Raw genomic sequence first — 52,078 nt, 5'->3', positions numbered from 1 at the left:
CCAGGGTGCTAAAATGGCATGCTCCATGCATTGATTCCAAGATGTCGTGTATCAGAGGCATGGGGTAGGCATCCAGATTAGTTTTGGAGTTGAGTCCTTTATAGTTCACACAGAACCGGTTACTCCCGTCCGGCTTCTTGACCAACACCACCGGTGCGGCCCAGGAAGAGTCAGAGGGTTCCAAGATCCCCTTGGTGAGCATCCCCTGTACCTCATCCACGATGATTTGGCGTTTGTACGGTGAGACTCGGTAGGCTCTACATCGCACCGGCATTTCATCCGTGGTGTGCACCTTATGGGTGGCAACATTGGTCTTACCTAGTTGTCCCGAGCACACAGACGGCCATCTCTCGAAGAGACATTCCACCTCGGGTGGAACATTTCGGACACGGTGTAATGGCGGGACACCAACACTGCCCATCAATGGCGACACCGGCACAGCGAGATAGAGTTTTGCCGAGGACAGGGCGGGTGAGGCCTGTGAGGCAAAGGGATAGTGTGTGTAGCCCTCAGGACCCCACACTCCGTAAGTCTTTTCGCCAAAGTTGAGGACAGTTTTGGTCTTCAGGCAGAAGTCGAGGCCCAGCATCAAAGGGAAGGTGAGATTGTGGTCGTCTAGGACGAATGTTTCCACAGACCACATATGACCATGCCAGTCGTAGATCAAACCCACCTTCCCCACCGCTTGGTGCTCCTTTCCATCTGCCAGGATGAACTTCCGGTCATCACACTTCCTCAGATGTTCCCCTACTCGGGATAATCGCTGCCAGTTGCTCCTCCTCATCAGGGTGTATGAACAACCTGTGTCCATCACCGCTTCAAACTCCACGCCTCTGGTGGCAATGGGCACGAATAATAGGTTCATCCACTCCTCTTTGTCAGGTTGCCCCAGTTTGACATCCATGCGTGCCATCTGAGCTCCTTTCCCTGTCGGCGTTTTGACTCCTCTGTCACCGCCTTGTTTGACTCCCTTGTCTCCGCCCTGTTTGCCTCCCTTGTCTCCGCCTTGTTGATTTACCTTCTTCCAGTAGGCGCTGGAGGAAGAACAATCCTTTTCCACTTGGGACCCAACCTTCACCAGTTGATCCACCGTCTGAACGTGTCCGCGCAGACACCCAGCAATCCTCGGATTACAGTTGTTGAGAATCTTCCTCACCAATTCACTTTCAGTGATTTCCGGCTTCCACTTCAGACAGAGCGCACGGTAGTCATAGGCAAAGTCTCGTAGACTTTGGGTGGGAAGTTGCAGCATGTCACGCAGCTTCTCCTCCACTTCCGATTGATAATCGGTAGGCAAGAACGCGATAAGAAACGCTTCCTTAAACCCTGCCCAAGACTTACACTTCTGCCTCTCGGATGTCCACCAACTCCTGGCGGACCCCTCAAGGACACTCGAAAGCGTCCCCATGAGCTCCACATCTGACATGGGCCTCACAGAGAAGAAGTTCTCACATCGCTCCACAAAGTACATGATATCCGAAATCTCCTTCGATCCGTCATATTTAGGGAATTCCATCCTGATGGCGGGTTTAGAGTATCGGTAGGCACTGGCGGGCTGAACAGGTGGTGCACTAATGGACTGGTCAGTAGCTGCAACGGGGTGCTGCCCCCCAGATGGCGTGATGGATTGACTGGAAGAAACGAGGGTGGGCAGGTCATGAGAGGCCATAGTGGGAGCTACCTGAAGTGCACTGATGGGCTGACTGGCTGGTACAGGGACGGATGGACCCTGCGAGGCAGCCGTGGGCGGTACCTGAGGTGTACTGGTGGACTGTCGGTAAGGAGTACTTGTGGGGTGATGGCGAGGTGTATGTGTTCCATAGAAACTAAATTCTGGGCGAGGTGAAACATGGGCCCTTCTGAGGTGAGCGGTACTTGCTCTTTTTATTTTCGAGACCTCATTATTCCATTTCTCATCCCTCCTCTGTAAACACTCAACAACCCCTTGCTCTAACTGTTTGACTGTGTTCCTCACAAGCACCTCCATCTCGCCCATCCTACGATCCATGTACTCCCTCAGAACCTCTTCCCGGTTAATAGTACTCTCGCTCGCTTTCTCGAACTCACCCAGCACATGCTCCACATGACCTTCCAAGGTCCGCATCTTGTCCTTAATCATGGCCAAGTCCTGCTGTATTGGGCCCGGGCCCTCAATTTCCTCCTCTTCGTCCTCCTCATCCTCGTCTTCCTCATCAGAGATGTACAAAGAGCTAATGAGTGACGTGATTTCACCTACAGGACTACGGTGACGTTCAAATGATTGGCGATCTGGAATATTAACTTCCTCCTCGCCCTGAACAGCCTCCTCTACTATCTGTGCTAGCTGTTCTGGGTTTTCCCCACTTTGTGCCATCGTTTTTTTCAGAAGTTTTTTTTTACAGTGTATTATAAAATGTTACCTTTTTTTTTGTTTCAAAATCAATTCTCAAATACTGGCTTTCAGTGTCTACTTTTAAACCCACGATCCCCGTACGGGCCACCACATGTAACAATCTGCCTTTTTATCTGAAAGGATAATTACTACTAAAAAGGAAAAACAACGAGATCGGTGGGTGTTTTAACTGATAAGATTTTTTATATAATAGCCAGGAATTAATTGACAGGTCAAACGGTATTTAAGTTAAATAATAACAATTCAAAATGACTTCTGTCCCTGTTGCTCTCCCTGATAAATAAAATAAACAAGCAAACAAACAAATAAATCAAAAACAAACAATAATCACTTTAACTGCCCCTCCCACCCAAACAAATCCCACTGTCCCTTGTAACCCGGCGGGTCACAATGTAAATACAAACAAGACACAAGTGCACACAGCGTTCAAGAGTCTGTCATGCACGCTCGCAGCTTAAATAAATAAATAAATAGTCCCGCGACCGCTCTCTTCGGATCGCGCTCCCGCGACGCAACAGTTCCTTTTAATCCTTTTACTCCAAATGAAAAGAAAAGTCTTCTCCGCCCGATGCGGCCCAAATAATAACTAGATAACGGGGTACCCCTCTAATTTGTATTCCAACACGAGCAGAACGCTCGGGTTGATCTCACCGGTTTCGGCTGTCGGCTCCAATCCCGACCGGCGTCTCGACCACGGCGCTCGGATCCCACGGCCCGACAGAAACGGCAGGTTCCTCTCCGCTGGGTTCGAAAGTCCGTTAACCTTGGCTGCAGCTTAATGTCACGTTTAAACTATCAAAACGGTATAAACTGGCGCTTCAAAGTCTCTGCTTTCCTCCTCCGTTCAACCTGGCACAAACGGTTTGGTTCGTTCAACCCCTCTGTTGTGTACCACACCCTGTATTAATAACCTCGGGTGGCACTAATGATTCAATTATCCCCCAATGAGCCCCCCCAATCAGACCCATTACAGCTCACGTGAATAGGACAAGTTCATATTTTCTCATGGCTTCAAACATGTTACATACAGTATATTTTACAAATATAATAACATGCACAGGTCGAGTGGAATACTAATAATAATAATGTGCAATTGTCACAGTCTGTCATCACCAAACACACGGTATCTGTTATGTTTTTGTGTTGTTTCCTAACTCGGTGCCAGTGGTTCCCAAACTGGGGGTCGGGACCCAAAGTATTTTGTGGGGTCCCCAGTAAACAAGCCAACATACAGTATAAGTGTATTACAGGGTATCTGCACATTTCTAAAGTTACAATTTAATGACTTTTAAGACCTTTTTAATACCAACTTGGCCAAAGTGTCAAATATTACGTAAGAAAGGCAAACATTGTGAAAATAGCCGATCTACAAGCTCACGACGCCTCGTGCGAGGCGTTGTGAACGACTATTTTCACTTTATTTATCTGTGGAACCGAGTCGAACCAAATGTAATGCCTCAACTCCTACAATTCCAAGTGCTTGTCAGGGTGGGAGGTCCCCAGTCCAAATATGATTATTTTGGGGGGTCGTGGCCTGAAAGCGATCACAATGATAATAACCCACGCCTCTCCCTCTCAGGACTCTACGTGACGACCGTGAGCTTCTCATCCACCCCAACTCTGTGCTGTTTGGGGAGACGCCTCCAAAATGGTACGTTAAGTCTGTCCATATATGTCATTGATAAATTCATTCATACAATACACATACTGTATATTCTAGCAATTTATGACAAAATAGTGGGTTTTTTTATTTTTACTGTACTTTTAACATTTTATGGGTCAATTTAAAGTGAAAACTGATGTAATGTTTTCGAACATGAATTATGAGATGCTATCGGAGCATGTTCTAGTAGTGTGCAGACTATCACTATTCCTTTTCATCAAGGTTAGGAGGTTTAGTAAGGAGCGCTTTTTAATACTTTTTATTCGTTCAATATTTGTAAAACCCACAGACAGACGTAAAGGGGGTTCGATAGCAGAGATTTATTAAAGAAAATAAAAAAGTTGCAGTACAGAAATAGAAGGTTTGCGCCTGACAGCGACGACATGATTATTAATCAAATTAAATCTATCACATTCTGTCCTTCTCCAGGGTTATCTTCAATGAAGTGGTTCAGACTTCAAAGTACTACATGCGTGACGTGACTGCGGTTGAATCATCCTGGTTGGTTGAACTGGCTCCCCACTTCTACAAGCAGGCTAAGGTAGGCCGTAGAAACTAACACACTCATCCTCTGTTTGTTTTGCACCTCGGTCTGAAAAATGTGGATGTTTCCAGGGCTGCATAACTGTCCATTCAACTGTGTGTGTGTGTGTGTGTGTGTGTGTGTGTGTGTGTGTGTGTGCCGCTGCACGTTAGCAGCAGCTGTTTATAAACAGAGCGCTGCGCATCACAGGAAACATGAGATATAGAAATAAATAATATAAAACATTTCGTCTCGTCTTTTTTCGTGAACTAAAATGAAGACAGATTTTTAGCCCATTCCTTTTGTTAACTAACGTGCGCTACATTATTTAGATTTGTTCTGCGGCGCTGCAAACGCACATTCCTGAGCCGTGCGTGTGCATTGCAACATTGCATCATTTTCACCAGAAACTTTTGGCTCGACGCTACAAATTTCTGCCTCAGTGGGGCGCCGAGGCAGAAATGGTCTGCCGGAAACCCTGCTGTGACCCCACTTTGAGAACCAATGGTGCTGTCTGTCTGTCTGTCTGTCTGTCTGTCTGTCTGTCTGTCTTTTCTCTCTTATCCCACTATCTCTCTCTTCTCTCTAAACCAGGGGTCTTCAACGTTTTCAGGCCAAGGACCCCCTAGCTGAGAGAGAGATGAAGCAGGGACCCCCTACTCTATATTGTATAAAATTGTGTTTCAGATTAAAGTATTTTTTTTACTTAGTCTGCTATTTTTTCCCTCTACACCTATAGCCTCTTTGCCAAAAATAGCCGACGTTGAGAGCTTGTAGATCTGCTATTTTCAGCTAATGATCCCCTCAGAAAAGGAATTCTAGGGTTCAAGTGGTTAATGTAAAAAAACGAAATCCTATCACACAAAGATTTGGCGGACCCCCTATAGTAGCTCTGAGGACCCCCTAGGGGTCCCGGACCCCCTGTTGAAGACCACTGCTCTAAACTCTCAAATGACACAGATGCTTTCCCGGATTGAATGTGTCTCTTCTTTCTTTCAGCATGGGTCGCTGGCCAGCAAGAGATCTCGGATCCTCTGAGAAGTGGAGCCGGCCCAACACTCACTGCTGTGACAGAAAGAAAATGGAGAGCACCTCATTAGTGTGGTTGCCCTAACAGGGCAACCAGACTATAGTAATCCTCACACTTTATTAGTGTGGTTGCCCTAACAGGGCAACCAGACTATAGTACTTGATGAACTTTATAGATAAACAATACTTTGCCGCGCTTCTCCTCCCACAGTTTTTATCCCCCAATGTCGTGCCATATGTCAAAATGACCGTCTTGACCGGGAATCGTGCGCTTGTATTTTGCTAAGAGATTGGTTAAATAGTTTAATTGATATTGATTTATTAGTGCATTAAATTTCCCCATCCGCTTTAATGTAAAAGTGAAAAAACTAAAATTCAAGTATTTTTTTCTCAGAAATCGTAAGAGCTAGAGTTACCAGATTTGGAGGGGAGGTTCATAATTTAGTCCAAAATTATTGAAAAAATAATTACACCAATCGGCCACATGGTGGCGCTATAACAGCCCCCTTTACGTTTTGGCCTATAACTCTTGAACCGTAGGTCGTAAAATCAAAATTTCTTTTCACCTGGATTCCTTGGGTCACGACGCATCTCCCCATATAGGCCACGCCCATTTGCGTCTGGATAGATTTTTTGATATTGATTTATTAGTGCATTAAATTTCCCCATCCACTTTAATGGGAATTGCAAAAACTCCCATTCAAGTATTTTTTTCTCGGTAACCATAAGGGCTACAGTTACATGACTTGGAGGGGAGGTTAATAGGTTATTGCAAAATTATTACAAAAATAATTACACCAATCGGCCACATGGTGGCGCTATAACAGCCCCCTTTACGTTTTGGCCTATAACTCTTGAACCGTAGGTCGTAAAATCAAAATTTATTTTCACCTGGATTCCTTGGGTCACGACGCATCTCCCCATATAGGCCACGCCCATTTGCGTCTGGATAGATTTTTTGATATTGATTTATTAGTGCATTAAATTTCTTCATCCACTTTAATGGGAATTGCAAAAACTCCCATTCAAGTATTTTTTTCTCGGTAACCATAAGGGCTACAGTTACATGACTTGGAGGGGAGGTTAATAGATTATTGCAAAATTATTACAAAAAAAATCACACCAGTCGGCCACATGGTGGCGCTATAACAGCCCACTTTACCTTTTGGCCTATAACTCTTGAACCGTAGGTCGTAAAATCAAAATTTATTTTTCCCTAGATTCCTTGGGTCATGACGCAACTCCCCATGTACGCCACGCCCATTTCCGTCTGGATAGATTTTCCGCCATTTTGAATTTTCTTCAAAACACACTTTTAGCTCCTCCTCCCACATATTTTGTCCAAATTTCACACAAATCGGTACAGGTCATCTATGGACCCATGCGATAAACCTGTCCAAACGGCATTTTGATAGTCCTTACCGTTCGTCCGTAATTGGCTTCCAAAGTTAGCGGGAGGAGCCCGTTTTACCAAAAATGCCAAAAATCACGAACGAAACGTCCAAACGATCTCAAATTTGAATCACATGTCGAGGGTGGTTTACTCAACGAATCCCCAAAAGCATTTCCACTTTGACCCATAGGGGGCGCCACAACTCTGCAAAACGTAACCGTTTGATGCAAAAACATGATTTTTGGGGGGATCACTCCTCTCATATTGAAAAGCAGGTGATCTCAGGAGTGACATGACGATGTCATTGGCCCACTACATTTGTGGGAGGGGCTTATTTATTTTAGTGGGAGGGGCCTATTTCTTCAAATCAAAACGCCATGTATCACGAACACAGGATCCAATCAGCACAAAATTCGAATGGCACGTCACGCGACCTCTGACGGTATTCCTCCAAGCATATTCCTCAAGTCGGGGCGGCGGCAACCTGCGACCGGCGACGGCGCAACCACACTTTGCAATTTCCCATAATTGCGACGCGTCTAGTTATTATTCTTTTTATTATTAATGGAGATAAACAATAGTTTAGATCGTCTCTCCTCCCACAGTTTATTTTTCCCAATTTAGTGCCATATGTCAAAATGACCGGCCTCACCGGGAATCGTGTGCTTGTATAAGGCTAAGAGATTGGTTGCATAGTTTTATTGATATTGATTTATTAGTGCATTAAATTTCCCCATCCACTTTAATGGAAAAGTGCAAAAACTCAAATTCAAGTATTTTTTTCTCAGAAACCGTAAGAGCTAGAGTTACCAGATTTGGAGGGGAGGTTCCTAATTTAGTCCGAAATTATTGATATAATAATTACACTAATCGGCCACATGGTGGCGCTATAACAGCCCCCTTTACGTTTTGGCCTATAACTCTTGAACCGTAGGTCGTAAAATCAAAATTTCTTTTTCCCTAGATTCCTTGGGTCATGACGCATCTCCCCATATAGGCCACGCCCATTTGCGTCAGGATAGATTTTCCGCCATTTTGAATTTTCTTCAAAACACACTTTTAGCTCCTCCTCCCATATATTTTGTCCAAATTTAACAAAAATCGGTACACATGATCTCTGGGCCCATGCGATAAACATATCCAAACGGCATTTTGATAGTCCTTACCGTTCGTCCGTAATTGGCTTCCGAAGTTAGTGGGAGGGGCCCGTTTTATCAAAAATGCCAAAAATCACAAACAAAACGTCCAATCGATCCCAAATTTTAATCACATGTCGAGGGTGGTTTACTCAACAAATCCCCAAAATAATTTCCACTTTGATCCATAGGGGGCGCCACAAATGCTCAGAATGTAACCGTTTGATGCAAAAACCTTATTTTGGGGGGTTCAATCCTCTCAAAATGAAACGCAAGTGATCTAAGGAGTTACGTGACAATGTAATTGGCACAGCCTCCGATGGTATTCCTCCCAGCGTATTCCTCGAGTCCCGGCGACAGCGACCCGCGACCGGCGTCGGCGCAACCACACTTTGCAATTTCCCAGAATTGCGACCCGTCTAGTTTAACACACACTGTGCCCTATCCATCACACTGTATATAAAAAAAGATTGTACAATGAATTTACTTTCCATCTCCATCCAAGGGGCCCAAATCTTGTTAGAATGGACACCGGTGAGTGGCACATCGTTGAGCCTCCACTCTCCTCTGCCTTTTGGCTAAAGATCAAGTGTAGAATCTGTTCTTATCAGTTTAATATCTGACTGTTGTTGATGACCCTCTGCGGAGGAAGATGAAGTGATAGTATAGTATATCGACTGATTTAGTTGGCACGCTGGTGTCTCGCACCGAAAAGAGCCCATCTACAAGTTCACAATGCGTTGTGAGCTTGTATATCATCTATTTTCCTCAAAGTAAGAGTTAAAGGGATAGTTCACCCCCAAAAAACTTTTTTTTCCTATCGATCACTCACCCCATGGAGACTTGAATTCATGGATATTTTTTTTGGTTTTTGTCGCATTCCTAAGCCAATAATTTGACGACGAGCAGTGGGTTCCGGTAGGAGACACAAAGACTCAATGAGAGACGGGTGATTTATTTGGGACGTGTGGAGAAGTTGAGGGGCCATTCAGTGTCGGTCAATCACAGGGCCCTGAGCGCAGACGTTGATTGGCTCCTCCACTTTTTGGTTTCTGCAAAACGCCCACCCCTCTGCAGAAGACGATGATAATGTGAATTCACGTGACCGGGATGGTTTGCCATGCCAGGCTATGGTTTACCAGGCTAAGACCTGGAATAAATGGTCAGATAGTAACGATTGTTTGCACATTACACTTGAATGAACAGAATACTCATGTAGATCGCTATCTTTTGGTGCGAGACGCGATGCGCTGCCAAGTCTAATTCCGTCTTAAATGGAGATCGGTTCAGAATGTTCCCCACCGGTGTCCATTCCTAGCATTGGCCGTACAGTAGTGACCCTCCACCTGTGTACATATCAGAGCAAGGCTGAGATCCAGGGAATGCCTGTCCTGTCACAGCCCTCCTCTGGTTCTCAGCTTCCATTTTTATTTTTTTAACGCTGTAGTATTTTTGTTGTTATTCCAGTTGGCAGCAGCAGAACTCGGAAAATAAACTAAAGACAAAGTGGAAAGTGAAGATGTTATATTTTGAGGGACTTAAACGTGGTTTATCTTTCGGTTTTAAAGTTTGCTTTACCCCAAACGCCTGGGTGCCTTTTATGTTTATTAATTGGTTTGCGATATCAACCTGTTGGATTCAGAAACGAAGCTTCGAATCAGATCTCATCCTTTTCATTTCTGGCCCCCCGAGATTTAAGACATTTTCAGGACTTTTGCTGCAGTGGAAACTGTGTAATGCGGTTTTCTTTGTTTGACCTTGAAGATTGTACAGCTGATGTGAAACTGTGAAAAAAGGACTTGGGACAGTTTGTCCGATAACTCTTTCTTGCCACTTAACTTCTGACTAGTTCGAAACGCAGTGGCCTTTCTACCTCTTGGTGCCAATTTTTTTCTATTAGCCATGATATTTCACATTTCATGTTCATATGGAATGTGCAAATAAACCGCGCAGATACAAAGCAGTGCAATCGAAAAAAATCAAAAAAATCAAGTGCCATTTTGTTCCTATGATGATGTGAAGCAACAATGAAACAGTAGTGCTCATGTTTTTAAGCCATGTCTGTTTGGCCAATCATGACAGTGGTTCTTACATCACATTGGCATGCACATTTCATTAATTAATACTGCCATAATCGCTTGATATTTGGTATTATGAGGGGTTTACACTAAGGTCTCGGAGGCACTTGCCCGTCGGGCAAGTACAGGTCATGTTCTACTTGCCCCAAAGGTCATGCCCACTTGTTCGAAAAGTACATTGTCCATTATGAAATGATAGCTTGTAGAACTAATAAATGTTAAATCCAATCGATAACTGCCGACTGGTGACAGTCACTTTGAAATACCAGCATGAGCGCAACTGCTAGTTGTAAAAAGTTAGCATTGTTCTTCATGAATAGCGAGTAATATTTAATGAAGACGGAATGCACTTGCCCGTCGGGGAATCTGAACGCAAACCCGAACGTTTTATTTACTTGCCACAGGGCAGTCGGGCAACCGTTTAGTGTCAACCCCCTTCCATTCCATGACGACAACATGCATTTTACATTCCTGCTTTTGCCTTTATTTGTATACTTAGTAAATTGTGTTAATCTGGACAAGTATTTGGCTCCGAAAACTTCAGAAGGTCTCAGTGGAGCAATTGAACCAAGGTTGTCATTTTGATCCATATGTAGGACCTGCTTTCATATCGGTAAAGGTTACTTGTCCTGAACTTTATTGACTTATGTCTGCATGGTTTTCCATAACAGTAGGTTAACTTCAGATCAGTGAAACACGGTAATCAAACTCTGGAGAAATTAACGCCATCAAAAATAAGTGCAATCCAATTAGTCGAGTCTATAAGTGAAGTACTCTTGCATGTTAAAATGGTACTCTTAAGGTACACTTTAAGATCACCTTGTAGCTTTAAAAAAACTAAACAATGACGTAGCCAAACATGTAGCCGCAAAAGAAATGAAATTGTTTACTCCCATTTGTGCTGATTACTCCTGACTCTGTATGCAGACGACACTCTGCTGCAATCTGTAGAACTGTAGTTAACTCAACCACCGAGGAAAGAGATCTGTAATCCTTGACATCTCTAAAACACACATCTTCAAATAAAGCCTTATGGTCGTGCACTGAAATAACTGACCCTATAGTCTTTATTTACAGTGGTTCTCAAAGTGGGTTGGGGGATTCGGGAACCCCCAGGGTTCCTTGAAGGTGTTCCAGGGGTTCCCCCGGCTAAATAAGTTAATATAGCATCAACATTTCAAAGTTTTAGCTCGTATAGATCGGCTATTTATGAAAGAAATTGGAATATAGAATTCTGTTTTTAAATCTTCTCTTCTGGGGGTCCCTGGCATACAATCTTTTCAAAATGGGGTGCGCCGCAGCCAAAACACATGTTAATTTGGGGGTCTTGACATGAAAACGTTTGAGAACCACTGGCTTTATTACATTGAATACATCCATGTTTATTATTGTCTGCCAGTGAAGCATACTACTCACTCCTCAAGTCCGGTAGTGTGTTATTTTTACCAGAAGGTGGCAGTGTTTAATCATAAATGGGAATTTACTCCTCTGTATTATGATGACTATTTGGAGGAGTTTTATATTTTCACTGCTAAAGCCCTATCATTAGAAATGTCTGTACTTCTGTCTATGCCAGGGGTCTTCAACAGGGGGTCTACGACCCCTAGGGGGGTCCTCAGAGTTACTACATGGGGCCCGCCAAATCTTTGTGTGATATAATATATTTTATTTTACATTAACCACTTGAACCCTATAGCATCCCTATTCTGAGGAGAACTTTTGCCAAAAATAGCCGATCTACAGATCGGCTATTTTTGGAGGGTTTGGTGTAGAGGGAAAAAAGAGCAAACCAAGTACAGAGCCAAAGGTCAAGTTTACTAAGCATTGAATGTTTAAGTGGTTAAATGTCTAAAATAAACATAACAAAACATGCATTTACACGACACTGATGATAGTCTATGAAGCTGAGTATGAAATCTATGAAAAGGTTTAATCCGCAAGTTCCCGCAACACAATTGTATACAATATGTAGTGGGGGTCCCTGCTTCATCTCTCTCAGCTAAGTGGTCCTTGGCCTGAAAAATGTTGAGGACCCCTGGTCTATGATGTTGGTTCCAACATCCATGTACACACACACACACACACACACATACACACACACACACACACACACACACACACACACACACACACACACACACACACACACACACACACACACACCACGTGTTCTTACGGCATATGATAATATATGCTCAGAGTAATAGTAGCTATCAGATTATGTAATGATTATTATTTATGGTAGGAGTAGGGTTGTTGTGTCGTTGACAAAAGTAGGTTTATGTCCCATGTTATTAAAATTAATGTGAAATGTTAATGAAGGTGGTGTAGTGATTTAGACACCTGCCATCGAACCTGCTTGTAGCTAGCTCAAGCTGGCTGAGGATCCACTTACCAATTCAATTCAAACTTTATTCCAGACACACAGGGGGTCCATATTTCATACAGATAAAAACAAACAGATACCAGATACCAGTGCAGCTGTCCACTTCAATGATACGTAACAGTATGTATACTGTGTGTGTGTGTGTGTGTGTGTGTGTGTGTGTGTGTGTGTGTGTGTGTGTGTGTCTACATTTATTTTAGGACTTATTTAATGCAATGGCCTATGTGTACATGTACATATAAATCTAGCTTGTAATGATAGGCTAAATTATACCTAACCCTTTAACTCAAATTGGAACTTGGAACGTTTTAAGAGTTCCCACACATCATCCTTTTGAGTTTGAGAGAAATAGTTATTTTAAACCATTGTGAGCTTAAAACATGGACATCGTCTAGTCTACTACACACTAATTAAAATACAATGCGATCATTATGTTCAAATTCAAAATAAAATAGACACTAATACTGTGGTAAACAAGAAAGGACTATTTCCTCCAGTGGAGGGACCAACAGTGGTCCCCAGCAAATTTAGTTAATATAGAAGCTCAATCATTTTAATCACTTTATCCATTGGCTATTCAAAAATAGCAGATCTACAAGCTTGTACATCTGCTATTTTTGAACATTTTAGATTAAATCTTGAAAGTGTTTGGAAGATTTTGAATAATTTAGATTTTTCTTTTTTTTTACAGAAATCTTTTCTGGGGGTCCCTGGCACAAAACCTTTTCAGATGGGGGTCCAAGGCCAAATACATATACATTTTTGGGGTCCTTGCCTGGCTTGAACAAGTTTGAGAACCACTGCCATAGGGACAGTAGGCCTTCTAGTATTACAGTAGGCTACTATACTGTCTGATAGGACCAGTGATGTTAAGTAACTAAGTAGGCCTACATGTACTCAAGTAGTGTACTTAAGCAGAATCTTTGAGGTATTTTTACTTTACTGGAGTATTTCCAATTTTCAATACTTTTACTTCTACTCCACTACATCTCAGGGGTAAATATTGTACTTTTTACTCCACTACAATTATTTGAAAACGATAAGTATAGTTACTTTGTAGATTTGGATTATTATTACAAATCACATGTGTTGTGAGTGAGCTTGTAGATCTGCTATTTTCAAAATATTTGTATACATATTGAACTTGTGAAATGGGACATTTTGCACAATGATTAATCTTACATTTGGTACTTTAAGCATATTTTGATGCCGATACTTTTGTACTTTTACTCGAGTGCATTTTGAATACGGAACCGATCTACTTGTAACAGGGTGTATATCTACATTGCGGTATTGATACTTTTACTTAAGTAACAAATGTGAGTACTTTTTCCACCACTGGATAGGACCAGAGAACTTCTTTCTCAGATTCGAGTCACTTTAAAAAAAAAAAATTATCATCTCCAGGTGTGTGAATGATGCAACCTTGAGACCATCAGGACTCCAGGAGGACCAGCGGCTTTCACTTCAGCGCCACCAAGAGGTCAGTTTAAGATTGTTTTTGGTTTTCTTTAAGTTATATTTCCATTAATCTTAATCATGAAGTCAGTGATGTTGGTTTTTTATTTGATTCTATACTTAATATTTTCGCTCGAAGCCACCCGTCCTCCCACTGAACAGGTCTGGTCCAGACTAGCCCTGGTTCAGAGCGTTTTGTGAGTTCTCTCTAACGCCCTGGAAGACCCTGGGCTCTGCGCTTGTACAAGGAATTCCACTGCCCTGTGAGGGCTCCAACAGTAGTGAAAATAAACAAAACCATTTCACTACTCACCGAAACAAAGGCTGTTTTGTGTTGTTGAAAGTCTATTCTCGGAACTGGGAAGCCTCTCAGCACCCCACTTACTCTGTAAAATACACTTTTTGGGCAGAAAATAAAAGATGTCAGCGATATTATTTCTATTTACTCCACAGTGCCCTCTACAGATCTGGAGGAATTTAACTTCCCATTAACCAAATCTGTAGAGGGCACTGTGGAGTAAATACAAATATATTCTATATATATATGTATTATAATGTCTTGATTTTATGACAATTATTTATTTATGATATTTTTGCAGCGGGCCTATGCCGTTCAAAACTCTGTTTGGAGAAGCTCTGACGTGCGTGTGCGCGCGACAGTGTGCGTGCCGGTGGGGTGGGGAACTGCACAATGCGTAGGTTGTCTACAGTTAGCCTAGTCACACGTTCCAAACCCCATAGGCAGTGGCTCCCAAACTTTTTTATCTCCAACACCAAAAGAGACATTTTATGTCCCAAGGATTTAGCATATCTAATGTCTCAGACCCAGGTGAGCAAATTAACACACAAAAAAACACATTAGTCCAACTTTAGTCGGAAGTAAACATTTAAAAGTTGCTTGCAGGCCAACTCACGAGCAAACTACGTATTTTACGGTGGTGGAAAAAGTACTCAAATGTTTTACCTAAGTAATAGTATCAATACTGCAATGTAGAAATACTCGGTTAAAAGTACAAGTCTGTAATTCAAAATGTACTTGAGTAAAAGTACAATATTGTAGTAGAATATATTAATATTGGTATCAAAATGTACACACCCCCTGTACATGAATGACGCTAGTATGTCACAGGGACTTGCTCCCAATCCAACCCTTGATGCAGAGTGCCAGGCAGGGGGGCATTGGGTAGAGAAGGAGGCATTGGGTAGAGTCTTTGGTATGACCTGGCCGGGGATCGAACCCCGACCACCCAGTCCTCAGGGTGGTGGACACTCTATAACCACAAGGCCGAGTCCTGCACGGGTCCAATTTTGACAATCCGCACCCACCCGGCTCCCGTCAATAATCAGATCTGTAGACCGACCCGTCACCCGTGACTATGGGCGCGTTCGAAAATACAGCACTGAGCGCACTGGCCAATACAAACTAATAGGCGAGTGTGCTCCGGTGCGTAATTTCCGAACGCACCCAATATCAAAATAAAAAAACAGACCCGCCCCGCCCGTCAAATAATGGACCCGTTGTCCGCCCCGTTACGGCGTTACCCGTGATTACATGCAGTAAATAGCCTTCAGTCGCTCAATTTAAAAGTGTGTTAAAATGCTGTACCTGATTCGGTACATTCAGTGGTCAGATTCGTTCAGAAATCCGAATGGAGGAGCGAGCTTGCCGAGAACGCACATACACGCAGCACGCACGTGTCATTGTTTACATTGTCAGATGATTTTAATTTTAAGGTTGAACAGGATGTTTTTAAGACAACTGACCGGCCTGTTGTGTTCAGTTACACAAGTGACGTTGTTTGGGCGGAAACAATATCACAATAAAATGTTACCCACCTGTGTTTAGTTCAGTACCGCCCGTCCCCTTCCCCGTGAACTTATAAAAGTATATTTTTCACCCATCGGGTATCCATGGGTACCCGGCCGGTTGCAGGACTCTGCCACAAGGCCACTGGGCTGATTCGGCACAATAATAAAATGTAATTGAACTTCTCTCTCTCTGCCTATACCTGTCATCAGAGGAAGACTTTGAGAAACTGCCCGCCACCACAGTGCCAGAGATGCAGCGCACCAACCTGGCCCCCGTCATCCTGCAGCTCAAGGCCCTGGGCATCGACAACGTACTGAGATTCAGCTTCCTCTCTGTGAGTATAACTGACTCTGGGGTTTACACAGGGGAGAGAGAGGTGGCTGTGATTTGATCTCTGCTTGTTTAATTAACTTAGACTGGCTCCCCCCGAGAGGACTGCTGGAATTAAATCTGTGAAATTGACACAGTCTGTTAGCTATACTTGTATAGTGGTGCTCCTGAAATCACTGAGAAAATGTTTCCTTAATAACCACTTAAAGGGATAGTTCATCCCCAAAATGACTTTTTCTATCGATTAGTCACCCCGTGGAGAATTCATGGATATTATTTTGTTTTTGTCTCATTCCTAAGCCAATAATTTGATGTCCAGCGGACCAGTAGGAGACACAAAGAGTCTCCTTTGTGTCTCCTACCGGAACCGCTGCCTACCGGTCCGCTGGTCATCAAATTATTGGCTTAGAAATGCAACAAAACCAAAAAAATAATGGGGTGACTAATCGATAGATTTTTTTTTTTGGGTGAACTAATCCCTTTAAACCCTATATGTTCAGTGAAAATAGCCGATATACAAACTCACAATGCGTCACATCGGCAGAAAACTCACCTTTGGACCACAAGGTTCTAGGTGCAATCTTGGGCACTGCCAACTCGTACGCATATGAGTGGCAGGGCTTGGCTCCTCCTCCGTCACCTGCGGCTCCAGTATTTCCTTCCGTGCAATCAACATTCACCGTCAGGCCGACGTGTACGTTGCCTGTAGTACCATTGGCGCCCGTTGGCAGTATAAGGGAAAAAAAGGTTTTCTCTGGCCCTCTTTTTCCAAAAAAATACCCACGTTGGTGGAAGTACTTGAGTAAATGTACTTAATTACTTAGACCAATACCCGACCCGTCGATCCACGGTCCGTGACAAAATGAACCCAGCCATTCCCTAAACACACACACACTACAAATAATATAGCACAGTAGGGCATTAACGAATAGTGATTTATGATATTCGAATTATTCGACCCAAAAGTATTCTAATAATCGATTATTCGGTTTGATTATAAAAAATTAAAAAATTTAATTTAATTTTTTTTTTTTTTTTTTTTCAATTGCATTGATGACTCGACTCAAGGAATGCGAGTTGACGTCACACCAGAGCTCACAGCTGCGTGTCTGCTCTAGAAAAGCCACTAAAAAAAAAATCTTAAAAAAAAAAAAAAAAAATGTTTTTTTTTTTTTTTTCGAATAGTCGAATAGTGGTTTGATAGTCGAATAGTCGGTTTGATATTCGAATATTCGAATATTCGACTATTCTGTGAATGCCCTATAGCACAGTGCAGTAGGGGTCGAAACTCACGTTTTGTAGACGACCATTGTTTTTGTCTAGTTTGTGGACTAGTTTGTGTCTTTTATTGCGTTGTTTTGGCTAGATGCTACAATGCTAGCTTCATGTTAGCGCTGTTATTAACCCATTAAGACCTGGAACGCATCTGTGTCACTTTAGATTTCTTAGGCTATTCAAAAATAGCAGATATACAAGCTCATAGCGCGGCACCGAGTGCCGCGCTACGAGCTTGTAGATCTGCTATTTTTGAAAAATCGAGGAAAAAAAAACTGTTTTTCTTTTCAAAAGATTGTTAGGATTTAGAAGATATTTCTAGAATCTTCTCAGGTCTTAATTGGGGTTAAGTTGTGCGGTAACTACTGGGAGCTGATGGTAGGTGTGGTGCTCCACCTCAGCGGTCCATTTCCCAGGCCACTGAGAAGGGGATGGACTCCCTCGTTCTCGCCCGAAAATAAGCCACTCTGACCTACTTTATTATTTTGACAGAATGTTATCACAGAATGTTCAGAACAGGGGCACTAATAATAATAATAATAGTCTTTATTGGCCCCTCAGGGTTATTCATCCTCACAGTCTGTTCCAACAGAAAAACACACAACCATATACTGTAGCACAGAACAACATAGCACACAACAGTCCCCCGTATACACAAAAAATATCCTTGTTTAGTGCAGCTAATGGCTGAGGGGACAAAACTCCTACTAAAACAAACTTTTTTACCATTTCAAGGTTCTGTCCAGATGACACTAGGGGTTATATCATATGGTTCAAATAAAGTGGTTTTAGAGGCATGTGGCATTATGTTTTTTTTAAATGTTAAACTTTGTAATTAAATTGCTGGACTTGACATAACCTCCTGTGTTGTCATTGAACAGCCTCCCCCTGCCCAGACCATGGTCCAGGCTCTGGAGCTGCTCTACGCTCTAGGAGGTAAGAAATGACTCCTTAACCCTTTCAGACCGGGAGAAGCATCTGTGGCAGATATACAAGCAGATATACAGCAGATATACAAGCTCTTGTAGATCTGCTATTTTTGAGAAATCATGAAAATTTGTGCAAATCTTTTAATATATATTTTTTAAAGCAAACATTTTAACTCAAAATCTAACTCAAATCTTTGCTTTTGGGGGTCCCTGTAACAAAATATTTTGAGATGGGGGTCCGTGGCAAAATGCATATCCATTTTGGGGTCCTTGACATGAAAAAGATTGAGAAACACTGACACAGTAACAAAAAACAGTTAGGATTTAGAAGACATTTTGTAGAATCCGAACCTCAGGCCTTAATGGGTTAAAGCAAACCTTACACGTCGGTAGAGGTTTAGGTTGTTGTATTTATCTGGCCATGGTGTAATTCCAAATATAACATCTTCAATTATATATCTAATATCTTCAATTATAGTTGCTTTGTTGATTAGAGATTTACAATCGAAAACGGTCTTCTCATTGACTTACATTGTACGCTCTAGGGTTTTTTGATTTGTTGAATCTGATTGAATTTTTGCTTTAATCCATGTGTGTGTGTGTGTGTGTGTGTGTACTGGCAGGCCTGGACCAGTATGGCCGGCTGACTGACCCCATGGGCGTGCGGATGGCAGAGTTCCCTCTCAGCCCCATGTTTGCCAAGATGCTCCTGGAGTCTGGGACCTTTGGCTGCTCCAAAGAGATCGTCACCATCGCCGCCATGATGCAGATTCAGAACATCTTCGTCGTGCCGCCCAATCAGAAGAAAGCTGCCGTGAGTTGAAACTGGGGTTTTTCTAAAGCAATACGTTGTACCATCACCGTTTCTCATCATCGGGTCTGGGGGAGAGTGTACAAATGGAGTTAAATAAACACTCAGGATTTTACAATGTACCACACATTGGGCCACACATTGAAACTTGAAACTTGAAACACATAGTGCTGAATTATGTTAAAACTGCATGAATTTGGTAGACATTAAGCACTAAGCTTGTTTAAAATGAGTTCCCACGCACACAAATCATGATGACAGACAGATAGTGTACTCTGTACGAGGTTACAATGAAAAGATTTATTACATAAAACAATCCACGTCAATAACTTTTAAATGAGCCTATAAATGTATACAGTATCTTATCTTAACTGATATGCACCACTCCATAGGTCACTGATCAAACACATTGCATTATGTTATAAATATGGACTCAAGGCTGTTTCACTGTTACATTATAAACATAAAACATTTGAGTACGGATGGAAATTACTATTAATTACTATTAATTGGAGTCGACTTAAATTAATTTGTCTCAAAATAATTAACACATGGATCTACTGTACAAGCTGACAACACGTTGCACCGTGATACGTTATTAGCTTGTAGATCTGTTCCTTTTTGTCACGTGACACCTTCGCTCGACTCTGTCTTGGGGCATTGATAGCACACTGGTGTAAGAGCCTCATTATTGCACTGTATAATTGCTACTGTATAAATGGGATTGCTGGAAATGGGATAAAATCCTTTGGTCCCAAAGAGAACACATTGTATTAAGTGGGGGTCCTTGGCCTAATGCATATCATTCAAACTGGGGGGTCCTTGAAATGAAAAAAAAAGGGTTGAGAATCACTGCTGTGTACATCGTCACAGAGAAGTAGTTCATAAAACATAAATCACATCTGTCTGATGTTTGACTCTGCAGGCTAGAGAACACAGGAAGTTTGCTGTGGCTGAGGGAGATCATCTCACCATGCTGAACGTGTATGAAGCATTCATCAAGGTATGTGGACTAATGCCTTAATACTTGGTTGGTTGTGCAATAACTGCACACAGGTACAGTAAGTTTAAGGCTGGACTTGGACATTCCCCGTAGACATCCATCCATCCATCTTCAACTGCTTATCCGGAATTGGGTCACGGGGGTAACAGTTCCAGCAGAGAGCTTCCCTTTCCAGAGCAACATTAGCCACTTCCCTCCTGGGGGATCCTGAGGCGTTCCAAGGCCAGGGTGGAGATATAATCCCCCCAGGTTTGGTGCTGTAATGTGAAGTCACATGATGAAACTTTAATCAATTATTAACTAGTGGGACAGAGGTCAGAATCTCCATGTACTGTATCTGATCACTTCTTGTGTTTCAGCATATACTTGTAGATGCCTATATTTAACTTCTCTTTAAAGTCTCTTCTATGGTTTCCGGTACGGAAACCTTTGTTAGAGGGCCAGTTGTTTACCACTAATGTCACCATGTCCACCAACACTACATCACTGCCATAATCTCAAACCCTTAAAAGCTCCTGTTTTTTGTCTGTTGACTTCCAAACTCTCTTTAAGACGTTTCACATGACTGTGTCTCTCCTGTATTCCTGTGTCATGTCTTGATATCCTCTGAAAAGCTCTCTTCCTGACACTACTTTAAAAATGTCATTGAACAAGACACTGAACCCCTAACTGCTCCCGCTGAGTGGACATGCAGCAGCAGGTGACTTGCATTGCTGCCTCCGCCCTCAGTGGGTGAAAAGGTGATTATAACTGAACTTTGCAACAATTTTATGGTGTTGTCAAGGCTCTGCCCCTTGCCAGTCTCACCTGACATAAAACAGGAAACAGAGAGGTTGTTAACCTTACTCCTCACACTGCAGTACTATAATCCTCACACACACGGAGAGACCGACAATAAGAATCACCTTCAGATCAAACACAACTTCCAGTGAGGAGGTCTTTCTACAGCTACAGTAGGAAATACTGACCCAGACCACTGAAACCTGCTGCTGACTCGGGTTAGGCTGAATGGACTTTAACAAGAACCACGATTCACAGTGAAAGTAAACTCCAGGCAACATTCTAGAGGAGGGTGAGTTACTACGACTGACTGAATTCCTGTATTGAGCAGAGACTGTTTGTAGCTTCACTCAAAGACAAAATGGCTTCCACGTCGTCTCTTCCAGAAGAGGATTATTCCTGTCCTGTGTGTCATGACATCTTTAAAGATCCTGTTCTCCTGTCCTGTAGCCACAGCTTCTGTAAAGCCTGTCTGCAGGAATGGTGGAGAGAGAAGGTAATAAAGCAATGTCCAGTTTGTAAAGAGAGACATTCAGTGGATCCACCCAGAAACCTGGCTCTGAAGAACGTGTGTGAGGCCTTCATACAGGAGAGACATAAGAGAGCTTCAACAGGGTCTGAGGTTCTCTGCAGTCTGCATGCTGAGAAACTCAAACTGTTCTGTCTGGAATGTCAACAGCCAGTCTGTGTTGTGTGTCGAGATTCTAAAAAACATACCGACCACAGATTCAGACCCATCGATGAAGCTGCACTGGATCACAAGGAGGAAGTCCAGAGATCACTGAAGCCTTTACAGGAGAAACTGGTGGTTTTTAATGAATTTAAAACAAACTATGATAAAACAGCAGCACACATTCAGTCCCAGACTCAGAACACAGAAATGCAGATTAAGGAACAGTTTAAGAAGATGCGTCAGTTTCTACAAGAGGAAGAGGATGCTAGAATTGCTGCATTGTGGGAGGAAGAGCAGCAGAAGAGTCAGATGATGAGGGAGAAGACTGAGGGTCTAAACAGAGACATTTCAACCCTTTCAAACACAATCAGAGCCGTAGAGGTGGAGCTGAGAGCTGAACACATCTCATTCCTGCAGAACTACAAGACCACAATGCAAAGAGTCCAGTTCACACTGCAGGACCCACAGCCGGTCTCAGGAGCACTGATAGACGTGACCAAACACCTGAGCAACCTGACCTTCAGAGTCTGGGACAAGATGAAGGACATTGTCTCTTACACTCCTGTCATTCTGGACCCCAACACTGCCCATCCATCATACACCCTGTCTGATGATCTGACCAGTGTGAGATATGGAAAGAAACGGCAGCTTCCTGACAACCCAGAGAGGTTTGACTACTATGCCTTCATCCTGGGTTCTGAGGGCTTTAACACAGGGACTCAGAGCTGGGATGTTGAGGTTGGAGACAATACACACTGGGGTGTAGGTGTGTTAGCAGAGCCCTTTCAGAGGAAGGGAGACAAAGCGGGTCAATTATGGAGAATAGGGTTAAATGAAGGTAAATACACAGCACGCTCCTCACCAGGGTCATACACTGATCTCTCAGTGAAGCAGAAACCTCAGAGGATCAGAGTCCAGCTGGACTGGAATGAAGGAAAGTTGTCCTTCTCTGATCCTGATACTAACACACACCTACACACCTTCACACACACTTTCACTGACACACTCTTTCCATATATTCACAATGATCATACTGTCCCTCTGAAGATGTTACCAGGGAAGGTCAGTGTAACTCTGGATAGTTAGACATGATGATGATGGGTGGTAAGAAGTACTTTAAAGGGGAACAAGTAAAGGAACATTACCAGTAGTATAGTGTCTATTTCGTCGCTGTCGGGCAGAGACCTCTTATCTCCATATTAAACACATTTCTTTCGTAAATGAACGTCCTACTTGTACTTGATCATTCTACTGCGTCACACAAAAGCATCAAAAAATTATGCTTATTTAAATCCTGAAAAGTAACAGTTTTGGAACATACTGTATGAGGTTTCCACCCGACAGAGACCATATGATGTGTTGTGTCTATGGATGACAATCAAGTGTCTAAAGTAACAAAAATGATGTAATGTTTATAATTAATAATGGTAATGATTGTTTGTTATCAATGATTATTATTATAATATTTTATGTTCAGAGTTAAATTATCAAAATGATAAATATAACTGCAAAGCGGAAATTTGTCCTTTGACAGTTTCTGACAAAAGTTTTTGAAAAACCCTGTCAGTTTAAGAGTTAAAGATAATGAACAGATTTTATGACAATCAGACATTTCAATCATTTACTTTTATGCCTGATGAAGGTCCAAGCGGCCGAAACATTGCATCCTAAATAAAAACCTCTTTATAAGTGAAGACAGTGTGCGGGACTCCCTCTCTCTTCCATATTCAGCATTCATACTCCGACGCACCCGTCCGTTTGTAGGTGTGTAAAAGGACATATCCTAAAAATCATTCATGGTAAAATCTGTGCCAGGTCATGGCCTTCTTCAGCAATGCCATCACCCTACTGTTCAATTTAAGGGGACATTTATGGGTTTCAATAGCATCATTAAACATATCCATCTAGTTTGTTGATGTTTGGACAAACTGTCATTCATTTATGGCCACATTTGCACCAGACCCATGAATGAATGTGTTTGGAACGGGGTCATACCTATGTTCCCCTACGGTCCCTTTGGAACTGGTGGCTACACCTATTTGGAGATTTAAAATTCATTTTACACACCTTGTTCAACACTGAAACATATAATAATGCAATGTATATTCTGATTTGTGTAGCATCTGTAGTTTTACTGTATAATGTATCAGACTATGTACCAATTCTGTATTTTTTTTTTTTCATTATTTTCATGTAATTATACCCAGAACAATAACACAAACATGTGGTTAAAAACGTTGATCCTACTAATGAAAATGACTGATTTACATACTGATATCCTGTCCTGCTGTAGAAAAGAATGTGAAGGATAAATAAATAACTGGAGTGAAATGTATGAATACACTTAAAGGGATAGATAAGGAGAAGGATGGAAATGAACAGGAAAACAAGACACTCAACTAAAATGATAGAGAGCCATCCTGTAGAGTTGTTTTAACTGTACTATGGTCTACATGCTCACTGAAATGCCCTGTTAACTGTTTATATTATAGTCACTCGATGAGATGGGAGACACAGTGTTTCTGATGTAATGTGTAATGTGACTGCATTCATAATTAAAGTCTGACTATCGAAAAGTTGAAATCTGAAGTCTTGGTTGTTTTATAGTGAAGTACAATAGTGGATTTTCATGATTCATGACTGCATGTGTGATTCTAGTCTAGTCTTACCGCAGGGTGTGTTGGCATGAAATATTTGAGTAACACTGGTGAGTAATTATTATTTAGTATTTGAAAAGATAGTTTCATAAATGGTGAATTACAAACATTTTCAACATTTAGTGTTTTCTTTTTGCAGTGTCATAATAATGAGTGCATAAAGGAAGATTAACATGTATTTTATTAAAAACTATACTATATTCTAATCTATTTCTACAAAGCGTCCTCATAAATTATAGAATTGCTGAACGATTTTGGATGAATGTCAAATAGTTTTATTGAACCATTTTGATATCCTGTCACTCTAATTCTGAGATATGAATGAGTTCTAATGAAAGATTTGTAAAGAAACTAAAAAAGTTAAAATGAGCTGCCACACATTTCGTGTGATTTCAGATCAGCTGCATAAAATAACATATCTATATGTTATGACATCATACAGTATGACATTTTATATGTTAGCAGAGGTCAATATTTAAAATGTTACAGATGTTTTATGAAACCACCAAGGTGTTAGGTAAAATACACAATAAGTGTGTTTTGTCTAATCCTCTGAATATCAATAAATTTTTCTTTAACCACATTAACCACTTGAACCCCAGCATGCCTATTCTGGGGGGAACTTTCTGCGTCACTTTTGGGATAATTAACAGCATTTTTCTTAAAACTATTTAAATAGTATACAAAAAAGCCTATGTGTGTTTAAAGGTAGCTGCTCCGTTTATATGTGCAGTAGGTCTATGTCAGAGGTCCACTCGGTACAGATAGTGCAGGAAACACAGTGGTTAGTAGTCGTTGTAGTGGTTGTATTCTATTGGCTAACCTTGCACCCATGTCTCTCTCTGTTGTCTTCAGCACCTGAAGAGTTCCCAGTGGTGTCAGGAACACTTCCTCAATTACAAGGGTCTCCTGCGAGCCGTGACGGTCCGAGAGCAGCTGCGTCGGCTCATGAACAAGTTCAAAGTGCCGCGTAACACCAGTGAAGGTGTGTGTGTGTGTGTGTGTGCATGTGTGTCATGTGGTGCCAGTACCATCATACAGTATCATGTGGAGTTGAAGGCGTTGAATTTATTTTTCCTGCCGTTGTGTTGCTGTCCAGGTGACCCTGATGTGATCCTGAAGTGCATTGCTGTCGGGTTCTTTGCCAACGCGGCCCGCATTCACCATTCAGGATCCTACAGGTGAGAGACCGACCATGGACAAAGGAAGAGAAATAATTTTTATGTGTCAAACATACAATATGAAACTATTTCTCAGATGGGATGATGGCTGATTTAAGCAGTCACACATGGCCTGAGTCAGAGCTAGACGGCACACCTGTTGTGTCAGTCATCACCAAACACACACTCGGGTGTATCTGTCGTGGCACTTTGTTATGTTTTTGTGTTGTTTCCTAACTCGTGCCAGTGGTTCCCAAACTGGGGGTCGGGACCCAAATTATTTTGGGGGGTCCCCAGATGATTAGCTTAATGTGCAACATTGTTTTCTCACTCACCAGTAAACAAAACAACATACAGTATAACTGTACAGGGTATATCTGCACATTTCTAAAGTTACAATTTAATGACTTTGAATTTTTTTGCGACTATTTTCACAATATTTATCTGTGGGAACCGAGTCAAACTAAATGTAAATGCCTCAACTCCTATACAATTCCAAGTGCTTGTCAGGGTGGGGGGTCCCCAGTTCAAATATTATTATTATTTTGGGGGGTCACGGCCTGAAATGTTTGGGAACCCTTAAACTAAGGCATGGCGAGCTTGATGTCTGATTTAAGCGATCACAATGATAATAATAACCTACTGCCTCTCCATCTCAGGACTCTACGTGACGACCGTGAGCTTCTCATCCACCCCAACTCTGTGCTGTTTGGGGAGACGCCTCCAAAATGGTACGTTAAGTCTGTCCATATATGTCATTGATAAATTCATTCATACAATACACATACTGTATATTCTAGCAATGTTTTTGTTCTTTTTATTACAGAAAATAAAAAAGTAGCAGTACAGAGATAGGTTTGCACCTGACAGTGACGATATGATTATTAATCAAATTAAATCTATCACATTCTGTCCTTCTCCAGGGTTATCTTCAATGAAGTGGTTCAGACTTCAAAGTACTACATGCGTGACGTGACTGCGGTTGAATCATCCTGGTTGGTTGAACTGGCTCCCCACTTCTACAAGCAGGCTAAGGTAGGCCGTAGAAACTAACACACTCATCCTCTGTTTGTTTTGCACCTCGGTCTGAAAAATCTGGATGTTTCCAGGGCTGCACATGGATTAAAGTTCTCAGTCGCCCCAACTGATTTCAGTCATTTGGATTTGTAACTTTTGTAGCTGCTGTGAGCGCAGCATACAGTAACTGTCCATTCGACTCTGTGTGTTTGTGTGTGTGTGTGTGTGTGTGTGTGTGTGTGTGTGTGTGTGTGTGTGTGTGTGTGTGTGCCGCTGCACGTCAGCAGCAGCTGTTTATAAACAGAGCGCTGCGCATCACAGGAAAGATGAGAAGAAAACAATATAAAACATTTCGTCTCGTCTTTTTTCGTGAACTAAAATGAAGACAGATTTGAGCCCAAGTCCTTTTGTTAACTAACGTGCGCTACATTATTTAGATTTGCAAATGCACATTCCTGAGCCGTGCGCATGTGCATTGCAACATTGCATCATTTTCACCAGAAACTTTGGGCTCGGCGCTACAAATTTCTGCCTCAGCGGGGCGCCGAGGCAGAAATGGTCTGCTGGAAACCCTGCTGTGACCCCACTTTGAGAACCAATGTTCTGTCTGTCTGTCTGTCTGTGTGTCTGTGTGTCTGTCTGTCTGTCTGTGTGTCTGTCTGTCTGTCTGTCTGTCTGTCTTTTCTCTCTTATCTCACTATCTCTCTCTTCTCTCTAAACCAGGGGTCTTCAACAGGGGGTCCGGGACCCCTAGGGGGTCCTCAGAGTTACTAAAGGGGGTCCGCCAAATCTTTGTGTGACAAGATTTTACATTAACCACTTGAACCCTAGCATCACTTTTCTGAGGAGAACTTTAGCCAAAAATAGCAGATCTACAAGCTCTAGATCGGCTATTTTTGGCAAAGAGTTATTATAGGTGTCAAGGGGAAAAAAAGAGCAGCAAAATGTTATCTGAAACACAATATTATACAATATAGAGGGGGTCCCTGCTTCATCTCTCTCTCAGCTAGGGGGTCCTTGGCCTGAAAACATTGAAGACCCCTGCTCTAAACTCTAAAAGGACACAGATGCTTTCCCGGATTGAATATATATCTCTTCTTTCTTTCAGCATGGGTCGCTGGCCAGCAAGAGATCTCGGATCCTCTGAGAAGTGGAGCCGGCCCAACACTCACTGCTGTGACAGAAAGAAAATGGAGAGCACCTCATTTAACACACACTGTGCCCTATCCATCACACTGTATATAAAAAAAGATTGTACAATGTATTTACTTTCCATCTCCATCCAAGGGGCCCAAATCTTGTTAGAATGGACACCGGTGAGTGGCACATCGTTGAGCCTCCACTCTCCTCTGCCTTTTGGCTAAAGATCAAAGTGTAGAATCTGTTCTTATCAGTTTAATATCTGATTGTTGTTGATGACCCTGTGCGGAGGAAGATGAAGTGATAGTATAGCATATCGACTGATTTAGTTGCACGCTGGTGTCTCGCACCGAAAAGAAACCATCTACAAGTTCACAATGCGTTGTGAGCTTGTATATCATCTATTTTCCTCAAAGTAAGAGTTAAAGGGATAGTTAACCCCCAAAATTACTTTTTTTCCCTATCGATCATTCACCCCATGGAGACTTGAATTCATGGATAGATATTTTTTTGTTCCTAAGCCAATAATTTGATGACGAGCAGTGGGTTCCGGTAGGAGAGACAAAGACTCAATGAGAGACGGGTGATTATTAGGGACGTGTGGAGAAGTTGAGGGGCCATTCAGTGTCTGTCAATCACAGGGCCCTGAGCGCAGACGTTGATTGGCTCCTCTACTTTTTGGTTTCTGCAAAACGCCCACCCCTCTGCAGAAGACAATGATATAGGAATTCACGCGACCGGGATGGTTTGCCATGCCAGGCTATGGTTTACCAGGCTAAGACCTGGAATAAATGGTCAGATAGTAACGATTGTTTGCACATTACACTTGAATGAACAGAATACTCATGTAGATCGGCTATCTTTCGGTGTCGAGACACGATGCGCTGCCCTGTCTAAATCGGGCTTAAATGGCGATCGGTTCAGAATGTTCCCCACCGGTGTTCCATTCCTAGCATTGGCCATACAGTAGTGACCCTCCACCTGTGTACATATCAGAGCAAGGCTGAGATCCAGGGAATGCCTGTCCTGTCACAGCCCTCCTCTGGTTCTCAGCTTCCATTTTTATTTTTTTAACGCTGTAGTATTTTTGTTGTTATTCCAGTTGGCAGCAGCAGAACTCGGAAAATAAACTACAAAAGTGGAAAGTGAAGATGTTATATTTTGAGGGACTTAACGTGGTTTATCTTTCGATTTTAAAGTTTGCTTTACCCCAAACGCCTGGGTGCCTTTATGTTTATTAATTGGTTTGCGATATCAACCTGTTGGATACAGAAACGAAGCTTCGAATCAGATCTCATCCTTTTCATTTCTGGCCCCCCGAGATTTAAGACATTTTCAGGACTTTTGCTGCAGTGGAAACTGTGTAATGCGGTTTTCTTTGTTTGACCTTGAAGATTGTACAGCTGATGTGAAACTGTGAAAAAAGGACTTGGGACAGTTTGTCCGATAACTCTTTCTTGCCACTTAACTTCTGACTAGTTCGAAACGCAGTGGCCTTTCTACCTCTTGGTGCCAAATTTTTTCTATTAGCCATGATATTTCACATTTCATGTTCATATGGAATGTGCAAATAAACCGCGCAGATACAAAGCAGTGCAATCGAAAAAACTCAAAAAAATCAAGTGCCATTTTGTTCCTATGATGATGTGAAGCAACAATGAAACAGTAGTGCTCATGTTTTTAAGCCATGTCTGTTTGGCCAATCATGACAGTGGTTCTTACATCACATTGGCATGCACATTTCATTAATTAATACTGCCATAATCGCTTGATATTTGGTATTATGAGGGGTTTACACTATGGTCTCGGAGGCACTTGCCCGTCGGGCAAGTACAGGTCATGTTCTACTTGCCCCAAAGGTCATGCCTACTTGCCCGAAAAGTACATTGTCCATTATGAAATGATAGCTTGTAGAACTAATAAATGTTAAATCCAATCGATAACTGCCGACTGGTGACAGTCACTTTGAAATACCAGAATGAGCGCAACTGCTAGTTGTAAAAAGTTAGCATTGTTCTTCATGAATAGCCAGTAATATTTAATGAAGACTGAATGCACTTGCCCGTCGGGCAATCTGAAAGCAAACCCGAACGTTTTATTTACCACGGGGCAGTCGGGCAACCGTTTAGTGTCAACCCCTTCCATTCCATGACGACAACATGCATTTTACATTCCTGCTTTTGCCTTTGTTTGTATACTTAGTAAATTGTGTTAATCTGGACAAGTATTTGGGTCTGAAAACTTCAGAAGGTCTCAGTGGAGCAATTGAACCAAGGGTGTAATTTTGATCCATATGTAGGACCTGCTTTCATATCGGTAAAGGTTACTTGTCCTGAACTTTATTGACTTATGTCTGCATGGTTTTCCATAACAGTAGGTTAACTTCAGATCAGTGAAACACGGTAATCAAACTCTGGAGAAATTAACGCCATCAAAAATAAGTGCAATCCAATTAGTCGAGTCTATAAGTGAAGTACTCTTGCATGTTAAAATGGTACTCTTAAGGTACACTTTAAGATCACCTTGTAGCTTAAAAAAAACAAAAACAATGACGTAGCCAAACATGTAGCCGCAAAAAAAAAATGAAATTGTTTACTCCCATTTGTGCTGATTACTCCTGACTCTGTATGCAGACGACACTCTGCTGCAATCTGTAGAACTGTAGTTAACTCAACCACCGAGGAAAGAGATCTGTAACCCTTGACATCTCTAAAACACACATCTTCAAATAAAGCCTTATGGTCGTGCACTGAAATAACTGACCCTATAGTCTTTATTTACAGTGGTTCTCAAAGTGGGGTGGGGGATTCGGGAACCCCCAGGGTTCCTTGAAGGTGTTCCATTGGTTCCCCCGGCTAAATAAGTTAATATAGCATCAACATTTCAAGTTTTGAGCTTGTATTGATGGGTTATTTATGAAAGAAATTGGAATATAGAATTTGTTTTTAAATCTTCTCTTCTGGAGGGTCCCTGGCATCAAAATGGGGCCACAACCAAAATACATGTTAATTTGGGGGTCCTTGACATGAAAACGTTTGAGAACCACTGGCTTTATTACATTGAATACATCCATGTTTATTATTGTCTGCCAGTGAAGTATACTACTCACTCCTCAAGTCCTGTAGTGTGTTATCTTTACCAGAAGGTGGCAGTGTTTAATCATAAATGGGAATTTACTCCTCTGTATTATGATGACTATTTGGAGGAGTTTTATACTTTGTATTTTCACTGCTAAAGCCCTATCATTAGAAATGTCTGTACTTCTGTCTATGCCAGGGGTCTTCAACAGGGGGTCTAGGACCCCTAGGGGGGTCCTCAGAGTTACTACATGGGGCCCGCCAAATCTTTTTGTGATAGGATAGCCTATATTCTATTTTACATTAACCACTTGAACCCTATAGCATATTAGCCAAAAATAGCCGATCTACAAGCTCACATGTGAGCTTGTAGATCGGCTATTTTTGGCAAAGAGGTTTGGTTTAGAGGGGAAAAAGAGCAGACCAAGTACAGAGCCAAATATCAAGTTTACTAAGCATTGAATGTTTAAGTGGTTAAATGTCTAAAATAAACATAACAAAACATGCATTTACACAACACAGTCTATGAAGCTGAGTATGAAATCTATGAAAAAGTTGAATCCGCAAGTTCCTGCAACACAATTGTATACAATATGTAGTGGGGGTCCCTGCTTCATCTCTCTCAGCTAAGTGGTCCTTGGCCTGAAAAATGTTGAGGACCCCTGGTCTATGATGATGGTTCCAACATCCATGTCCACACACAACACAAACACACACACACACACACACACACACACACACACACACACACACACACACACACACACACACACACACACACACACACACACACACCACGTGTTCTTACGGCATATGATAATATATGCTCAGAGTAATAGTAGCTATCAGATTATGTAATGATGATTATTTATGGTAGGAGTAGGGTTGTTGTGTCGTTGACAAAAGTCGGTTTATGTCCCATGTTATTAAAATTAATGTGAAATGTTAATGAAGGTGGTGTAGTGATTTAGACACCTGCCATCGAACCTGCTTGTAGCTAACTCAAGCTGGCTGAGGATCCACTTACCAGTGCAGCTGTCCACTTCAATGATACAGTATGTATACTGTGTGTGTGTGTGTGTGTGTGTGTGTGTGTGTGTGTGTGTGTGTGTGTGTGTGTGTGTGTGTGTGTCTAGATTTATTTTAGGACTTATTTAATGCAATGGCCTATGTGTACATGTACATATAAATCTAGCTTGTAATAATAGGCTATTATACCTAACCCTTTAACTCAAATTGGAACTTGGAACGTTTTAAGAGTTCCCACACATCATCCTTTTGAGTTTGAGAGAAATAGTTATTTTAAACCATTGTGAGCTTGAAACATGGACATCGTCTACTACACACTAATAAAAATACAATGAGATCATTATGTTCAAATTCAAAAATAAAATGGACACTAATACTGTGGTAAACAAAAAAGGACTATGTCCTCCAGTGGAGGGACCAACAGTGGTCCCCAGCAAATTTAGTTAATATAGAAGCTCAATCATTTTAATCACTTTATCCATTGGCTATTCAAAAATAGCAGATCTACAAGCTTGTACATCTGCTATTTTTGGACATTTTAGATTAAATCTTGAAAGTGTTTGGAAGATTTTGAATAATTTAGATTTTTCTTTTTTTTTACAGAAATCTTTTCTGGGGTCCCTGGCACAAAACCTTTTCCGATGGGGGTCCGAGGCCAAATACATATCAATTTTTGGGGTCCTTGCCTGGCTTGAACAAGTTTGAGAACCACTGCCATAGGGACAGTAGGCCTTCTAGTAGTACAGTAGGCTACTATACTGTCTGATAGGACCAGTGATGGAAAGTAACTAAGTAGGCCTACATGTACTCAAGTACTGTACTTAAGCAGAATCTTTGAGGTATTTTTTACTTTACTGGAGTATTTCCAATTTTAAATAATTTTACTTCTACTCCACTACATCTCAGAGGCAAATATTGTACTTTTTACTCCACTACAATTATTTGAAAACGTTAAGTATAGTTACTTTGTAGATTTGGATTATTATTACAAATCACATGTGTTGTGAGTGAGCTTGTAGATCTGCTATTTTCAAAATATTTGTATACATATTGAACTTGTGAAATGGGACATTTTGCACAATGATTAATCTTACATTTGGTACTTTAAGCATATTTTGATGCCGATACTTTTGTACTTTTACTCGAGTGCATTTTGAATACGGAACCGATCTTGTAACAGGATGTATATCTACATTGCGGTATTGATACTTTTAAGTAAAAAATGTGAGTACTTTTTCCACCACTGGGATAGGACCAGAGAACTTCTTTCTCAGATTCGCGCCACTTTAAAAAAACAGATCATCTCCAGGTGTGTGGATGATGCAACCTTGAGACCGATCAGGACTCCAGGAGGACCAGCGGCTTTCACTTCAGCGCCACCAAGAGGTCAGTTTAAGATTGTTTTTGGTTTTCTTTAAGTTATATTTCCATTAATCTTAATCATGAAGTCAGTGATGTTGGTTTTTTATTTGATTCTATACTTAATATTTTCGCTAAAAGCCACCCGTCCTCTCACTGAACAGGTCTGGTCCAGACTAGCCCTGGTTCAGAGCGTTAGTGAGTTCTCTCTAACGCCCTGCCAGACCCTGGGCTCTGCGCTTGTACAAGGAATTCCACTGCCCTGTGAGGGCTCCAACAGTAGTGAAAATAAACAAAACCATTTCGCTACTCACGGCAACAAAGGCTGTTTTGTGTTGTTGAAAGTCTATTCTCGGAAGTGGGAAGCCTCTCAGCACCCCACTTACTCTGTAAAATACACTTTTTGGGCAGAAAATAAAATATGTCAGCGAGACGGAAATTATTTGTATTTACTCCACAGTGCCCTCTACAGATCTGGAGGATTTGAACTTACCATTAACCAAATCTGTAGAGGGCACTGTGGAGTAAATACAAATATATTATATTTATATTATATGTATTATAATGTCTTGATTTTATGACAATTCTGTATTTATGATATTTTTGCCGCGGGCCTATGCCGCTCAAAACTCGGTTTGGAGAAGCTCTGACGTGCGTGTGCGTGCGACAGTGCGTGTGCCGGTGGGGTGGGGAACTGCACAATGCGTAGGTTGTCTACAGTTAGCCTAGTCACACGTTCCAAACCCCATAGGCAGTGGCTCCCAAACTTTTTATCTCGAGCACCAAAAGAGACATTTTATGTCCCAAGGATTTAGCTTATCTCTGCTGTCCGGCAGCAACCAGCTAACTCCAAAATGTTCATATTTCAGGAAATGACAAAAACAAAAAAAGATTGGAGTTAGGAGGTTTTGTTCATCATTGATTAGAACAGCTGAATGGACCTCCAAAACTCAGGATGTTCAATGTGTTTTTTGTGAGTTAAGACAACTGACCGGCGTGCTGTGTTAAGTTACACAAGTGACGTTGTTTGGGCGGAAACAATTTCACAATAAAATGTTACCCACCCGCCCTTGTTTGGTTCAGTACCGCCCGCCCCCTTCCCCGTCACCTTATAAAAGTATATTTTTCACCCGTTGTCACCCGTTAAACGCGGGTGCCCATCGGGTATCCATGGGTACCCGGCCCGTTGCAGGACTCTGCCACAAGGCCACTGGGCTGATTTGGCACAATAATAAAATGTAATTGAACTTCTCTCTCTCTGCCTATACCTGTCATCAGAGGAAGACTTTGAGAAACTGCCCGCCACCACAGTGCCAGAGATGCAGCGCACCAACCTGGCCCCCGTCATCCTGCAGCTCAAGGCCCTGGGCATCGACAACGTACTGCGATTCAGCTTCCTCTCTGTGAGTATAACTGACTCTGGGTTTTACACAGGGGAGAGAGAGAGAGAGAGGTGGCTGTGATTTGATCTCTGCTTTTTTAATTAACTTAGACTGGCTCCCCCCGAGAGGACTACTGGAATTAAATCTGTGAAATTCTTTTAGCTATACCTGTATAGTGGTGCTCCTGAAATCACTGAGAAAATGTTTCCTTAATAACCACTTAAACCCTATATATTCACTGAAAATAGCTGATATACAAGCTCACAACATGTCACATAGCTTAGTCGGCAGAAAACTCAGCTTTGGACCACAAGGTTCTAGGTTCAATCCCGGGCACCGCCACCTCAGCATATGAGTGGCAGGGCTTGGCTAAGTTGTGCGGTAACTACTGGGAGCTGATGGTAGGTGTGGTGCTCCACCTCAGCAGTCCATCTCCCAGGGCACAGAGAAGGGGATGGACTCCCTTGTTCTCGCCACTCTGACCTACTTACTTATTTTGACAGAATGTTATCACAGAATGTTCGCCCCAGAACAGGGGCACTAATAATAATAATAGTCTTTATCGTCCCCTCAGGGACAATAAAGTCTTTATTGTCCCCTCAGGGATATTCGTATTCACAGTCTGTTCCAACAGAAAAACACACAACCATATAGCACAGAACAACATAGCACACAACAGTCCCCTGTATAAACAAAAACCATCCGGTCGGCGAGGCAGCTTGTTTAGTGCAGCTAATGGCTGAAGGGACAAAACTCTTACTAAAACAAACTTTTCCCATTTCAAAGTTCAGTCCAGATGGCACTAGGGGTTATATCATACATGGGCAAATGGCGGAATAGTTACTGATATTATTATTGATTTCAGCTGTTACAATTCCAAACATGCAAGCATGACCTGCTTTAATTACAGTCTGTATTAGTAGCATAATGACTAGTATTACAATTCTGTTGTCTTTTTCATGTCCAATGTATTTGTATTTAAGTTAAAAAAGTTAACATAAGTATAACTAAATGCATTTGAAATTAAATACAAATGTTACTTTTCAGGATTCCAATTCAAAAATAGCAAAAAAAAATATCAGGATTCCAATTCAAAAATATGCGTTTTGAGCTTGTAGATTGGCTATTTTTGCTACTTTTGTGTGACATAGAATACGGCATTCATTTACGAAAAAAGGTTAAAATACGGAGACAAGAGGTGTCTGCCCAACAGTGTATGCAATGTGGAAGTGCGAGTGTGGAAATATAGTGGTCAACGTTGCCCACCCCTGTGTTATATGGTTCAAATAAAGTGGATGTAGAGGCATGTGGCATTATGTTTTTAAATGTTAAACGTTGTAATTAAATTGCTGGACTTGACATAACCTCCTGTGTTGTCATTGAACAGCCTCCCCCTGCCCAGACCATGGTCCAGGCTCTGGAGCTGCTCTACGCTCTAGGAGGTAAGAAATGACTCCTTAAAGCAAACCTTACACGTCGGTAGAGGTTTAGGTTGTTGTAGTTATCTGGCCATGGTGTAATTCCAAATATAATATCTTCAATGATATGTCTAATATCTTCAATTATAGTTGCTTTGTTGATTAGAGATTTACAATCGAAAACGGTCTTCTCATTGACTTACATTGTACGCTCTAGGGTTTTTTGATTGGTTAAATCTGATTGAATTTTTGCTTTAATCTGTGTGTGTGTGTGTTTGTGTGTGTGTGTGTGTGTGTGTGTGTGTGTGTGTGTGTGTGTGTGTGTGTGTGTGTGTGTGTGTGTGTGTGTGTGTGTGTGTGTGTGTGTGTGTGTGTGTGTGTGTGTGTGTGTGTGTGTGTGTGTGTGTGTGTGTGTGTGTGTGTGTGTGTGTGTACTGGCAGGCCTGGACCAGTATGGCCGGCTGACTGACCCCATGGGCGTGCGGATGGCAGAGTTCCCTCTCAGCCCCATGTTTGCCAAGATGCTCCTGGAGTCGGGAACATTCGGCTGCTCCAAAGAGATCGTCACCATCGCCGCCATGATGCAGATTCAGAACATCTTCGTCTTGCCGCCCAATCAGAAGAAAGCTGCTGTGAGTTGAAACTGAGGCTTACGTTGTACCATCGTTTCTCATCATCAGGTCTGGGAGACCACCAGGGGTCCAAAAGGGACTCTTACGAGTCTGTGACTCCTTAGAGTGTACAAATGGAATTAAATAAACACTCAGGATTTTACGATGTACAGGGGTGGGCAGCATTTATTTCCAGATAATACTGCCATACTGACTTTGATAAAGTGAGTGAAGGGCCACACATTGAAACTTAGTGCTGAATTATGTTAAAACTGCATGAATTTGGTAGACATGCCAGACTACTTTAAAATAAGGTCCTTGCTTTCACAACAAGAATGTTCAGGTTTTTTTTTCTTCTTTTTTTTTACAGCTGTAGTATACTGTATCACTCTGGTGTACTCTGTACGAGGTTACAATCAGAGGTGGACAAAGTACTCAACCCCAGTACTTGAGTAAGAGTACAGATACTCCTGGTCAAATTTACTCCACTACAAGTAAAAGTAGCTCAGTCAAAATGTTACTCAAGTAAGAGTAAAAAAGTAATTGCTTTTAAATATACTTAAGTATTCAAAAGTACATGCTTTTAAAAAATACTTAAGTAAAAGTCTTTTGAAGTCCTCGACTACCTCAAGCACTGTCCCGTTAATCTGAGTTCCCAGAAGTTTTTCGCCTCGCATACAAACGGGAGCGGCGAGGAACTTCTGGGCCAAAGCCCTGGTATTTGTGGGCGGGATGTAACTTACCTTAGCCTCCCAGACTACTGTCCCGTTGGCAGTGGCAATTATGTCCTCTGTGTTAAATACCCATACTTACGTGCTGCACATGTAAAAGCAAAGCAATACATCAAATCAAAGAACAAAAACACATAACATGTATAAAATACATAACATGTATGCATATAGGAGACAGACACAGAGCGAGATTGTATTTACACCTATGTACACAGAAGGTAGGAAACGTTAGATAGGATAAAATAGGATTTTTTTAGGAGTGGATGTTGTTAAAACCAGAGAGAAAAGGTGAGTTTTTAGTAAGGACTTAAAAATCTTGATGGACTTGGCAGAACTGATGTGGGGGGAGATTGTTCCACAGCTCTGGGGCCGCCACCACAAAAGCGCGGTCAGCTTAGTCTTCCTCGGGACCAGTGTGAACCCCACTGCCTCAAAAGATTATTATTTTCTAATGAGGAAATAACAGGAGTCACACATGAGTGACAAAGCATCGCTGACAAAGCTGCACTCAGATCACATTAATTATATTCAAGTTCTTAATGTAATTTGGTGATAATCTGATAAAGAAAATCTATTTGGTACAAATTCTCAGATCCAGGGCCATCAACTGTGACATTTTTGTCAAGATACAATAATATTCAGCTTCAACGATTAGGACATGGAGCTCACTTTAAACTGAGACCGTCTGTTCTAAAAAATAAAATAAAAAAAGAGTAACTGTCATGAAGGGCGTTTTGATTTTGATTACAGTGATTACACATATTTTTTCACCAGCTCATAAGTAAAGAGGATGTGGTCACAAAGAGGAAGCTATTGTCTGCATTTTCATATGTACCCACACGCACAACCGTTAACTTAACCAAAACAAGATGACGTCGACATGCACAGTGGCGAACTTCACCCTGTCAAAACAAGATGGCACAGAGACAAGTCGACTTGCTTGGTCTCCTGATACAACCTTTGATTTCCTATAGTAATACATCTCACCTGTGTGAGACATGACCTTTGACACAATCTAAATGTCTCAATAGATGAGCAGGGAGACAAAATATAGCCGCCCCAATTGTATAAGTTATATTGTATAAGTTATATTGTATTAACATACTCTACCATACAGATTGGACAACATTACATTTTATCCATTAAAAAAGGTTACATAGTGCCTCTTTAAGTAGATCTCATGTCATTATTGTCTCCGCCAGGCCGAAAGGCATGGTGAGAGAGTATGTTTTACCCTCCGTCCGTGTGTGTGTGTGTGTGTGTGTGTGTGTGTGTGTGTGTGTGTGTGTGTGTCCGTCTGTGACCAACTAATCTCCGCCACCGTTGGCTTCATCGCAGCGAAACTGTGCACACACACTCCCTGGATGCCAATTCTGAACTTCTGCCCCAAATTTTTCACATGGGCCTTTTATAGCGCCACCAGGAGGCCGATTTGTGCTAAACATATTTTTTGACAGTACTACTACAGATTTTGTCCAAAAATCTCGCAAATCAGTATCTCTATAGTCATTAAACGAAACAGGTCTTTCAGATTTTTCATATTCCATCCTGATTGGCTAAAAATGGCTTCCAAAGTTTGCAGGAGTGCTTTGTTTTAAAAAGAAATGCCTCAAATCATGAACACAGCATGCAATTTCCGTGAAATTTTGCAAAAGTACTCAGTACTTTAAAGCCTTCCTCTTTGTGGTCACAAAGAGGAAGCTGTTGTCTGCATTTTCATATGTACCCACACGCACAACCGTTAACTTCACCAAAACAAGATGACGCCGACATGCACAGCGGCGAACTTCACCCTGTCAAAACAAGATGGCACAGAGACAAGTCGACTTGCTTGGTCTCCATACAACCTTTGATTTCCTATAGTAACACAATCTCACCTGTGTGAGACATGACCCTTGACACGATCTAAATGTCTCAATAAAGAGGCGAGCGGAGGGGGAAGCCAGAAACACGGCTAATGTGAGAGCAGAAGTGTGGGTGTGGCCAATTGCATTTTAGGGAAGAAAAAAGAAACTGCCAACCTAAAAGTACTCAGTACTTTCCAGCCTTTCTAGAAATGTACTTGAGTAAAAGTTAAAAAAAAATCTTGGAAATGTACTCAAGTAAGAGTAATAAGTATTTAAAAAAAATAATACTCAAGTAAAGTACATATCCTCAGAATCTGTACTTAAGTACAGTACTCAAGTACATTTAATCCGTTACTGTCCACCACTGGTTACAATGAAAAGATTTCTGACATAAAACAATCCACGTCAATAACTTTTAAATGAGCCTATACATTTATACAGTATCTTATCTTAACTGATATGCACCGCTCCATAGGTCACTGATAAAACACATTGCATTATGTTATAAATATGGGCTCAAGGCTGTTTCACTGTTACATTATAAACATAAAACATTTGAGTACGAATGGAGGAGTGCAGGTATGTACTCAAATGGTAAATATTAATTACTATTAATTGGAGTCTCAAAACAATTAACACATGGATCTACAAGCTGACAACACGTTGCACTGTGATACGTTATTAGCTTGTAGATCTGTTCCTTTTTGTCACGTGACACCTTCGCTCGACTCTGTCTTGGGGCATTTATAGCACACTGGTGTAAGAGCCTCATTATTGCACTGTATAATTGCTATAAATGGGATTGCTGGAAATGGGATCAAATCCTTTGGTCCCAAAGAGAACACATTGTATTAAGTGGGGGTCCTTGGCCTAATGCATATCATTCAAACTGGGGGGTCCTTGAAATGAAAAAAAAAAAAAGGTTGAGACTCACTTTTACAGTATGTACATTGTCACAGAGAAGTACTTCATAAAACATAAATCACATCTGTCTGATGTTTGACTCTGCAGGCTAGAGAACACAGGAAGTTTGCTGTGGCTGAGGGAGATCATCTCACCATGCTGAACGTGTATGAAGCATTCATCAAGGTATGTGGACTAATGCCTTAATACTTGGTTGGTTGTGCAATAACTGCACACAGGTACAGTAAGTTTAAGGCTGGACTTGGACATTCCCCGTAGACATCCATCCATCCATCTTCAACTGCTTATCCGGAATCGGGTCGCGGGGGTAACAGTTCCAGCAGAGAGCTTCCCTTTCCAGAGCAACATTAGCCACTTCCCTCCTGGGGGATCCTAAGGCGTTCCAAGGCCAGGGTGGAGATATAATCCCCCCAGGTTTGGTGCTGTAATTTGAAGTCACATGATGAAACTTGATTCAATTATTAGCTAGTGGGACAGAGGTCAGAATCTCCATGTATGAGATCACTTCTTGTGTTTCAGCATGAACTCGCTTATATTTAACTTGTCTTTAAAGTCTCCTCTATGGTTTCCGGTACGGAAATCTTTGTTAGAGGGCCGTTTGTTTACCATTAATGTCACCATGTCCGCCAACACTACATCACCCTACCAAAAGGAGTAAAGGAGTGTAAAACCCTACTCACTTTCAAAACTGCCCTAAAGATACACCTTCAGGAGGCTGCAATTCGAAAATGGCCCCTGTCTAAGTCTTAACCTACCCCCCCTACCCCCCCCTCTTTCATTTTCTTCTTTTGTATATATATTTTTCTCTCTTCATACCAGTAACCTGAAAGCTGATTGTATGACATTCTGTATAGTAGTGTGTATATCTGTCTGTCTCCTATATGTCATCATGATTTGTGTGCATGGGTTTCTCATCTTAAAAAAGCTACGTGCTTAACTGAGTCTTCCAGTTTAGTAGACCTTGTATTGTGAATTTGTACTTCCATGTACTGTGATTCTCATGTCTTACTAAATAAAAGTACATCAATCAATCAATCACTGCCATAATCTCAAATGCAAATGCATTTCTGCCATCCGCCCTCAGTGGGTGAAAAGGTGATTATAACTGAACTTTGCATTGCAAATTTGCGTTGTCAAGGCTCTGCCCATTGCCAGTGATGCCAGACATGAAACAGGAAACAGAGAGGTTGCTAACCTTACCCCTCACACTGCAGTACTATCATCCTCACACACACGGAGAGACCGACAATAAGAATCACCTTCAGATCAAACACAACTTCCAGTGAGGAGGACAGACTGTCTTTCTACAACTACAGGAGAGAATACTGACCCAGACCACTTGAACCTGCTGCTGACTCTGTCAGCTGAATGGACTTTAACAAGAACCAGGATTCAAAGTGAAAGTAAACTTCAGGGAACATTCTAGAGGAGGGAGTGTTACCACCACTGACTGGCTGATTTCCTGGCTTGAACAGTGTGTTAGTAGCTTCACTCAGAGACCAAATGGCTTCCAAGTCGTCTCGCCCTGAAGAGGATTATTCCTGTCCCGTGTGTCGTGACATCTTTAAAGATCCTGTTATCCTGTCCTGTAGCCACAGCTTCTGTAAAGCATGTCTGCAGGAATGGTGGAGAGAGAAGGTAATAAAGGAATGTCCAGTTTGTAAAGAGACACATTCCGTGGATCCACCCAGAAACCTGGCTCTGAAGAACCTGTGTGAGGCCTTCATACAGGAGAGACATCAGAGAGCTTCAACAGGGTCTGAGAATCTCTGCAGTCTGCATGCTGAGAAACTTAAACTGTTCTGTCTGGAATGTCAACAGTCAGTGTGTGTTGTGTGTCGAGATTCTAAAAAACACACCGACCACAGATTCAGACCCATCAATGAAGCTGCACTTGATTACAAGGAGGAAGTCCAGAAATCACTGAAGCCTTTACAGGAGAAACTGAAAGTATTTAATGAATGTAAAACAAACTATGATGAAACAGCAGCACACATTAAGGTCCAGACTCGGCACACAGACAGGCAGATGAAGGAACAGTTTAAGAAGATGCATCAGTTTCTACAACAGGAAGAGGAGGCCAGCATCACTGCACTGAGGGAGGAAGAGTCGAAGAAGAGTCAGATGATGAAGGAGAAGACTGAGGGTCTAAACAGAGACATATCAACTCTTTCAAACACAATCAGAGCCATAGAGGAGGAGCTGAGAGCTGAACACATCTCATTCCTGCAGAACTACAAGATCACAATGCAAAGGGTCCAGTTCACACTGCAGGACCCACAGCCGGTCTCAGGAGCACTGATAGACGTGACCAAACACCTGAGCAACCTGACCTTCAGAGTCTGGGACAAGATGAAGGACATTGTCTCCTACACTCCTGTCATTCTGGACCCCAACACTGCCTATCCAGTATACATTGTGTCTGATGATCTGACCAGTGTGAGAAATGGAGGAAAACAGCAGCTTCCTGACAACCCAGAGAGGTTTGACCACCATGGCTTAATCCTGGGTTCTGAGGGCTTTAACTCAGGGACTCACAGCTGGGATGTTGAGGTTGGAGACAATACATACTGGACATTAGGTGTGTTAGCAGAGTCCTTTCAGAGGAAGGGAAACAGAGGGGGTAAATTATGGGGAATAGGGTTAAAAGAAGGTAAATACACAGCACGCTCCTCATCAGGGTCAGTCACTGTTCTCTCAGTGAAGCAGAAACCTCAGAGGATCAGAGTCCAGCTGGACTGGAATGAAGGAAAGCTGTCCTTCTCTGATCCTGATACTAACACACACCTACACACCCTCACACACACTTTCACTGACACACTCTTTCCATATATTATCACTGGTCATACTGTCCCTCTGAAGATGTTACCAGGGAAGGTCAGTGTAACTCTGGATAGTTAGACATGATGATGATGGGTGGTAAGAAGAAGTACTTTAAAGGGGAACAAGTAAAGGAACATTACTAGTAGTATAGTGTCTATTTCGTCGCTGTCGGGCAGAAACCTCTTATCTCCATATTAATCTTTTTTTTTTCGTAAATGAACGCCCTACTTGTATTTGATCATTCTACAGCGTCACACAAAAGCATCAAAAAATGATGCTTATTTAAATCCTGTAAAGTAACAGTTTTGGAACATACTGTATGAGGTTTCCACCCGACAGAGACCATATGATGTGTTGTGTCTATGGATGACAATCAAGTGTCTAAAGTAACACTAGTCTCTGATCTGTGATGTCATCAACATGTTCATATGATGGGATGATTATGTTGTTATGAATAATATCTACAGTTTTTAGTTAATATCCATAACCAATAATTATAAATCCTATTATCACCTGTTTATTATCAATAATAATAGTAATGCTAAAACTGATGTAATGTTTATAATTAATAATGGTAATGATTGTTTGTTATCAATGATTATTATTATAATATTTTATGTTCAGAGTTAAATGATCAAAATGATAAATATAACTGCAAAGCGGCAATTTGTCCTTTGACAGTTTCTGACAAAAGTTTTTGAAAAACCCTGTCAGTTTAAGAGTTAAAGATAATTAACAGATTTTATGACAATCAGACATTTCAATCATTTACTTTTATGCCTGATGAAGGTCCAAGCGGCCGAAACATTGCATCCTAAATAAAAACCTCTTTATAAGTGAAGACAGTGTGCGGGACTCCCCTCTTCTATTCAGCATTCATACTCCGACGCACCTGTCCGTTTGTAGGTGTGCAAAAGGACATATCCTAAAAATCATTCATGGTAAAATCTGTGCCAGGTCATGGCCTTCTTCAGCAATGCCATCACCCTACTGTTCAATTTAAGGGGACATTTATGGGTTTCAATAGCATCATTAAACATATCCATCTAGTTTGTTGATGTTTGGACAAACTGTCATTCATTTATGGACACATTTGCACCAGACCCATGAATGTGTTTCAAACTGGTGGCTACACCTATTTGGAGATTGAAAATTCATTTTACACACCTTGTTCAACACTGAAACATATAATAATGTAATGTATATTCTGATTTGTGTAGCATCTGTAGTTTTACTGTATAATGTATCAGACTAATGTACCAATTCTGTATTTTCTTTTTTTCTTTCTTTTCATGTAATTATACCCAGAACAATAACACAAACATGTGGTTAAAAACGTTGATCCTACTAATGAAAATGACTGATTTACATACTGATATCCTGTCCTGCTGTAGAAAAGAATGTGAAGAATAAATAAATAACTGGAGTGAAATGTATGAATACACTTAAAGGGATAGATAAGGAGAAGGATGGAAATGAACAGGAAAACAAGACACTCAACTAAAATGATAGAGAGCCATCCTGTAGAGTTGTTTTAACTGTACTATGGTCTACATGCTCACTGAAATGCCCTGTTAACTGTTTATATTATAGTCACTCAATGAGATGGGAGACACAGTGTTTCTGATGTAATGTGTAATGTGACTGCATTCATAATTAAAGTCTGACTATCGAAAAGTTGAAATCTGAAGTCTTGGTTGTTTTATAGTGTACAATAGTGGATTTTCATGATTCATGACTGCATGTGTGATTCTAGTCTAGTCTTACCGCAGGGTGTGTTGGCATGAAATATTTTAGTAACACTGGTGAGTAATTATTATTTAGTATTTGAAAAGATAGTTTCATAAATGGTGAATTACAAACATTTTCAACATTTAGTGTTTTCTTTTTGCAGTGTCATAATAATGAGTGCATAAAGGAAGATTAACATGTATTTTATTATAATCTATACTATATTCTAATCTATTTCTACAAAGCGTCCTCATAAATTATAGAATCGCTGAACGAGTTTGGATGAATGTCAAATAGTTTTATTGAACCATTTTGATATCCTGTCACTCTAATTCTGAGATATGAATGAGTTCTAATGAAAGATCTGTAAAGAAACTAAAAAAGTTAAAATGAGCTGCCACACATTTCGTGTGATTTCAGATCAGCTGCATAAAATAACATATCTATATGTTATGACATCATACAGTATGACATTTTATATGTTGGCAGAGGTCAATATTTAAAATGTTACAGATGTTTTATGAAACCACCAAGGTGTTAGGTAAAATACACAATAAGTGTGTTTTGTCTAATCCTCTGAATATCAATAAATTTTTCTTTAACCACATTAACCACTTTAACCCCAGCATGCCTATTCTGGGGGGAACTTTCTGCGTCACTTTTGGGATAATTAACAGCATTTTTCTTAAAAGTATTTAAATAGTATACAAAAAAGCCTATGTGTGTTTAAAGGTAGCTGCTCCGTTTATATGTGCAGTAGGTCTATGTCAGAGGTCCACTCAGTACAGATAGTGCAGGAAACACAGTGGTTAGTAGTCGTTGTAGTGGTTGTATTCCACTGGCTAACCTTGTACCCATGTCTCTCTCCGTTGTCTTCAGCACCTGAAGAGTTCCCAGTGGTGTCAGGAACACTTCCTCAATTACAAGGGTCTCCTGCGAGCTGTGACGGTCCGAGAGCAGCTGCGTCGGCTCATGAACAAGTTCAAAGTGCCGCGTAACACCAGTGAAGGTATGTGTGTGTGTGTGTGTGTGTGTGTGTGTGCGTGTGTGTGTGTGTGTGTGTGTGTGTGTGTGTGTGTGTGTGTCATGTGGTGCCAGTACCATCATACAGTATCATGTGGAGTTGAAGGCGTTGAATTTATTTTTCCTGCCGTTGTGTTGCTGTCCAGGTGACCCTGATGTGATCCTGAAGTGCATTGCTGTCGGGTTCTTTGCCAACGCGGCCCGCATTCACCATTCAGGATCCTACAGGTGAGAGACCGACCTTGGACAAAGGAAGAGAAATGATTTTTATGTGTCAAACGTACAATATGAAGCTATTTCTCAGATGGGATGATGGCTGATTTAAGCAGTCACACATGGCCTGAGTCAGAGCTAGACGGCACACCTGTTGTGTCAGTCATCACCAAACACACACTCGGGCGTATCTGTCGTGGCACTTTGTTATGTTTTTGTGTTGTTTCCTAACTCGTGGCAGTGGTTCCCAAACTGGGGGTCGGGACCCAAATTATTTTGGGGGGTCCTCAGATGATTAGCTTAATGTGCAACATTGTTTTCTCACTTAACAGTAAACAAACCAACATACAGTATAACTGTACAGGGTATATCTGCACATTTCTAAAGTTACAATTTAATGACTTAATTTTTGAGCGACTATTTTCACAATATTTATCTGTGGAACCGAGTCAAACTAAATGTAAATGCCTCAACTCCTATACAATTCCAAGTGCTTGTCAGGGTGGGGGGTCCCCAGTTCAAATATTATTATTATTTTGGGGGGTCACGCCCTGAAAAGTTTGGGAACCCTTAAACTAAGGCATGGCGAGCTTGATGTCTGATTTAAGCGATCACAATGATAATAATAACCCACTGCCTCTCCCTCTCAGGACTCTACGTGACGACCGTGAGCTTCTCATCCACCCCAACTCTGTGCTGTTTGGGGAGACGCCTCCAAAATGGTATGTTAAGTCTGTCCATATATATCATTGATAAATTCATTCATACACGTGGTGGTAAGTACTCAAATTCTTTACTTAAGTAAAAGTTTCAATATTGCAATATAGACATACTCCGTTACAAGTAAAAGTCCAGAATTCTAAATTTACTTGAGTAAAAGTACAAAAGTATTGGCATCAAAATGTACTTAAAGTACCAAAAGTAAATGTACTAAAATGTTTGAAAATAGCAGATCTACAAGCTCACAACGCGTTAGTAACTAGTAACTAAAGTTTTCAAATAATTGTATTGGAGTAAAAGTACAATATTTGCCTCTGAGATGTAGTGGCGTAAAAGTATTGGAAATTGGAAGTACAAACACCTCAAAATTGTACTTAAGTACAGTACTTAAGTAAATGTACTTAGTCACTTTCCACCACTGTATATATGGGGTCATCCCTATGTTCCCCGGGTTCTATGTTCCCCCACTAAGGTTAGGGTTAGGGTTAGGTTTAGGTTAGGTCCTATGTTCCCCGCTCTCCCTAGGAAAGCGGGGAACGATAAATTCATTCATACAATACACATACTGTATATTCTAGCAATGTTTTTGTTCTTTTTATTAAAGAAAATAAAAGAGTAGCAGTACAGAGATAGGTTTGCACCTGACAGTGACGATATGATTATTAATCAAATTAAATCTATCACATTCTGTCCTTCTCCAGGGTTATCTTCAATGAAGTGGTTCAGACTTCAAAGTACTACATGCGTGACGTGACTGCGGTTGAATCATCCTGGTTGGTTGAACTGGCTCCCCACTTCTACAAGCAGGCTAAGGTAGGCCGGAGAAACTAACACACTCATCCTCTGTTTGTTTTGCACCTCGGTCTGAAAAATGTGGATGTTTCCAGGGCTGCACATGGATTAAAGTTCTCAGTCGCCCCAACTGATTTCAGTCATTTGGATGTGTAACTTTTGTAGCTGCTGTGAGCGCAGCATACAGTAACTGTCCATTCAACTCTGTGTGTGTGTGTGTGTGTGTGTGTGTGTGTGTGTGTGTGTGTGCCGCTACACGTCAGCAGCAGCTGTTTATAAACAGAGCGCTGCGCATCACAGGAAAGATGAGAAGAAAACAATATAAAACATTTCGTCTCATCTTTTTTCGTGAACTAAAATGAAGACAGATTTGAGCCCAAGTCCTTTTGTTAACTAACGTGCGCTACATTATTTAGATTTGCAAATTCACATTCCTGAGCCGTGCGCGTGTGCATTGCAACATTGCATCATTTTCACCAGAAACTTTGGGCTCAGCGCTACAAATTTCTGCCTCAGCGGGGTGCCGAGGCAGAAATGGTCTGCCGGAAACCCTGCTGTGACCCCACTTTGAGAACCAATGTTCTGTCTGTCTGTCTGTCTGTCTGTCTGTCTGTCTGTCTGTCTGTCTGTCTGTCTGTCTGTCTGTCTGTCTGTCTGTCTTTTCTCTCTTATCTCACTATCTCTCTCTTCTCTCTAAACCAGGGGTCTTCAACAGGGGGTCCGGGACCCCTAGGGGGTCCTCAGAGTTACTAAAGGGGGTCCGCCAAATCTTTGTGTGACATGATTTTTTTTTTTTACATTAACCACTTGAACCCTAGCATCACTTGACACAGAACTTTAGCCAAAAATAGCAGATCTACAAGCTCTAGATCGGCTATTTTTGGCAAAGAGTTATTATAGGTGTCAAGGGGAAAAAAAGAGCAGCAAAATGTTATCTGAAACACAATATTATACAATATTGAGGGGGTCCCTGCTTCATCTCTCTCTCAGCTAGGGGGTCCTTGGCCAGAAACGTTGAAGACCCCTGCTCTAAACTCTAAAATTACACAGATGCTTTCCCGGATTGAATATATATCTCTTCTTTCTTTCAGCATGGGTCGCTGGCCAGCAAGAGATCTCGGATCCTCTGAGAAGTGGAGCCGGCCCAACACTCACTGCTGTGACAGAAAGAAAATGGAGAGCACCTCATTTAACACACACTGTGCCCTATCCATCACACTGTATATAAAAAAAGATTGTACAATGTATTTACTTTCCATCTCCATCCAAGGGGCCCAATCTTGTTAGAATGGACACCGGTGAGTGGCACATCGTTGAGCCTCGACTCTCCTCTGTCTTTTGGCTAAAGATCAAAGTGTAGAATCTGTTCTTATCAGTTTAATATCTGACTGTTGTTGATGACCCTGTGCGGAGGAAGATGAAGTGATAGTATAGCATATCGACTGATTTAGTTGGCACGCTGGTGTCTCGCACCGAAAAGAGCCCATCTACAAGTTCACAATGCGTTGTGAGCTTGTATATCATCTATTTTCCTCAAAGTAAGAGTTAAAGGGATAGTTCACCCCCAAAATTACTTTTTTTCCCTATCGATCATTCACCCCATGGAGACTTGAATTCATGGATAGATATTTCTTCGTTTTTGTCGCATTCCTAAGCCAATAATTTGATGACGAGCAGTGGGTTCCGGTAGGAGAGACAAAGACTCAATGAGAGACGGGTGATTATTTGGGACGTGTGGAGAAGTTGAGGGGCCATTCAGTGTCTGTCAATCACAGGGCCCTGAGCGCAGACGTTGATTGGCTCCTCCACTTTTTGGTTTCTGCAAAACGCCCACCCCTCTGCAGAAGACAATGATAATGTGAATTCACGCGACCGGGATGGTTTGCCATGCCAGGCTATGGTTTATCAGGCTAAGACCTGGAATAAATGGTCAGATAGTAACGATTGTTTGCACATTACACTTGAATGAACAGAATACTCATGTAGATCGGCTATCTTTCGGTGTCGAGACGCGATGCGCTGCCCAGTCTAAATCGGTCTTAAATGGCGATCGGTTCAGAATGTTCCCCACCGGTGTCCATTCCTAGCATTGGCCATACAGTAGTGACCCTCCACCTGTGTACATACTGTATCAGAGCAAGGCTGAGATCCAGGGAATGACTGTCCTCTCCCTCCTCTGGTTCTCAGCTTCCATTTTAATTTTTTTAATGCTGTAGTATTTTTGTTGTTATTCCAGTTGGCAGCAGCAGAACTCGGAAAATAAACTAAAGACAAAGTGGAAAGTGAAGATGTTATATTTTGAGGGACTTAACATGGTTTATCTTTCGGTTTTAAAGTTTGCTTTACCCCAAACGCCTGGGTGCCTTTATGTTTATTAATTGGTTTGCGATATCAACCTGTTGGATACAGAAGCGAAGCTTCGAATCAGATCACATCCTTTTCATTTCTGGCCCCCCGAGATTTAAGACATTTTCAGGACTTTTGCTGCAGTGGAAACTGTGTAATGCGGTTTTCTTTGTTTGACCTTGAAGATTGTACAGCTGATGTGAAACTGTGAAAAAAGGACTTGGGACAGTTTGTCCGATAACTCTTTCTTGCCACTTAACTTCTGACTAGTTCGAAACGCAGTGGCCTTTCTACCTCTTGGTGCCAATTTTTTTCTATTAGCCATGATATTTCACATTTCATGTTCATATGGAATGTGCAAATAAACCGCGCAAATACAAAGCAGTGCAATCGAAAAAACTCAAAAAAATCAAGTGCCATTTTGTTCCTATGATGATGTGAAGCAACAATGAAACAGTAGTGCTCATGTTTTTAAGCCATGTCTGTTTGGCCAATCATGACAGTGGTTCTTACATCACATTGGCATGCACATTTCATTAATTAATACTGCCATAATCGCTTGATATTTGGTATTATGAGGGGTTTACACTATGGTCTCGGAGGCACTTGCCCGTCGGGCAAGTACAGGTCATGTTCTACTTGCCCCAAAGGTCATGCCTACTTGCCCGAAAATTACATTGTCCATTATGAAATGATAGCTTGTAGAACTAATAAATGTTAAATCCAATCGATAACTGCCGACTGGTGACAGTCACTTTGAAATACCAGAATGAGCGCAACTGCTAGTTGTAAAAAGTTAGCATTGTTCTTCATGAATAGCCAGTAATATTTAATGAAGACGGAATGCACTTGCCCGTCGGGCAATCTGAAAGCAAACCCGAACGTTTTATTTACCACGGGGCAGTCGGGCGTACCGTTTAGTGTCAACCCCTTCCATTCCATGACGACAACATGCATTTTACATTCCTGCTTTTGCCTTTGTTTGTATACTTAGTAAATTGTGTTAATCTGGACAAGTATTTGGGTCTGAAAACTTCAGAAGGTCTCAGTGGAGCAATTGAACCAAGGGTGTCATTTTGATCCATATGTAGGACCTGCTTTCATATCGGTAAAGGTTACTTGTCCTGAACTTTATTGACTTATGTCTGCATGGTTTTCCATAACAGTAGGTTAACTTCAGATCAGTGAAACACGGTAATCAAACTCTGGAGAAATTAACGCCATCAAAAATAAGTGCAATCCAATTAGTCGAGTCTATAAGTGAAGTACTCATGCATGTTAAAATGGTACTCTTAAGGTACACTTTAAGATCACCTTGTAGCTTTAAAAAAACTAAACAATGACGTAGCCAAACATGTAGCCGCAAAAAAAATGAAATTGTTTACTCCCATTTGTGCTGATTACTCCTGACTCTGTATGCAGACGACACTGCTGCAATCTGTAGAACTGTAGTTAACTCAACCGCCGAGGAAAGAGATCTGTAATCCTTGACATCTCTAAAACACACATCTTCAAATAAAGCCTTATGGTCGTGCACTGAAATAACTGACCCTATAGTCTTTATTTACAGTGGTTCTCAAAGTGGGGTGGGGGATTCGGGAACCCCCAGGGTTCCTTGAAGGTGTTCCAGGGGTTCCCCCGGCTAAATAAGTTAATATAGCATCAACATTTCAAAGTTTTAGCTCGTATAGATCGGCTATTTATGAAAGAAATTGGAATATAGAATTCTGTTTTTAAATCTTCTCTTCTGGGGGTCCCTGGCATACAATCTTTTCAAAATGGGGTGCGCCGCAGCCAAAACACATGTTAATTTGGGGGTCTTGACATGAAAACGTTTGAGAACCACTGGCTTTATTACATTGAATACATCCATGTTTATTATTGTCTGCCAGTGAAGCATACTACTCACTCCTCAAGTCCTGTAGTGTGTTATTTTTTACCAGAAGGTGGCAGTGTTTAATCATAAATGGGAATTTACTCCTCTGTATCATGATGACTATTTGGAGGAGTTTTATACTTTGTATTTTCACTGCTAAAGCCCTATCATTAGAAATGTCTGTACTTCTCTCTATGCCAGGGGTCTTCAACAGGGGGTCTAGAACCCCTAGGGGGTCCTCAGAGTTACTACATGGGGCCCGCCAAATCTTTGTGTGATATAATATATTTTATTTTACATTAACCACTTGAACCCTATAGCATCCCTATTCTGAGGAGAACTTTAGCCAAAAATAGCCGATCTACAAGCTCACATGTGAGCTTGTAGATCGGCTATTTTTGGAGGGTTTGGTGTAGAGGGAAAAAAGAGCAAACCAAGTACAGAGCCAAAGGTCAAGTTTACTAAGCATTGAATGTTTAAGTGGTTAAATGTCTAAAATAAACATAACAAAACATGCATTTACACGACACTGA

At 41.5% G+C, this 52,078-nt stretch overlaps 4 protein-coding genes across 4 annotated transcripts; all 4 read left to right on the top strand.

The window, feature by feature from the left end:
- Positions 1–15,969: 15,969 nt before the first annotated feature.
- LOC308096629 (putative ATP-dependent RNA helicase DHX35) lies at positions 15,970–27,650 on the top strand (the record flags this gene model as incomplete). The annotated part of the gene is made up of 10 exons (XM_080444041.1): positions 15,970–15,973; positions 16,078–16,202; positions 18,355–18,409; positions 19,026–19,216; positions 20,139–20,216; positions 25,182–25,311; positions 25,426–25,507; positions 26,146–26,217; positions 26,410–26,521; positions 27,612–27,650. 10 exons carry the CDS (start codon positions 15,970–15,972, stop codon positions 27,648–27,650), a joined length of 888 nt encoding a protein of 295 aa, XP_080300167.1.
- LOC308097400 (E3 ubiquitin-protein ligase TRIM39-like) lies at positions 21,358–22,755 on the top strand (the record flags this gene model as incomplete). Its single annotated transcript, XM_080445156.1, has 1 exon — positions 21,358–22,755. The coding sequence occupies one exon, from the start codon at positions 21,358–21,360 to the stop codon at positions 22,753–22,755; it is 1,398 nt and encodes a 465-aa protein (XP_080301282.1).
- A 159-nt stretch (positions 27,651–27,809) lies between the features above and the next one.
- Positions 27,810–48,453, top strand: LOC308096628 (putative ATP-dependent RNA helicase DHX35; the record flags this gene model as incomplete). The annotated part of the gene is made up of 10 exons (XM_080444040.1): positions 27,810–27,819; positions 34,387–34,511; positions 35,878–35,932; positions 36,350–36,540; positions 40,109–40,186; positions 45,455–45,584; positions 45,745–45,826; positions 46,462–46,533; positions 47,233–47,344; positions 48,415–48,453. 10 exons carry the CDS (start codon positions 27,810–27,812, stop codon positions 48,451–48,453), a joined length of 894 nt encoding a protein of 297 aa, XP_080300166.1.
- Positions 41,525–42,922, top strand: LOC308097398 (E3 ubiquitin-protein ligase TRIM35-like; the record flags this gene model as incomplete). Its single annotated transcript, XM_080445154.1, has 1 exon — positions 41,525–42,922. One exon carries the CDS (start codon positions 41,525–41,527, stop codon positions 42,920–42,922), a length of 1,398 nt encoding a protein of 465 aa, XP_080301280.1.
- Positions 48,454–52,078: the final 3,625 nt, after the last annotated feature.

This window comes from Gymnoscopelus braueri, assembly GCF_963280865.1.
Source record: "Gymnoscopelus braueri genome assembly, chromosome: 12".
Taxonomy (NCBI): domain Eukaryota; kingdom Metazoa; phylum Chordata; class Actinopteri; order Myctophiformes; family Myctophidae; genus Gymnoscopelus; species Gymnoscopelus braueri.
The sequence above is the reverse complement of the archived record's forward strand: the minus strand, read 5'-3'. Positions and strand labels throughout refer to the sequence as shown.